This window comes from Vicia villosa, unplaced genomic scaffold (genome assembly GCF_029867415.1).
Source record: "Vicia villosa cultivar HV-30 ecotype Madison, WI unplaced genomic scaffold, Vvil1.0 ctg.000711F_1_1_1, whole genome shotgun sequence".
NCBI lineage: Eukaryota > Viridiplantae > Streptophyta > Magnoliopsida > Fabales > Fabaceae > Vicia > Vicia villosa.
Genome location: NW_026705317.1, coordinates 378,687 through 450,775, shown reverse-complemented (window position 1 = coordinate 450,775; position 72,089 = coordinate 378,687). Strand labels below are relative to the sequence as shown.

The window sequence follows — 72,089 nt, the reverse complement described above, 5'->3', positions numbered from 1 at the left end:
TCGGGTGTTAATCTATTTTACATTTTATATTCACAATATGCAATACCATACCATAGGCTTGAATAAATTCTCTTTCGATGATAATATGCACCACACACACACACACACACACACACACATTTTTTTGGTCTTTAAAGGTTGTAACGGGGCTAGGGTTAAAGTGGGATAATCTTTGGGGGGAGTATGATGATGGTTCAGAGTCAGTGCTTTCATTCTCATCACTATGTTTGTTCTAATGTATCACTGCTGGAATTCGGTCTTTTAGGAGTAACTGTCATGGATTATTCAACTTTTGGATTTTTCTTTGTTTCTCGGTATCCAACTGAGGTTCCTTCTGATGAGTGCTCTAATGATGACTTTCTATTTATTTCATATCAGTTGATTTTTTAACTTTTCTTTCTTTTCAAATTTTCTAAATTATTTCTCTCTTTTTCCAGGTGCACTCACATTTACCAATGCTGCACAACTACCCCAAACTTAAATGTTGTTATTCCAACATCAACCCCAAACATAGAATGAAACATAAATCCTATAATTCAATTCAATTTCTATGAACAAGGTAGGAAAGTGTTGGGCCATTGGATAAAAATACGTGGTAATAGTAACAAACAAATGGATGCAGGCTCAACCGCGTTTAACAACGAATAATAATAATAATAATAATAATAATAATAATAATAATAATAATAATAATAATAATAATGAAATTGGATGGCTATAAAGGTTTGAGGATAACACACAAAACGTGCCTTAATGTGTGTAATCATGCAACTGAAATCAAATAAGAACGTATACAAGTTCTAAATGATAAAGACATATATGAATGTTCTCTCATGATGAACATTGTGTTTGGCTTTTTCTGCTCTCTCCATGTTGGATAGAGCTGACAACCACCACAATACCTCTTGTGTGATGCAACTTCTCACTTAGTTATGATGACCATGTTCCACCTTTAGTAGATCTCAAGAAGACCACATCAAATCATTTCAGAGATATCAAAATTCAAGGGTATTGACATGCGCAGAGGACACACAAGCATTTAGTCTGGGTATTTTTTCTCACAACCAGTAAAGCTATAATTAATATATTAATAGATGAAAGCAAAAACCCATAAAATAACCCAGTTGGAAAAAATAGAAATTAATTTAAAATTAAATACTATAAAATAAAAATTATGAATACCTCCCTTGGGTTGCCTCCCAAACAATGCTCATTTACCGTCATTAGCTTGACACATCATTCCCCCAATTATGGGGGATACTTCAGCTTCCACGCCTGGTTGCTTTTCTTTTTCGAAACAAAGAAACCATTTTTTCAGAGATAGAGTCCACTTTTTGCAACAAGACACTTCCTACTTCCATAGTCTTGCCTCGATGTCGCTTTTTCTTCTTTCTTTTGGCTTTTGAATGGATCAAGGAGTTTTTTCACCTGGGGTTGCTAATGGAGGTGATACTATTTGAGATGTCCTCCTTGAGTCTTTTTTTCTAGCTGTGGTCTTTGACTTGGGTTTTCCCTCCCTGTTTTGATCATGCCTACTTGATAGCGATTTTCTTCCTCTTGCTTCCTGGTTTCAAGCACATTCAAGGTTATTTCATCATCATAAACTTTTAAAATTAGTGTACCTCATTCTATATCAAATTTACATTAACTTGTAAGCAAGAATAGTCGACCAAGGAAAACAATGCAATAATAATTAACTAATCAAAATGATAACTTCAGACGGATGAAAAGGAGAGAGAAATGTGACTCACTTCAAACAGAAGATCTTCAATCTATGAATAATACAAATTAGCAGCCATCATTCAATATACCTAAATTCATGTTATGAATGTGGCATTTCTAAACAACAAAAACTCACTTACACAATAATGGGATAAAAAATGCAGCAAATTGAAATGAAAGGATTTAAACACAAGAACATGAACAAATAGAGGAAAAACCATTAAATATGCAAAGTAATATGACTGTACTTAATGATATATTTTACATTTTATTCTTTCTAGGTAAAAGTATTTTCTAATATGAAGCATTCAACAAGTGTGAAATGAAAAATGTATAATAAGGATTCATTTACTTGTGTTCTTTAGTTGGAATCCCATAGGGAATGGTATAAAGACGATAGTCGACATATTAGTTCTAAAAATAGTATTTTGAAGACTACCAGAGGCATTTGTTGTGGGAAATCTCTAGATTTTTTGCCTCTATTGCAGCCACCAATGACAGTCAGTGATGTTACAATTGATATGATTGTGCCAAAATATGAGATTCCACTTGTTTTTTCCAACAATTGCGGCCATGGTGCATGTGGTGTTCACATTATTACATTTCAAAGTATGTTTCCTTAGATAAACTTCTTTCTTTCCCATTATATAATGCAATACTCTTCCACAAAAAAGTGGGGTTGTGGGAATAACACTAGAAAATACAGCCACTGAAACTAAAATAGAAGCAGCCTTGCCGCTGACTAAAGAGAAGAGTGAAGATGAACAAAAATAAAGCGAGATTTCCCAATGATTGGCGCGTACCCACCTCCATATCTTCAAGATGCACCCTCTGATGTTTTTTTCTAAGCTTCTCTCTCCTAAATGGTGTCTTGGGTCTCTCTTGGATAGGTTTTAGGGTCTAAGGCACAAAATGACAGTTGAAATCTATTTATAGAAAAATAGAAAATAGTAGACCATGCTAAGCACAATATTTAGCGCTAAGCGCGCTAATCCCTGTCATCAGCATCTCTAAGCGTGCTATGAGCGTGTTAGCCCAACCTGTAGCACAACATTTTCTCTAAAATTGCATGTTGAAGCTTTTCTTTGATTTTTTGTGCCAAAAAATCCTCTAATGCATACAAACCTACAAAAAGAGGTGTAAGTGAGTAAACTACAAAATATGTACACATAAGTTGAGGTTTTTACTTGTGAATCCAACAAATCAAGCTAATAAGTGTCACTGTATCATGCATAAATTCACCACAATTTGACACTTATCACTACCTACTTAATCAATCGAGTCTCTTCTCCTACCATTAACCATCACACACCTTATAAGATTTTATTCAAAGAATCTCCCAACCTCACTCTCCTTAGAACTTTTGGCTGCCTAACCTATGCCTCAACCCTCCTTAGAAACATAGACAAACTCGACCCTCTTGCAACTAGGTGCATCTTTCAAGGTTACCCCATGACAACTAAAGGATATCTCATTTATGACCTTCATACTAGAACTATTTTAGTTTCCAGAAATTACATCTTCTATGAACAAATTTTCCCTTATCTTTCCCACATCAACAATCCCAACCCATCTCATATACCTCTCCCCTTAGACAATGAGAATTCCTTTATTTTTTATTTTCCTACTGACACCACTCATGTCACCAATCCCCATAATATTGAACCTACTATGCCCATCAACACTCCCAATAAATCCACACGTGCCACTGAATTTCTACCTGCACCTACCCCTAAATTTACACCTGAACCTCTCTCTGGTACTGAACCCACCCTTCTTATTAGAAAAACCAATAAGACCATTACTAAACTTGCATACCTTAATGATTTTTTTTGTAATACTTCTACATATCATCACCCTTATGACATTTCTAAATATATTTGTTATAATAATACTTCTCTTGAGTTCCACCCCTTCATTGTTGACATCACTGCTAATTGTGAGCCCAAGTCATAAAAGCATTCCATTCTTTCTCCCCATTGGGTGCAGGCCATGAATGATGAAATCAAATCTCTTAATGCTAACAACACATGGATCATCACCGCCCTTCCCCAAGGTAAGAAAGCAATTGGATGTCGATGGGTTTACAAAACCAAATTTAAGTCTGATGGCAACATTGAGAGACATAAAGCAAGGTTAGTTGCTAAGGGTTTTACCCAAATCGAAGGTATGGACTTCTTTGAAACATTTTCTCCTGTGGCTAAATTGACAACTGTCAGGTTACTCCTTACTGTTGCATCATCTTTAAATTTGCATTTACACTAATTAGAGGTTCACAACGCCTTTCTTCATGGTGATTTAGATGAGGAGGTCTATATGAATTTATCACAAGGCATCACTCCTACTCATCCCAATCAAGTTTCAAACTATTAAAATTTCTATACAGTCTTAAACAATCTAGTAGACAATGGTTTACCAAACTATCCCGCGTTTTAATCTCTCGCAACTTTTCATAATCCCCTGCAGACCACTCCTTATTCATACATAAATCTGCTTCTACTTTTATTGCCTTACTGATTTATGTCGACAATCTGATAATTGCAGGTAACAACATTGGTTCTATCACAAACATCAAGCAAATACTGCACCAGTACGTTAAAATAAAATACCTTGGCGTTATCAAATACTTTTTAGGACTTGAAGTGGCCAGATCAAGAAACGGAATTTGTAACATCCCGATTTTATTAGTATTATTATTAATTATTTTATTTGGTGTTTTATTAATTATTTATTTAATTATTATGTGGTATAATAATTATTTAAATTATTTAATTATGTGTGTATTTGTGCTATTTGAGTTAATTATGTTATTAGAGAAATATAACTAATTGGGCCTGAATATTAGAAATAGAAGAATATGAGTGGGTTAAGCCCAATGAGCCAATTAGAGATAATAAGGGTTTTATGAGAATAGAGTTAGAAGTGTCATTTTGTGAAAACAAGAGAAGAGAAGAAGAGAGGAAGAGAAGAGGAGAAAGAGGCAAAATCTAAAAGAGGAAGATTGAACCTAAGGTAAGTGGAGAATCCTCATTATTGTGGGTATATATGTATGCAATGATATTTGTATGCTTAGGTTGTTCATCTCTTTAACTTCTCATAATTTCAAAATGTTAGGGTTTGTGTAGAATCTATGAAATGATTATTTTGAATCATGTTAGATGGTAGTAAATGGATGTTATTTGATAAATTTATGATATATTTGTTGTCAATTGATGCATAGATTGTATATGGGTTAATGGGTGTTGTATAAGGTGAATAGGGAAGAAAAATGGTGATTTTGGGTTTTTACGCAGCATGAGTCGACCGCTACAGAAGGCAGGGTCGGCCTGTGCTGACCCGTGAGGGCGAGAATCTGTGTTTTCACGCGAACGGTCGACCATTGTAGGTCATGAGTCGACTTATGACTTGTTGGAGGCTCAGGATGAATCGACACAAGGGTCGGCGCGGACGAACCCACAAGTTATCCAATTTTTGGCAGATTTTGTAAAGACCATAACTTTTGATCCGTAACTCTGTTTCATGTGTCGTTCGAAATGTTAGGAAGCTAATGTAATTATCTATATGATATGATTAGAATGGATGACACTTGATGAATTAATTATGATGTTAATATGTGGATAACATGTAATTATGTATGTGTGTGTTATGGATTGATGAATTGCAGATAACATTAGTGGATATGTTATGTGATATGATATTCATGATGAGTGTGAATGAATATATGCTAATTGTTGTGCATTGTTGTGATTTTTATATGATAAGTATGTTTTGTACAATTGGTGGATAATTCATTGGGTGAATTATTGTGGTATACGGTATGTTAAGATTGTATGAATGATCTTAATTGCATATGTTTTGTGATAATTGTACATGCATTCATGGTGGTTTTGATCCTTGTCTGGAAACAAAATCGTGTGGCTTTGATCCTTTATGGAAACATAGGCGGTGAACTATAGGTTCATATTTGGTTGGCTTTGATCCTTTGTGGAAACATAAGCGGTGAACTAAAGGTTCATATTTTGAGGGCTTTGATCTTGTCCGGATCGGAAGCGTGGCTCTGGTTTATAATCGGGAGAGGTGAGCTTGATACTCACATGGTACCACATACATTGAGTCACATTAATTGCATTCGAGTCGCATTAGGTGTTATGTGATTGCTTGAGTTGATGTGAATTGCCTTGGTAATAATTGGAAATTGTGTTTTGTGCGTTAAATGTGGAACTTATTCAATTTATGATGTGTGATGAATGATAATGCTATTGTATGCTATATTCATTTTACATATTGTATGTTTTTATTATGATGTGAATTCTCACCCTTCTGTTCGAATGATGTTCATTGTGACATCGTGCAGGTTCCGACGAGTAGTGAGCTTGTCCGAGGATTTAGCCGAGGAGCTTTTGATTTATCATTTTGATTAAGTAGTGAGTCAAATGCTCTAATCATGTAACACTTGGGGTTTATTTGAACTCATGTTTTAATATTTGGATATTGTTATCTTTATGGAATTTGATATGATGTTTGGAATTCTCGAATTTGAAGGCTATGTTGCCTAATTGTTAAACTCATATGACATGTACATATATGAGTTGATTATGTTATATGATTTGGTAGATGGATATAGTATGGGATATATTCATTGAAATTGCTTGAGATTTATTATTCCGCGTGCGATATGCATAATGTTTGAAAGCATGAAGTTTCAAATTGTGTTATAAGGTGTTCATCTTTAGAAGTTGAAATCAAAGAAATAACCCATTATATCTCGAAGTTCTATGGAAGTTGAATATCGTGCAATGGCCTCCGCCGTTTGTGAACTCCAAAGGCTCATCAACATCTTGACATATCTACCCATCCTCCTGTTCAACCTGCTATATTGTATTGTGATACTCCCTCTGGCTTTATTTATAAGCAAAAGTCTACTAACATTTTTGGCCTTAAATATAAGTAAATTTCTACAAATCTAGACACCCTTTTATTCTAAAACTACCCATACTTTAATTACTTACTATTGTTATGAGTTAACAATTTAATTAAGGGGACATGCGTAATTATGTTATTTCTCTTACATGAAATCAAGAAAAGTAAATACACTTAACTACCTTTCTTAATAAACGTGAAAGTTGTCTTTTTTTGCTTATAGATCAGGCAAGGGTAGTAGCGCTTAAGCCAAACATATTGCAAACAACTCATCTTTTCATGAACGCACCAAGCACATCGACTTAAACTGCCACTTGGTGTGTTATAAACTCCAACAAGGATTGTTCCACCTATTACTAATATCATCTTTTGAACAGGTGGCAGACTTTTTCACCAAACTCATGGACCTCCAATTCTTCAACTGAAACTTGCTTACGCTTGGAGTGCAGACTATCTACCCTCAAGCTTATGGGGGTATTAGACCATAAATAATTTGTATTTCATTATTTTCTATTTTCTGCTAATTTTATTGAGATATAATTTCCATATTTTTAGAATAGCATGTTGAAGAGTAAATTGTATTATATAATGGAAAAGAATGAAGGTTTTCTAAGGAAACATGTTTTAAATTCTAATATATATATATATATATATATATATATATATATATATATATATATATATATATATATATATATATATATATATATATATATATATATATATATATATATATATATATATATATATATATATATATATATATATTACTAAAGTTTTCATAATATAAAAGTCAAATTATACAAATATATGTCATACTTCTCAACAACAAATATGCATTATTTATCAAAACTTTAATAATGGATACTTTAATATATGATACTTTTCTTTATTATGTTTAGAAAATAAGAGCGCGTGCCATTAGAAAGTAACTATATTTGACTTAGTTTAAGGGTTCTATGTAAGACTATAACTTATATTATACTAAGTATTAAGTATTATTAATACATGTACTATTTATTTATGAAAAAGGAAGTTAAATTATTTTGTTGAAATGATTAAAGTTGGAAAATTTTCATTCAATTTGTCAAAAATTGCCATTAAATTATATAAACCTAGTGTAGACTCAACTATTATTCGGTCGGTATTGTCATATGCCAAACTTTGACCACAACGAGAAACCTTGATACACTTTCCCTTCCCTTTGGTTCTAGAAATATCAAGTATTAAAGTTCAAAAATTTATAATTATCTTGGATTTAATATTATTGTATTTCAAGTAAATTTAAAATTTATACAAGACTTTGATTTTGACATACTTTAATCTTGTCATACGATAGAATTCACAAACATGCAACTAGGTTGGTGGGTTGAAAACACGTCAAATATGTACTAATCAAGAGGTCTAAGATTCAAATAGTAGAAATTTATTAGCATTTGCATATTAAAAAACCATATAAATAAAAAGACGTAGCTACTAATAAACAAAAGAATGAAATTGATTGTAAAAATAGAGTATAAACGTAGAAAATTAAATTTTAGAGAGAAGATAATATTCATAAAAATGATAGACTCTAGGTCGTAATAATATTAAACACGTCAAATATGTACTAATCAAGAGGTCTAAGATTCAAATAGTAGAAATTTATTAGCATTTGCATATTAAAAAACCATATAAATAAAAAGACGTAGCTACTAATAAACAAAAGAATGAAATTGATTGTAAAAATAGAGTATAAACGTAGAAAATTAAATTTTAGAGAGAAGATAATATTCATAAAAATGATAGACTCTAGGTCGTAATAATATTAAACATACGACTCATTATAATTGAATGAATATTCTAGAACTAGTAATTGCCACTTCAGCAATGACAAAATCTATAATCTATAATATAACAAAACTAATGGTTGTGGAAAAGTCCAAAATACCCTTATTTGACTTTTTGCCACCATATTAAAATTGTGGTTTTTTGGTCTTTGTATCATAAAGTTCTTAATTTTATTATTAAAATAATACAACTCTTATATTTTATCAAACTTATCAAATCTCTACCTATTCTCTATTTTTTTCTCTTTCATCACTTTCTCACTTCTTTCTTCCAAAAAAATCTATCAATCTATAATATAAGAAAATTAATGGTTGTGAAAAAGTTCAAAATACCCTTATTTCATTTTTTGCCACCACATTAAAATTGTGGTTTTTTGGTCTTTGTACCATAAAGTTCTTAATTTTATTATTAAAATAATACAACTTTTATATTTTATCAAACTTATCAAATCTCTACATATTCTCTATTTTTTTTCTCTTTCATCACTTTCTCACTTCTTTCTTCCAAAAAAATCTATCAATTTATAATATAAGAAAATTAATGGTTGTGGAAAAGTTCGAAATACCCTTATTTGATTTTTTGCCACCACATTAAAATTGTGGTTTTTTGGTCTTTGTACCATAAAGTTCTTAATTTTATTATTACGAAAAATGTTATTTATGATCCAAATATTTTTTATTCAAAAATGGAATAGGCCAAAAAATCTACTATTGATGTAAATATTTTTATATACGAAAATTTGATATTGATCCAAATATTTTTGTAAATGACACCTTATCAAAAATAATATTTGTATATGGAAAAAATCTATTATTTACGAAACTGGTATTTATGATCCAAATATTTTTATTTCAAGATGGTATACGGGAAAATAATCTACTATTGATCTAAATATTTGTATATACGAAATTTACTATAGATCCAAATATTTTTGTAAATGATACTAAACAAAAATGAGGTCTGTATACTGGAAAAAATCTATTATTAATCTAAATATTTTTATATACGAGAAATGGTATTTGTGTTTAAATATTTTTGATCCAAAAATGATATACGGGAAAAAATTTATTATTGATCTAAATATTTTTTTTTACAAAAATTTAATAATATATTTGTAAATTATACCTAAATAGAAATAATATTTGTATTATTATTTACGAAAAATGTTATTTATGATGCAAACATTTTTTATTCAAAAATGGTATACGGGAAAAAATATACCATTGATGTAAATATTTTTATATACGAAATTTAATATTGATTCAAATATTTTTGTAAATGATACTTAAACAAAAATGAATTCTGTATACGGAAAAAAATATATTATTAAACTAAATATTTTTGTATAGGAGAAATGGTATTTATGATCAAATATTTTTTATCCAAAAATGGTATACGGGAAAAATATATTATTAATCTAAATATTTTAATATACGAAAATTTAATATTGATCCAAATATTTTTGTAAATGATACCTAAACAAAAATAATATTTGTATACGGAAAAAAAATCTATTATTTACGAAAAATGGTATTTATGACCCAAATATTTTTTATTTAAAAATGGTATACGGGAATAATTTTATTATTGATCTAAATATTTTTATATACGAAATTTACTATTGTTCCAAATATTTTTGTAAATGATACGTAAACAAAAATGAAGTGTGTATATGGGAAAAAATTTATTATTGATTTAAATATTTTTATATACGAGAAATGATATTTATGATTTACTAGTTAAAATAGAAATTCGTATTATTAAAATGCAATTTGTATAATATTGTAATAGCTTATTACTTAGTAAACTATGAGGTAATGGAGTGATTTAATAAATAGTTTATAAATTGATATACCAACAGAACAAGGTCAGGACTAATTTAATATTTTTTTAATTCAAATTCAAATTTCACATAAATACTCGTTCTCCATCTCAAATTCAAACGCCATGAATAATTGAATAAAAAACTTTCCTTAATCAAACTCATAATATATTCCAAACTCTAACAAATATTAAAAGTAATAAATTGAAACAATTTTGAAAATTTTCAAAAAATACATTTTAAAATATTTTATATGATAAGTAAAAATCAAGTATTAGTGTATTAATCAAATAAATATTTTAAAATGATTAAAATTAAATATTTTAAATTATTAACGAGATAGATTTGTGGTGGATATTAGTGTCCTCATTACCCGTCTCATACTCATATATCGAAATAAAATAAAAAAGTCAAACTCAAATTCAAACTCAGTTAAAGTGGGTTTTCTCCGTCAATTTTGGTGTGGGTTTGAATGAGTGTTTGTGATTACCTTATTGATGTCATGTGTATTTATAAATTGATTTTAAGGTGAAATGTGTCACTTTATATCAACTATTTTTAGATTTTTTTGGTAGCCAATGAGAAAGTTAAAATTCCTCACACTCAGTACTATTGAATGAATCTAAATATTAATATGGTAAGTGGTCCATGACTTATAAGTTGTAACAATGAATTAGATCAAACTCTAATTTATTATATATAATAAATATGTTGGTGTAAGTCCTTGACACTAATAGTTTATTAGAACTTCGTACTTATATCAAATTATTTATTAATGATAAAAGACATTTCTTTGTTATGTTTATTTTTCCAAAATAATAAATTAAACATAGGATTCAATTAAACATAAAGATACTATTCTGAAGAGCAAACTCTGAAGGACCAGATTATGAAGAGGTCAACTTCTGAAGGTATGAAGAAAGGCAATATTTGAAGATCTAGATTTTGAAGAGGTAAACTTCTTAAGATTAAGTCAACCTCTAAAGACTCAGAGTCTGAAGGATTAGAAGTTGAGACTCAGACTCTGAAGACTCAAATTCCGAAGCCAATCAAAGTTTAAGGACATGGGATTTTCTGATAAGTCATTATCAGACTCTGAAGATATTTTATCTTCTTCTAATTATCCTCTTCTGATCACATGAAGATTTATCAAAAATTTGTAGAAGACAGAAGAAATGCAATTGATAATTCCTCTTATAGCAAATGATGTTCAAATAGCTTCTTAACAACATTAACCATATAAGGAAGCTTTCCAATGTCTCTGATGAGGCTTCTCTCAAAGCCTCATTGTGCATGAAGTATTCTCCAACGACTCTTTTGTGTTTCTTTATAAAAGGAGCTAAAAAACTTAGAAAAACTAAACACTGCACCTTGACAAATAAATAAATGTCACTTTGTTAAATCTATTGCACAAGCTTAAATTTAGAACTTTTTATCAATTATATATTCTTAAAAGTTCTTACGTCTTAGAGTCTTTTTGTGTTATATTTTGTTTATATCTTTGATTGTATATCAAGTGTAAGTCTTAAATAATTCTTAATTTGTAAATTAGGTTGTTAGAAGTCTCTTGGTTGTTGCTTGAGAATCAGGAGTCTATTGCTTGTGTATTTGAGCGTTGAAGTCTCTTACTTTTGTGTTTGAGCATTTTGAAGTCTCTTATATGTGTGCTTGAGCATTTGGAAGTCTGTTGCTTGTGTGCTTGAGCATTTTGAATTCTCTTGCTTGTTGCTTGAGCATATGAAGTCTCTTGCTTGTATGTTTGAGCATGTGAAGTCTTTTACTTGAGAGTTTGAGCATTGAAAGTCTCTTGCATGTGTGCTTGAGCATTTGTAATCAGATTTAGTTATAGTAAAAATCTCTAGGATGTGCAATGGGACTGGACTACTCCTGATTTGTAAGAGGAACTTGGTTGATTTAAGACCTAAAAGCAAGGTGGTATTTTAGTAGTTGTAGTCTGGCTCTGGATGGTCCCCTCCACAATAGCGTTTTTTGTTGTTGTTGTTTGTGTTATTTGTTTGTGCTTTAACATTTCTTATTTATATCTAGTGGTTTCCGAACACTTCTGGTGCTTTGTAGATATTTTGTTGTATGATGGTGTTTTTTTTTGCCTTTTTAATATATTTTATTTGTCATTTAAAAAATAGAAACTTTCTCACATTAAACTTAGTACATGAATATAAATGATAGATGATCGATAACCTTAAATACATACGATACTAGAATTCGAGATTAATTAATTAACTCATTCATATAATCTATACCTTAAAAAAATCAGTTTTGTAACAATAAATGAAGTCAAAATTAAATTTTGTTAATATGTATAGAACTAGTAAAAATAACAACTTGTGGTTGATCAGTGAGATGTTAGAAAATAAATTTAAACCGAATGGAATCGAGGATAGAATCGTGTACGGAACACTTTCCTTATAGTATTTCAAGCACTCCCAATTTGTTTTGGAGTTTCTACGCAGGAATACCCAGGATAATTCAGCCTTCTCGAGTTTGCGCAAGACCGGCGAAAACTCAAATGTAGCGAAGAGTGCTCTGAAATTATTCTAGAGGATTTGCATTTTTGTATTGTGATTTTCTGAATCCATAATGAATTATTTATAGGCCATATTGGTATTGTTTCACAAGGTAGCGACCCTTGGTGAAACAATCTCTTTTACCAAAAGTCACAATGATTGGCCTACAACAACACATTTCAAGAGTTGCATGGTTTCATTCTACAACACTTCATGAAGTGTTGCCATTTTTCAAATCCACTTCTCTTGTCATTTTGGAACAACTATTATATTATTAATTATTATTAATAATTTACAACAATCCCCCACTTGTTCTAATAATGACAAGTCTAATTCCAGAATATAGAAAGTAAAATAGTGTTAATACAGTTAGGTATCTTTCGATTTGAACTTAACCTTAGTAAAGACAACGCAAAGTCTAATCGGAATGTTAGGTAGCTATGCTTTGAATCGTTATCCCATGTGATCAGACCGGCGTTACTATACACACACTTTTAAAGGTTCTTCGCCTACATATCTCGCCTAGCACTATTTATGGCCATGTGCTTTTCCTGTTTTCATGAATTTTTCATGAGAGAAACTCCAACTCTCACTTTAAGACGGCACCATCTCGAAATTCATATAGGTGAAGTTCAGTTTGTATCTATTACTTGAGATACATATCCTCCTCGATATATAACTTCATTAAGAGTTTCTAAAAAAAAACTCAACCCTCAATTATGTAATAGTCAACATTGTCACAAAATGTTGCACCAACTTCCAAATCAACGACTTGTTGTTACCCATTGAATCTTAGGTTAAGATGTATTAACTTCAGATTGGGTTGCTATCATTGTCGGAACACTTATTCAAGGAGTTTCAACCTCACACCTCTTGAGGTTATCTTTACTAAATCCCTGGCTAGTAGTTTAGTAAATGAATTATTCAAAATTATAGATCAATTGTATATATATATATGTGAATGAAATGATTACATCTTTAATCAATTTTCTCACGAAAGAATGTCTAAGGCCTCAGTGCCCAGACTTTTCATTTTACACATATCTGAATTCTCTTGATAAATTGGCTTGACTATCACATTGTGTTAACACCTTTGAAACATTGTCTTTAGCCAATGGAACTTCTAATAGAAGGTCCCTAAACCATTCAACTTCTTTGACCAATGAAAGCGAGATCCACACACTATGGGTCCATGGTCAAAAGAGTGATGCATGTTTATTTCTTGCTCTCCCAAGAAATCTCACCCAACTAGTGTAAATATCCACTTAGTTGTAAATTTATGATCTCCAACACTCGATATCCAACTCATATTGGTATATCCCTTTAATATGGCAGGAAACCTACCATAATGGAGGTCAAGATTTTGGTTTTTTAAAAGATAATCAAAATCCTTGAGATGGCCTTCCAATGCTCACCATTTGGATTTCTAGTAAATCTACTCATTTACTAAGTGCAAATGCTATGTCAGGTCTAGTAAAGTACATTAGAAAACCAATTTCACTCGCGTATTCTAATATAGCCACATCTCTTCCATCATCATTTTGACACTAAGATCAAATTGAATATTCACTTTCTTGAAACATGATAGTTTGAACTTATCAAGAACTTTCTCAACAAAGTGTATTTGACTAAGTTCATAACCCCCACTATTTTCGTATTACTTTGATCCCCAAAAGAGTGTCAACTAGTCCAAGATCTTTCATCTTGAATTTGGAAGTTTTCTCAATATGTTTTTAACCCCCACTGTTTCAATTTACTTTGATCGAAAAGAGTGTCCACTATTTCAAGATTTTCATCTTGGTTGTGGAAGTTAGAAACCTCTTTGTTTCTAAGATTCCATTCATCTTTTTGATAATGATCAGCATGTAATCAACATAGAGACAAAGGAATATCACAATATTCTTACACAACTTTGCGTACAAACACTTATCACAAGAATTTGATGAAGAAGGTTTTTAGATGATCAAGCATGACGATGCAAGAAGGTTTTTAGATGAAGTGAGAGATACAATTATGAGCAATTTAAAGTAGTATAGTATAAATTGCAATGAGTACCTTAGTTAAGTTTTCTTGTCTCAAATATTCACTTGAATTTCTATGTTCAACCTTCTTGATCGACTTCATCATTGATGTGCATGACACTTTTGATCCTTTTCTTCTTTGATAACCTTTGTCTTCATCAAAACTAGGTATAAGATATATTCTTCACAATCTTCCCCTTTTTGATGATGACAAACTCTTTGAATTCTTGTTTTGATAAGATTTAAAATTCTCCCTCTAACTTGTGTGTCTCCCCTTTGGTTTGTGTGTCTCCTCCTTAATTGGAGAATCTTACAATGACAAATTCAAACTTTTTATGTCATTATTTTGCTACCTATTTTAATCCATGCAAGAATTTGACAAGCTTACACGCTATTTGTTCATTATCAGGAAGTATATAACTTTCTGGTTTCTCCATATAAATCTCCTCATCGAGATCTTCATTTTAGAAATGTCATTTTGACATCCTTTTGATGAACTATAAATTCATGCAAAACTAATTAATGCGAACGAAACTCTAATTTTCGCTGTACTTGCTTCTAATACATGTGTTGAAATAATCAACACTTTTTTTTTTTTTAAAAACCTGCACCAGATTATTACCGGGTTATGTTTTCGACACACCCCAAGTACTTCTTTTTATTAACGTAAATACACAGATAAATTTAAAATTGGGATGAAGCCATATAATGTAATTGTCAGTACTGCAGTAACGTATCACATGTGGAGTTTTATAATCCAATTTTTTTTTTTTTTTTAATTGCAAATCATATCATGCCTACACATATTTTAATGGAGAAAATACCATTTATTATCATGTCATGCCAGCACATTACAGTTAGTCAACATGGATATTTTTAGTGTCACATTACAGAACATAGGCATGCTTTAGAGTTTACCAATTAGTCATAAGCATTATATATTTTGGAGAAAGAAAATTTCAATTTCAATTCCAATTCATATCAAACAATAATTAACGTGCTATTATCCATACATATCAACAACAAAATTAAGATTATCTTAATGATATGATATTATATCAAAGCACTGTTAACAATTAATTTCGGAAAAATATAAATCGGTAACTTAACTCTATATCAACAGCCAGGGGTGGCCCTGAGCACGGGCTCGCGGGGCAGGAGCCCAGGGCCCCATAATTTTAGGGGCACCAAAAAAATTTCTTACCCATATATATATATATATATATATATATATATATATATATATATATATATATATATATATATATATATATATATATATATATATATATATATAAAAAGAGATTTTTTTATTATAAAAATACTTGCTAGAGTTTTTTTATAAAAAAATACTGGTTAACAAAATTATAGGGGGAACTATAAGTCAAAATTAATAAAAGAGTGTAATTTCTCATAAATAAAATATAGAGAAGAATAAAATCAATTAATTCCCCTAAAATAAAATCAATTGATATATCCATAAATTTAGCAATTACAAAGTTTAATTGAGGCACTAAAATTAAAACAATGATATAGAAAGTACTTTATATTATGATCCCAAAATTAAGAGGGAAACACTACTTCAACTAGCTGAACAAGATAATGATCCCAAAATTAAGAGTAAATCCGAATCTTTAGCAACTCATGGAATTGGAAACTTTGAACTTTTAGTAGCTATGATTATTTGGCTTGAATTGTTAACTGTTGTTAATCAAATTAGCAAAAGTTTGCAACAAATAAAAAAGACATATGTATTGATGTGGCTCTAGAACTAGTAAAATATTTGATCAAGTATTTGAAACAGTATAGAGAATTTGGATTTGTAAATGCTAAGGCTAGTGCTAAAAAGATTGGGAATGAAACGGAGATCGAATGCGTGTTTATTCAAAAACGTCAAATTAGTAAAAAAAAACAACACTATGATGAAAATCCATTTCAACTCACACAGCTGAATCTTGAGTCTGCTGAATAGTCTTTTCGAAATTATTATTTCTTATATATTATAGATCAAACAATTGACCCGCTTGATAGAAGATTTGAGCAGTATGACACATATGAAAATATTTTTAGATTCTTGTTTAGTATTGAAAGGCTTAGATCATTATTTGACAGGGACTTGAAAGTATGTTGTAAACATCTTGAAACTTGTTTAAAATATGACGATTCTCTTAATCTTGATGGTGAAATTTTATTTGAAGAATTGAAAGTTATTAGAAAAGCTTCAACAGTTGAATCAAAATCAAGCTATATGATATTGATTTCTTTAAAGACTTTTAATTGTTTTCCTAATGCATGCATAAATTAAAGAGTAATATTTACTATTCGTATCAGTGTTGCATATGCTGAAAGAAGTTTTTCTAAATTAAAATTATTAAAATCTTATTTGAGATCTACTATGTCACAAGATAGATAAATAGCCTTGCGTTGATTTCCATTGAAAATAATTTTTTGAGGAACCTTGATTATGAACAAATTATTAACGATTTTGCAACAAAAAATGCTAAGAGGATGATATTTAAATAATTTTAAAAGTTTGGTTAATTATTTTAATAGGAAAAAAGACCAGGTCATGAAGAAGAAGAAGAATAAGTCTCTTTATACTGGTTTATGTTTTGATGTAGTATAAACATTGATTTAAAGATCCATATTTCTATGCTTTTTGCAAAATGTCAAATGAAAATGTGTCTTTTATCCAATTATTTCTTTTATCCTTATGTATTTATTGTTAAAAAAATTATATGGGCACCATTCTTTTAATTCGCCCAAGGCACCCAAATTCAAAGGACCGGCCCTGTCAACAGCTAGAAAAAATAATCATTTGAATTTTAATAATTATGATTTTCACAGTTAGAAACAGTAAACGTACCCGAATTCATCATATTGATTCTCTTTGTGTTTAGAATGTGTCCACGATACAAGAGTTCATTCTTTCAAATATTTGAAAACGGAAGCCTCGGTTGCCATGGTTTGTAATACTATAAGATTGTTAGAAAATAAATTTAAACCGAATGGAATCGAGGCTAGAATCGTGTACGGAACACTTTCCTTATAGTATTTCAAGCACTCCCAATTTGTTTTGGAGTTTCTACGCAGGAATAACCAGGATAATTCAGCCTTCTCGAGTTTGCGCAAGACCGGCGAAAACTCGAATGTAGCGAAGAGTGCTCTGAAATTATTCTAGAGGATTTGCATTTTTGTATTGTGATTTTCTGAATCCATAATGAATTATTTATAGGCCATATTGGTATTGTTTCACAAGGTAGCGACCCTTGGTGAAACAATCTCTTTTACCAAAAGTCACAATGATTGGCCTACAACAACACATTTCAAGAGTTGCATGGTTTCATTCTACAACACTTCATGAAGTGTTGCCATTTTTCAAATCCACTTCTCTTGTCATTTTGGAACAACTATTATATTATTAATTATTATTAATAATTTACAACATGAGATACGTAGCTATGAAGTTTGTTGCTATGCATGTCGTCTTCATCATACAATGACTAACGTTTTCTTATTCTATTTGAGCTGTTGAGCATAACTCAATAACGTTGTCTAGCTGTTAAGTTGTTCCTACGCGCAAATATCACAGCCGCCTAAATTTACATTCAAAACTCTATCCACAAATGTAAGATATCAATGAATAGGAAATTGCATTTCCATTTCTAAATTCCAACTACCTTAAGAATAGTCAAACACCTTCCAAATGTCAAAACCACTTTCCTTTTTTCACAAGCAAAAAACCCGTGCGCATATCAACTTTATGTATTTATATGCCCTCCATTGCGCAACTTCATGTCATTACAAAAAATCATATTTTACTTCAAGGCTTCAATAATCATCATAGTCAAAGGTTGTGTTCGTGAAAGAAAAGAAAAGAAGAAGCAATGGAAGGTTTGATTCCATATCTTATTCATGCCATCAAGAAGCAGAAGCCTCATCACCATAGTCTCAACAGGAGCGTCTCTCATTCTGGGAGCATAAATCGTAGCTACCACTTGCTATTGGAATCTGAATCCGTGTCAGGATCTTCTCATAGAAGAACCAGATCTGAATTTCAGCAACCCACAAGTGAGTTCGTAGAACATAGATTTGGTGTTGATGGAGTTTTGGTTAGCCCCAAAGGCCTCACGGTCACAGCTCTGCCTCCTACCACTACTAATGTTACTGCTTCTCATGTTACACAACAACCATCAAAGAATTTCAACAACATTCGGAAGCACAAATGATAGACATCATAGGGATAAATGGATGCTCGACTTTCCAATTCCATATTTTCTAAGAATATAGTTGTGATTTTTAGATTTTGTTCGTCTCTTTTAATGGTTTGATTCATTTGTTTAAGATGGTAATGGGTAAATCTCCTTTGTCTTCTTGTGTATAGTTTATATCTCTGATATTGTAATTTGTAAGCTTGCCTCTAGGGGATTAACTGTAATCAATAGATACTTTTGTGGGATCCAATAGAAACAATTCTCTTCAATTATGTGTCTAAAACTATGATTACTAGTTTACTACTCAGATATATTTCACGCTTTAGTTCTTTCCAAAAGATATTCTAAAGAAATATCTATTTAAGGATTCAATTTTGAAAAGAAAAATGCTTATTAGAAAGAAAATATGAAAGCAAGAAAGACAAGAATTAAAAAAGAAATTAAATTTAAAATCAATTTAAAATTATCCTCTAAAACAATGACAAGTGTTGATTCTTGCATTTCTTATTCAATTGTGTCGCATCGTGTTGGTAGTTGCTTCATTCTTTTAGTTACATGCTATGTATTTGTTTATTTTTGGAACCAGTTACCTGGTATTTTCATTACAAAATTGAAAATTAGTTTTAAAAAAAAAAAATCAATTTTGAAAAAGTTTACACTTTCAATAAGATTGGAATGTTTTTTAGGAAATTTTTTCATGCTCACGTTTTTTGTGTGCGCGTCTACGCTTATTTATAAGATTTGGTAAAAGAAGCTTACTTATAAGAGAAAACATGTGGTAGAGGGAAACCATATATCCACTTTTCTATTTATATTATATCACTAAAAATAGAAATCAAAAGATGGGTTAGGAAAAAGCAAAGTAAAACAGTAATGTAGCCGGGTTAGAAAAAAGCATAGTAAAACAATAATGCAGACGGATTAGGAAAATGCATAGTAAAACAAGCTATGTGGTTGCGAGTTGCATAGTGAATGATCCCCATCGAAATCAAGAATCATTCCAGCTTCAAAATATGATCCTCCTCGGCCATTGGGGATAATTATGCTAACCTATTTGCGAAAATTGATGACTTGCAAGTATCAGACCAAATTATTACGTTGAAATTACTACGTTGAATTTAGCAATGACTTGATATCATAATAAGCAATTTGGCTGCAATACATGTCATAAAACTAAAAGATGTAAACCAGAAAGATAAAGAAATCGTGAAAATTGGTAGTCTTTGGAAATTATCCCATATGCCCTGTGTTGAAATAATGATTTGATTTCTGAAAACAACCTTAACAAGCTTACCAATTACTGCCTACAATGTGATATTAAGAAGCTAGGAGTGCTTCCAGCTTTGCAATCTGATCATCCTCATTCTTAGCAATTTGGTCCTTGTTAACCTCTTGATACAAATCATGTTTCCACTTCTCAGTTTCAGTCTTGATAGGATGATAATCTTGTCTTCCATTAAATTTATCTCTTCCTCTATAATTGCTATTGCCTCCATTTCCACCATACCTTCCTCTTGATGAAAAGCCGTCCCTCCTAACTTCTCTGTTGTAGGGTGCTCTGTCATCTACAATTAGCTTCTCAGATCTATCCAAATGGTTCGGGTTGCTGCCTCTATCCTCCTTCCTTTCATTCCTTTCTGAAGGGTGATCGGTATGGCTTGACTTTACTGTCACTGTCCCAGCTGGATTAACCTCTCCCGAATCCACTGGAATTTTCTTCTCCCTAAATGCTGGCCTTTTCCTCAAAGAAGGTGTTGGATCATCTTTTCTTTCTGGATAAGTGTCTCTTCTATGAAATTTATCATCCACTTTAGCCAGTGATTTCTCATCTCTTTGCTCTCTACTTTGACTTGTCTCCACCCTTTGATTATTCTCTTTACTTTGAGCATAGACTTTTCCTGCATGGAATCGAAGAACTTTAGGTTTCAGTGTGTCAAGCCAATCTACAAACCATGCATACACAAAAGAGCCAAAGGAAAAGATATATATCCATATAAAAATAAGGAAACTCACCATCTGCTTCCCTTTGACCAGCGCTTCGACCAACCTGCAAGTACTGCCCCGTTCATCATGCTGTTTAAAACATGAATTGGAAAGCATATATCGATGCACTTGAAGGCATGGGGCTGAACAAGAATCCCACACCCTAGAAAAATAGTTTGCATACACTGAATAACATCTAGCATATAAAAATGAATTTCCGAGTCATCTTCAAAATAATCATTAGGACATTTTCTTTCCAATACTGCATATAAAAAGGTATTTGATGATAAATGCCGCAACCCCTTATAAATCAAGAGCCAAAGGAATAATAAGCAATCTCAACATTTATGGCAAAGGGTCTGAGGATTATTATCTGCGTAAGTATATATTATTCATACAACATTTGACCATCAAAACAAATTCCAGTCGTCTTTTATTAACATTTCTGGCTGTATTTCACTAATATAACAATAATAGATGGCAATCTCTAATCTAACAAGTAACTTGCCATCCAGGCTACAACACACAGTGTAGTCCATGGCGGATGGCGGTCCATGGCGGAGAGCCAAAACCTCACCATACCTGACACTTTGTGGCGCCGTTATAGCGGAAAAATCCGCAATATCGGCCACTATTTACCATTGCGGCAAGCCCAAAAACCGCCAGGTATATCCGCCATAGTGCCGCAATTGCGGATATTTGATAACACTGACAGCACATGCTCTTCTCCTAATTTCCTCCCAACATCACTATTGTTTACTAGGCTACTAGCTAGCTATGTGCTGACCAATTGTATGCAATCACTATTGTTTACTAGCTAGCTATGTGCTGACCAATTGTGTGCAATTCAAAGATATAAAACAACTGTGAAGGCTAAAGGTATGATATTAATTTCGTGGCAGTTTTTGTGCAATGCCAATGTAGATGAACTCTTTTCTTTGTGAATATAGAAATCATTGATTTTAAAACAAAACAACCAAATAAAGTTATAGCAAGATAGCGGAATGACTTCTATTATGATAGTTTTCTACAGTTTATATAATTTATACTATGTTAGCATAAAAACTCAACAACTAGAGGTTTCAAATTACATGGTTCTAGTGTTTTCAAATTACAAGGTTCTTGAAATACCTCAACCAAACAGAATACTTTTAAAATTCTAATATTCAATCTCATTCTGAGATACAGCACTACAGCATCTCTAACAACTTCTACTTTGGCTGCTACACTAAATTGCTCTCCTATTGCATGTTCTGTAGTGGCCAGGAGCCACTCCACTGTAGCTCATTGTTGACGACACCCATTTCCAACATTTTCAGTTTGGCTTCTTGCACTTGCCTAACAAACAGCTTAAAAGGGAAACCCTAAACAGCTTAAATGGGAAACACCAGACAACTTAAAATATTAGAGTTTTTTTCAGCTACTTGGCCTCCATATTGATTCTAAGTCTAACCAAAGCAGATCACATTCTCTCTTCTTTTCTTCACTCTTTCAGTTTCTAACAAACCTAACACAATACCATATGCAAGTTTGAATGTAATCAGGATCAAAACTAGGTCTAAAAGTAAACCAGCATTTTATTTGCAGAACCAATCAACTACATATGAAATCACTATAACCTGATAATAAGACCGAGATCTCGACGGTTGCGACGAATATTTAGACGGCTCAGAGTGATCAATTGGATCCAATCTCTTATGAGAACCATCAGTAGTTTCATGCTTAGAAGAACGATTTGACAGCGGTAGGTTTCTCTGTTCCCGATCCACTCCTCCGTCATTTGACGTTACTCTTTCCCTATCCCTTCTATGTCTCTTGGGACTAAAATCAACATCATCATAATCAACATTCAACAAAACGAAATCATAATCATCAAATTCAATGGAAATATAAAAATGTGCTTGAAGATTTGAGAAAATGCATTCGAGAAGAGGAAGTACCTTGGTTCTCGATCGAACTTCGAATGGCGACGCTTCGAATCGGAGTCTCGATGAGACATTGTTGATTAGGGTTTTCAGGAGAAAATCTTCAGCTACGGTTTTGGATTAGGTTTACGTTCTTTCAATTTCTATGTATCGCTATCACTACTATCCATTTTGCTCCACTTTTCTACTGTTGTTTGGATGCGACGAAGTACAGCGGAAAATAAAGGGTGGAAGAAAAGGAAAACGTTTCTTCTAAGGGTTTTTTGTAATATTTTCTTTTCTTTCATTTCCTTCCCTGAACCAAACACAGTATTAATAAGTAGAAAGAAACAAATATCAATTGGATTGTTCATTTATTTACTTAAATTCGATTAGTAAGAGTCGATTAACATTAATATCATTTTAATTAAATTTATATTTTAGATATGTGATGTATCAAATTTAATATTTTCAACATTCATATTTAAAAATAAAAATAACTTTTATTTTTTTAAAGAATTAATTATTATGCATGGTTACGTAAAAAGTTTCACATTATCAATCATTTATAATTACTATTTTATATATAATTAAAAAATAAAATATAATTTAAGATATGACGGTTATGATTCATTGTAAAAATAGTTTATAATGTATTTCATTTTTTTTTAAAATCACAAAAAATCTATTTTTATTTTCTTTAAAAAATTAATAATATAATTTTGTTTAATTATATATAAAAAAAATTAAAATGTCTCTCTCTTTTTAATTATATAAAATATATATTTTTTAAAAATTTCTCTTTATTTCTTTCTCACCCTCCTTTATCCCTCTTTTATGCCGATCAATTATTTATTTATTTATAGATTTATCCGTGACCATAGAATTGTCCTACATAGTTTTTTTAATAATTATAATTGTAAAAAATAAAATAAAAAATATCAAGTAATCTACTATTAATTCATATCATATTGTTTTCAAACTTTAATTCTAATTTTAAAATTAAATACTTCTTTAATCTATAAAATGTTTGACAATTGTATTTTGTATTAAAAATTAAATTATTTTTAAATAGGAGCACACAATCAATAAAAAAAATGAATTCACTTTAAATTTGTTGTATATCTAAGAAACATTGCATAAACAATTTTTTTTAAAATTAAATAAAATACAACATGATTCTTTTTTTTTTTTGGCGTTAACCGACCGGTATCCGCGGGGGAAAGGGGCCCCACGTGACTAATCCGGACTCGGGCTCGGAGGCGACGACACCGTGGCCCCAGAGCGTTTTTGACTCCAGCCGGGATCGAACCCGGGTACTAGCCGGTTCCGTCCCTTTTTGGAGAAAGCTCATTTGCCAACTGAGCCAAAACAAAAGTTAAAAAAGAGAGATTTAGATATTACCGTAAACATAGTCTCGAATTTTACTTTTGTATTTTATGTGATTTAAATAACATTTAACTCTTTTGTGAAAACTATGAAAAAGAAGAAAAAAAATGAATGAATAATAAATACAATTGTGAGAGAAAAAAATAGATAAGCAACAGCCTAATTCATCAGCGCAATTGCTATGATCAGTTTGATACTCAATAATATTACCATGTAGACACTTTTTTTTTATCACACAAAATATTCCTTATATTAAGATGATTACAAAGTGTCTATTAATTTGAAATACAAAGGAAAAAAACGCAGACACTTAGTGTCTCAGTGAGTAACTCACAACAACACAATTTTATTCTAGAATTGAAATTCACAGTATGTTGATAAATGTTCAGTGAGACAAAATTTAGAACAGTGTCACACGATGCAATCCAAGCTCAGACTCATCAAGCCACAGAAGCAATGTGGACAATGAGATCAATAACACGGGTACTGTATCCCCATTCGTTGTCATACCAAGAAACAAGTTTCACAAAGTTTTCATTCAAAGCAATTCCTGCCTTGGCATCAAATATGCTAGACCTACTATCACCAACAAAGTCAGTAGATATAACATCATCTTCAGTGTAACCCAAAATACCCTTGAGTTTGCCCTCTGACTCCTCCTTGATTGCAGCTTTGATCTGCTCATAGGTTGCGTTCTTTGCAAGCCTTACAGTAAGGTCAACAAATGAAACATCAACAGTAGGGACACAGAATGACATTCCGGTCAATTTACCGTTAAGTTCTGGAAGAACCTTTCCTACAGCCTTGGCAGCTCCAGTGCTGCTAGGAATGATGTTGAAGGAAGCAGCCCTTCCACCTCTCCAGTCCTTGCTTGATGGACCATCAACAGTCTTCTGAGTAGCTGTGATGGAATGGACATTGGTCATAAGACCCTCAACGATTCCAAATCGGTCATTGATAACCTTAGCGAGGGGAGCGAGGCAATTGGTAGTGCAGCTAGCATTGGAAACAATGTTAAGGTCTGATTTGTATTCCTTCTCGTTAACACCAACAACAAACATAGGTGCATCTTTACTTGGGGCAGAAATGACAACCTTCTTAGCACCACCCTTCAAATGAGCAGCAGCTTTATCCTTGTCGGTGAAAACACCAGTAGACTCAACAACAATGTCAGCTCCAACTTCACCCCATGGGATCTCCTCAGGGTTCCTAGTTCCGAAAATAGCAACTTCTTTCTCACCGAAAATAAGGGTTTTAGAGTCCTTGACCTTAAGTTCAAAATGCTTCCACTGGCCATGAACTGAGTCATACTTGAACATATATGTCATGTAATCAATAGTGATGAAAGGATCGTTGATGGCAACGAGTTCAACATCGTTTCTTTGAAGAGCAACTCTTGCAACCAAACGACCGATTCTTCCGAATCCGTTGATACCGATCCTGATCTTCTTGTCAGATGCCATGATATTGAGTTGAAAAGTTGTGGAGAAAATAGAATGAGATTAGAGAGTGGTTTGGTGGAGAAAACAAGAGATGGAAGAGGCTATTTAAAAGGGTTGTGTAAGAAGAAAAAACGAGGGGTCATGCGTGTCACTCGGTGTTTTTGTGCCAGCTTGGGGAAGGGGTAAAGTAGTAGTTAGTTGTTAGTATCGAGCCGCTGGTTTGTTTTTACATGGAAAATTGTTGAAAACCCGGGGTTACCCATGATTTGAGTTGTTAAGTTTGGCATAGGTATGTAACGAATCACATTAGGAGAATTTTTTATTTTCTTTTTAAGTAAGATTAGATATATAAAAAGAAAAGATGGATAAAAAAAAAAGAGGGGGACCATACCAAAACCCTCTCAGAAATAAGGGAACCTAAAGAAAGGAAAATCTAGCCTATTGTTTACAAAATCAGCTCTAATACATGAAGGTACCGAAAAAAAGTGAGTAGTATTGGTCAGAGCTAAACCTAAGTTAACAAGGGCATCTGCACAACTATCCTCTTCTATATATATATATATATATATATATATATATATATATATATATATATATATATATATATATATATATGAGAAAACACAAAATTCATCTTCGACACAATATTAATGCAATGAAGTCAACGGTTTCTAATCAACCACGACACACTATACGGAGGACTGAAAGCTCGAACAACTGCTTTCGAATCAGATTCCAGCCAAACATAATTTCAATTCCTCTCATGAGCGAACTCAACGACAAAAATTGCACCCGAGAGTTCGACAATGAGAGAGTTGGAATCACCGAAAGGAGAAGTAATAATGTAGCGGTAAAATTGGTGAGACTAAAGTCGTGGGAAGACTTTAGCTCATTTTAAACAGAGTCACTACCGCGCTTTATTATTTCCAAAAAGGAATGGGTGAAAGAGCGAATAAAACCCGCAAAAGTTTTTAAAATCAAAACTAATAAACTTATCAGAGTTCTGGCTACGGAGGGTTTGTTATACAAGGGGAAGGTTTTAAGCACTCCTCATATCCATGGTACTCCATGGAAACCTCTTTGTTTTTGTGTTATTATCTTTTGTTTATAAATACCATTTTTTTGTGAAAATCCTATGTGAAAAAAAAACTTGTTTGAAATAGAGGGTGGGGATGAGAAGAGAAGTTTTTGAAAGTGAGCTCGATAAGATATCGCATCCTAGGCCTACATACCCCTTAGGTGCAATAGAGAAGTCAGAGCTTCTGTAGTTCCTCTTTTTTAAAAAAAAGGAAAAGGGGTCAAAGTGGCCAAAATCTTTTTGGATGTGAACTTTAAAATACTCACAAGCTTTTAAAAGGGAGTTAAGCTTTAAAATACTTAACAAGTTAAAAGGGGATTAGGCTTTAAAATACCTAATAAGTTTAAAAGGTTAAGCTTTAAAATATTTAACAAGGGAATTAGGCTTTAAAATACGATTGTCTGTCAGTATAAAAATATTTTACATTGTCAATGTATTTCAAATTTTTTAAAATCACAACAAATCTATTTTTATTTGCTTAAAAAAATTAAATAATTCTTTACGATAATTTTGTTTAATGTCTCTCTCTTTTTAATTATATAAAATATATTTTTTTAAAAACCTCTCTTTATTTCTTTCTCTCCTTCCTTTATCCCTCTTTTATGCGGATCAATTATTTGTTTGTCTAGACATTTATCCGTGACCATGGAATTGCCCTACATAATTTTTTTAATAATTATAATTGGAAAAAGTAAAATAAAAAATATCAAATAATCTACTATTAATTCATATCGTATTGTTTTCAAACTTTAATTCTAATTTTAAAATTAAATACTTCTTCAATCTATAAAATGTTTGACGATTGTATTTTATATTAAAAATTAAATTATTTTTAAATAGGAGCACACAATCATTAAAAAAAAAAGTTCACTTTAAAGTTGTTGTATATCTAAGAAACATTGCATAAACAATTTCTTTTATAAAATTTAAATAAAATACAACATGATTCTTTTTATAGCATGAAAACAAAAGTTAAAAAAGAGAGATCTAGATATTTGACAATATCGCAACAATAACAGAATATGAAAGTAAAAGTTTTTATTATTGATTATTGAGAGGATTACATACAGGAACATATATATATATATATATATATATATATATATATATATATATATATATATATATATATATATATATATATATATATATATATATATATATATATATATGGGGACGACTCAAGTGAGAACACTTGGTTATTATGAGAAATGAGTCGTGATTTATTATTCTCATTTCTCATAATAACCAAGTGTTCTCACTTGAGTCGTCCCCATATATATATATATATATATATATATATATATATATATATATATATATATATATATATATATATATATATATATATATAATATACAATAGTCACTAAATATGACTAACTTAGGTTAAGATATGTATGATATCTTGATATCTCCCCATAAGTTGGACTATGTATATTGCATAGACCCAATTTTGACAAAAGTGATGAAAATAACGGAGCGTGAAGCGGTTTGGTTAATACATCAACGAGTTGTGAGCTGGAAGGGACGAGAAGAAGATGAATGAGCTTAGATTGTAGTTTTTCTCGAATGACATGACAGTCTAATTCAATGTGTTTACTGCATTCGTGAAAGATGGGATTGTGGGCAAGATAAATTGCAGATTTGCTGTCGCAATATAAAGAAGCAGGAGCAGAGAATTTAATGCGAAAATCATCAAATAAGTAGCGCAACCATTGAATTTCGCAAGTCAGAGATGCGAGTGCTCGATACTCGGTTTCAATGGAGCACCTAGAGACAGTGTTCTGCTTCTTTGAACGCCAAGAAATGAGAGAATTTCCGAGTAAAACACAATAACCTATGACAGATTTGCGTGTGTCTGGACATCGAGCCCAATCCGAGTTGGCAAACCCATGAATCCGAAGTTGGCTGGAACTGTCAAATAAGATACCTTGGGCAGGAAAGGCTTTCAAGTATCTTAATATCCTAGTAGCAGTGATAAGTGCCAAAATGTACTTATTTTGTGTATGTAAATAGTGGCACTTATCGATACTTTTGTTAATACCGTTTGAATAATTTCCCGTTTTGTGTATAAATACGTATACTTTGTGAATAGTTATATTTTCATATACTTTTATACCATTTGATAGTTTTTTCTTTGTTTTTATAGGTATTCATGCTTATTGGAGCCTTGAGGAATAAAGTGTCAAAGGCACGGCTTCGATTTCGCAATTTTGGTGAAAGCCCGCTTAGCCACCATCAAGCGGACTTCCAAAGACTCAAAATAAGGATGATCAAAATCATCAATTTGGTTTCCATTCATTCATTACTGGATAGAGCATTGAATAAGCTTTCCAACGCTTCAAACCGGGCGCAATTCGGAGTTACGGTTCTCGAGTTATGGCGAAAACAAAATCTGGTTTTTAGCAGACTCCGCTAAGCGGACTCTGTTCCGCTAAGCGGACTCTGTTCCGCTAAGCGGACTCTGTTCCGCTAAGCGGACTATGTTCCGCTAAGCGGACCTGCGGATTTTCAGACTTGTTAAAAGGGGCAAAAATCACATTTTTAGGTCATGGGTTGGGTATTTTTGAGTCCCAACACCATCAACTTCATTCTTAGAGTAGAATTGGCTTAGAAAACAACTTCGGAGGTTGCATACGGATGATCGGGGGTGGATTGAGCGTCGAACGGAGCTGACAAACCGGGAGATTTTCGGTTCATTTCTCTTCTTCTTTGTGTATTTCTCTTTGGTTGGGTTTGTTTGTATATTTACTTGAATCTTATGTATATTTATCGATTATAATGTTATATTTAACTTGCTTTACGAATCTGTGTTGATATTATTCTGGATTTTTGCTCTATGCTGGGGATTTGGGGTGCTTTAGAGATAAACTTCTTAAATCCTTATCTAGGATGATAATCTGTTGGTTCTGAACTCTAGAGATAGATTTAGAGCTAGCATTCACTGTGGGTATCTGTTCTTAATGCTTTCGTGTTTGAGCGGCGCGCGAGAGATCGCTGACGCGAGAACACGGATGTTCTCGTGACTTCGCGTTAGAGATAACCTTAGTTGTGAGATGATCTCGTTTGTGCTCCAGAGATGGACGCTTATGTGAGAGATACGTGATAACATAGATGAGTATCGTAGGTTGAGTATAACGGGTTGGTAAATGTATGTTTGTGAAGAGTGAATATATTTACATTCCTGATAAGTTATTTCTCTTCTAAGAATGTGTTTATTCTTTTACTGTCTATATCTTTGATTACTTTTTGCTCATTCAAACCCAAGCTCGAAACCGTAGAAACTGTTGAATGGCATCTCTCCATCTCTGAGGACGATAATTCCCGGATCAATATTTCCAAATCTTTTTTCGTTGCTTGCCCTATACTGCATTCAACAAAATGGCGCCGTTGCCGGGGATGGTTGTTTGAATTGCATCGCAATAGTTTCCGTGGTCTTGATCTTTGTATATATCGTATATATTGTATAGTTTCACTTGTATATTTTCACTTGTATATATTTACTTGTTTACATTCACCACTTTTCTCTTTTTGTATGATAATAGTTGTTTGTGTTCCATACTTGTGCATATGTGTTGGTTTGTGCACAAAATTGTATACTTGCGTTTTCTTTTATATTTGTATAATTGTTGTATATATTTGTACCCGTAACGTTTGTTGAGTGCTTTGGTTAGGACACTTTCTTTAGGCTTTTGCGGTGAGACGTCACCATGGCATGACGGGAGGAAGCTACTTTCCAAACACCAAAACAATAAAGGCGTCGAGCTAATGACGTAAAACAAGCGTTTGTTGGGAGGCACCCCAACGGTTGTAAATATTGTTTATATTTCTATTTATGAGGTATTTAGGTGAAGTGGTGAGTGATTGGAACAACAGATCCTGCTCTGATTTTTCTGGTTTCTGCTATGTCCGCTAAGCGGAGCAGAGCTCGCTAAGCGAGCATAGCAGAATTTTGTTTTCCTGCTTTGCACCAGTGGGGCTTCCATTCCACTTGGTTCACTCTTTTTCCCACTTTCACCAAGGCTAATTAGTAGTATATAATAATTTTATTTTTCTAATTCTTTTATTGGTTGTTTGTACTCGAATTTTGTCGGTGATTCGAAGATTTTTTAGGTGATTTTCCAAAGCTTGAGTGTTTCAACTTGCGGATGTATGGTAGGATATTGTTTTAAAGTCGTATCATTCAAGGTACTCATTTATCGCTTTCTATAGCATGACATGTTTAGGAAACTTTTCATTTGTACAATTACCATACCATTCATTCTTTTGCATTACTTGCTTGTTGATTGAATCACTTTAGTTCCCAAACCATAAATGTGAGGAAGCTTTCCATTGTTCATATATGCTGGAGGCCACAATCTTTGTTTTAACTGGATTTTATTATGCTTAATCTTTTGTTTATGTTGATTTTATGAAAGCATGGAAAAGATCAAGGCATTTTGTTTCATTTTGAGCACAACCACCATAACCAAATAGTCAATTCACCTTGTGAGTGTGTGATCATTTGTTAACCCTTTTGAGCCTTTTTGTCAATATCCATGTTGTTTTTGCTAAATGCTTATCTTTGAGTGTTTAGTTCTCATTTTTGCATGGATGATTGATTCTTTGTTTTCTTGAACCCTCAACCATGATTTTTGGTATGAATTTTTACCTTGCCTTATAAAGTAGGGAGTATTCATATGATTGTCTGGTTGAATTTAAGTTGGGGAGAGAAATGGTTGCTACTTGTGTGGTTGTTGCTATGTGGTTGAAAAGAAAGAATAAGAAAAGAAATGAAAAGAAAAGAAAAAGAAAGAAAAAAAAGTGAAAAAGTTTTGAAAAACAAAAAAGAAAAGAGAAGCGACTAATTGTGCTAATAAGTATTGTGATTGGTTTGAGAAACTTGGAATAAGAAAGAAGTTTAATCGAGGTTGTGTTGTTTGAATCTTTGGTAGATTGATCACTCCCTTAGGTTTAGGCAAGTTTTTGTTTCGATTAGCCTTATGAATTATCCCTTGTTTGTTAACCAAGCCACATTACAACCTTGAAAAGTCCTTGTGATTCTTGCTTTTGTATCTTCAATGTGATTTTTGGATGAATGCATAATTTAATCTTTTGTTTGCAAGATTGTTGGATGAGTGTTAAAAGTCCTTCACCTTTGTGTGTTCTTCATCCATTGATGAATTTTCGCTAGGTGTGATTCATGATGTGAGCATGTATTGTGTTAGAATGTGTTGTATGCTTTTTGTGCTTAGGATTCGTTTCGTTTACATGTTGTCGTTGTAGTATAGTGGTAAGTATTTACTTTGTTTATACGTTTTTGTATTGAGCCATACATTTGTTTTTGGTTTTCAAAACTTGTTGATTCACAATTCTTTGGTTTATTACTTTCAATTCTTTGGTTTATTACTTTCAATTCTTTGATTTATTTGACATTGTTTGAGGACAAACAAAGTTTCAAGTTGGGGAGAGTTTGATAAGTGCCAAAATGTACTTATTTTGTGTATGTAAATAGTGGCACTTATCGATACTTTTGTTAATACCGTTTGAATAATTTCCCGTTTTGTGTATAAATACGTATACTTTGTGAATAGTTGTATTTTCATATACTTTTATACCATTTGATAGTTTTTTCTTTGTTTTTATAGGTATTCATGCTTATTGGAGCCTTGAGGAATAAAGTGTCAAATGCACGGCTTCGATTTCGCAATTTTGGTGAAAGCCCGCTTAGCCACCATCAAGCGGACTTCCAAAGACTCAAAATAAGGATGATCAAAATCATCAATTTGGTTTCCATTCATTCATTATTGGATAGAGCATTGAATAAGCTTTCCAACGCTTCGAACCGGGCGCAATTCGGAGTTACGGTTCTCGAGTTATGGCGAAAACAAAATCTGGTTTTTAGCAGACTCCGCTAAGCGGACTATGTTCCGCTAAGCGGACCTGCGGATTTTCAGACTTGTTAAAAGGGGCAAAAATCACATTTTTAGGTCATGGGTTGGGTATTTTTGAGTCCCAACACCATCAACTTCATTCTTAGAGTAGAATTGGCTTAGAAAACAACTTCGGAGGTTGCATACGGATGATTGGGGGTGGATTGAGCGTCGAACGGAGCTGACAAACCGGGAGATTTTCAGTTCATTTCTCTTCTTCTTTGTGTATTTCTCTTTGGTTGGGTTTGTTTGTATATTTACTTGAATCTTATGTATATTTATCGATTATAATGTTATATTTAACTTGCTTTACGAATCTGTGTTGATATTATTCTGGATTTTTGCTCTATGCTGGGGATTTGGGGTGCTTTAGAGATAAACTTCTTGAATCCTTATCTAGGATGATAATCTGTTGGTTCTGAACACTAGAGATAGATTTAGAGCTAGCATTCACTGTGGGTATCTGTTCTTAATGCTTTCGTGTTTGAGCGGCGCGCGAGAGATCGCCGACGCGAGAACACGCATGTTCTCGTGACTTCGCATTAGAGATAACCTTAGTTGTGAGATGATCTCGTTTGTGCTCCAGAGATGGACGCTTATGTGAGAGATACGTGATAACATAGATGAGTATCGTAGGTTGAGTATAACGGGTTGGCAAATGTATGTTTGTGAAGAGTGAATATATTTACATTCCTGATAAGTTATTTCTCTTCTAAGAATGTGTTTATTCTTTTACTGTCTATATCTTTGACTACTTTTTGCTCATTCAAACCCAAGCTCGAAACCGTAGAAACTGTTGAATGGCATCTCTCCATCTCTGAGGACGATAATTCCCGGATCAATATTTCCAAATCTTTTTTCGTTGCTTGCCCTATACTGCATTCAACAAGCAGCCTGGTAGTGAGTGATAAATGAGTTAACTGCATATTGGCTGAGATGTTGGATTGAGTATGAAATGTCAGGTCCCGTGTTAGTGAGGTACAAAAGTCTCCCAATCAGCTTTCTATAGGATGAAGGGTCATATAATGAAACCCCATCAGTAGAAGAGAGTTTCACATTGGGATCACAAGGAGTTAAGGCAAGTTTAGCTCCAAGAAAACTTGTGTCCTCAAGCAATTCCAAAACATACTTCCTTTGGTTGAGGAAAATACCCTTGCTAGATCTAGCAATTTCCAATCCTAGAAAGAATCTGAGGTGACCAAGGTCCTTAATACAAATTTTTTGTGTGTAGGAAGGCCTTGACATGATGAATTTCAGCAAGGGAATCACCTGTTAAAACAATATCATCAACGTATACTAACAATGCAGTAAATCCAGTACCAGAAGCCTTAGTATATAGTGAGTGATCAGCCTCAGATTGAACATATCCCAAAGAAAGTAATAAGGAAGAGAGCTTAGCATGCCACTACCTGCTAGCCTGCTTTAAACCATAGAGGAATTTTGTTAGTTTACACACTTTGTTAGAATCAGAGGAGCCATAGCCAGGAGGGAGAAACTTATAAACCTCTTCATGGAGATCTCCATGAAGAAAGACATTGTTGACATCAAGCTGTTCAAGGTGCCAATGCTTGACAGCTGCAAGAGAGAGAAGAACTCTTACTATGGTGATTTTGGCAACAGGGGAGAATGTGTCAAAATAATCAACACCCTCTAACTGTGCGTATCCTTTAGCAACCAACCTGGCCTTATATCTTTCTATGGTTCCATTGGCATGATACTTAACTTTGTAAACCCATTTGCAACCAACTGGGACCTTACCTGCAGGGAGATCTACAATTTTCCAAGTTTGGTTTTCTTCAAAAGCAGTCATCTCAGTATCCATAGCCTTTTTCCAACAATGATGTTTTGATGCTTGGGTATATGTTTTTTATTCAGGAATAGATGATATAGTGCAACAAAATTGCTTGTAATTTAGAGAACAATTATGATAAGATAAGGAAGTGGAGATAGGATAAGGTACTGAAGTAGAAAGATTGATGAAGGAGTGAGGAAGAAGACTACAATGGTAGTCTTTAGGATATGAAGGGAGAGTTTTGGATCTGATAGATTTTCTAGCAGGAGGGAGAGATGTAGCTGCTGGAGCAGAAGAAGAATCTGCATCCAAGCTGGCAGAAGGAAAAGTATTAGAAGTATTAGGGTCAAAGTCTACTATAGTAGGACTGGAAGGTGAAAATTAAGGGCTATTAGAGGTAGGCAAGTCATCATTGCCTAATCAAGGCTCTGATACCATAACATAATATGAAAGTAAAAATTTTCATTATTGATTATTGAGAGAATTATATATATATATATATATATATATATATATATATATATATATATATATATATATATATATATATATATATATATATATATATATTTTATATATATATATATATAGATATCATATGAGTATGACATATTTATATGAGAATGTGAGAATGAATCTGAACCATTGAATTTTAAAATAAATGGTGGAGATTATGGGTGAATCTTTTTTTTCTCTCTCCTACATTTTGAAATAAACAGATTCATTCTCACATTCTCATATAAATATGTCATTCTCATATGATATGCCATATATATATATATATATATGTATATATATATATATATATATATATATATATATATATAGGGGACGACTCAGGTGAGAACACTTGGTTATTATGAGAAATGAGAACAATGAATCACGACCATTAAATTTTGATTTTGTTAATTTTAATGGACTGGATTGGTTTCTCTTTCTAGAATCCTTAATATTTATTTTAAATCAACATAGAAAGAGAAACCAATCCAGTCCATTAAAATCAACAAAATCAAAATTTAATGGCCGTGATTCATTGTTCTCATTTCTCATAATAATCAAGTGTTCTCACTTGAGTCGTCCCCTATATATATATATATATAGGGGACGACTCAAGTGAGAACACTTGATTATTATGAGAAATGAGAACAATGAATCACGGCCATTAAATTTTGATTTTGTTGATTTTAATGGACTGAATTGGTTTCTCTTTCTATGTTGATTTAAAATAAATACTAAAGATCATAGAAAGAGAAACCAATCCAGTCCATTAAAATCAACAAAATCAAAATTTAATGGTCGTGATTCATTGTTCTCATTTCTCATAATAACCAAGTGTTCTCACTTGAGTCGTCCCCATATATATATATATATATATATATATATATATATATATATATATATATATATATATATATATATATATATATATATATATATATATATATATATACGGGACGACTCAAGTGAGAACACTTGATTATTATGAGAAATGAGAACAATGAATCACGGCCATTAAATTTTGATTTTGTTGATTTTAATGGACTGGATTGGTTTCTCTTTCTATGTTGATTTAAAATAAATATTAAGGATTCTAGAAAGAGAAACCAATCCAGTCCATTAAAATCAACAAAATCAAAATTTAATGGTCGTGATTCATTGTTCTCATTTCTCATAATAACCAAGTGTTCTCACCTGAGTCGTCCCCTATATATATATATATATATATATATATATATATATATATATATATAGGAGAGTTATATTGACTCCAAGAGTAAGTTATAATAACTTACTCCACATCTTGACCATTAATTCTTTTTAATCTAATGGTTAAAAATAATAGGTCATTAAATGTGGAAAGAGAAAACTATTCCTTATTATTTTTAACCATTAGATTGAAAAGAATTAATGGTCAAGATGTAGAGTAAGTTATTACAACTGACTCTTGGAGTCAATATAACCCTCCTTATATATATATATATATATATATATATATATATATATATATATATATATATATATATATATATATATATATATATATAATTCTCTCAATAATCAATAATAAATTTTTTTACTTTCATATTATATATATATATATATATATATATATATATATATATATATATATATATATATATATATATATATATATATATATATATATATATTTATTTATTAAGCTATACAAGTAACTAACTAGCACTAAATAATATACAATAGTCACTAAATTAGTTAAGCTATGTATGATATCTTGATAATATTACCGTAAACATAGTCTCGATTTTTACTTTTGTATTTTGTGATTTAAATAACATTTAATGCTTTTGTGAAAACTATGAAAAAGAAGAAAAAAATGAATGAATAATAAATACAATTGTGAGAGAAAAAAATAGATAAGAAACAGCCTAAGTCATCAGCGCAATTGCTATGATGAATTTGATACTCAAGATAATATTACCATGTAGACACTTAATAAAAATTGAGAGTCATTGCATGATCCATGACCAAAATCACACTTATTTCAATTTCAAAAACTATATAAGCGGAAGAGTTTATTGGACACATTCATATTTTTTAGGATTAAATATGTTTTTTATTCTTCTAAATGTAGCGGTTTTCAACTTTAGTCCTTCTAAATATTTTCTTTAAAGAATGGTCTTCCTAAAAAATTTAATTTTAATTTTTGGTCCCTCATGGCAAAATCGTAGCTAAAATCGTCGCCAATTCCGTCGCTAAATAAAAAACCGTCGCTAAAACCGTCACTAAAATCATCACTAAATTGTAGAAACCGCCACTAAATTGTAGGAGGGACCAAAAGTTAAAATTAAAATTTTTAGAAGGACCATTTTTTGAAGAAAATATTTCGAGGGACTAATGTTGAAAACCGCTATATTTAGAGGGACAAAAGACTTATTTAACCCTAATTTTTTTTGAGTTTAATGATAATATACTCTGAGCGTAAAAAAATTACACATACATTCAATTAAAATATTTTAAAATGATAAATGATAAAAATATTTTAAAATTTACAATGTGATTTGATGCTTTACATAATCGATTCATTCTATAAAAAATTTACACTGTCTATCATTCTTTTTTCTTTGTCATTTATAAAACTCTTGGATATCATGACAACACAATAAAAAAACTATAAATAATAAATATATTAAAATTTTATTCTAAATTACATATCATGTTCACAATTGAATTGATTCCAAAAAACTCAGAAAATGTTCGAAGCGTTTTATGTAAATGTTACTTCCTAGTCTTCTAAATATTTTCTAGAATAGAGGGTTGTAAACAAATTTAATAATTGTGATATCTCAAATTTGTCTAAATATTTTGTTATCTTATGTTTTTTAGTTTGTACATTTGGTAATAGAGATTGAATAGAAAAATATGAGGGTGAGGTTTTAAGTTCAAATCCCACCTCCTTAATATTTTGGCTCTTTTCTCCTTTTTTTCCTTTTTTCCTATTTGTCACATTATTTTATCATTAGTATTTTTTTAGATTTTATTTTTTATTATTGACACTGTTTTTTTTATTATTATAGTTTTAGAATCAGAGTATTAGATTTTATATTTTAATTTTAGTTATTAGGATAAGTTTTAATTTTAAATTTATTATTATTAATACTGTCACAATTAATATTAAATTTTATTTAGTTATTAGGATTAGATTTTTAGACATTTATTATTATTATTATTATTATTATTATTATTATTATAATTATTAATAGTAGCAATATTTTGGTTATTATTATATTTTTATTACTATTATTAACTTTTTATTATTAGTATTTTATTTAAGCATCATTATTATTTTATTTTTAGGTTTATATCATATTTTTATTTTTACCATTATTATTTGTTTTACACTATTTTATTTAGTTTTTTCATTTACTGGATTTAATTTTTATATTAGAGCAGAATTATGTTATTATTAGGTTTCAGATTTATACTATTATTTTTATTTAGATTTAGATTTATATTATTATTTTTTATTATTAATTAATTTATCTAAAAAAAATGAAAAAAGGATCAAAAAGTTAAATATTAACTTATTTTTTAGCATTTAAATTTTATGTTCGTTTTTTATTTTATGTATATTTTTTTAAAATTAAAATATTTGGTTTAAGCACAAATAGCCTATAAATTCAAAAAAAGAAAAAAAATCATTTCAAATCTCTCCAAATTAGACCAAATCACAAGATGTAATCTTTTTCTTCATCATCAAATCAATCACAATAAACAAGTCAAACAATCTTTCCTTTATTTCACAAGCTTGGACATGAAGACATGAATCAAATCTCAATCTACAAATCATGCCAAAAATAAACGAGTCGCATTTAATTTCTAACCCTAAAATTCATATATAAATAGACCTATGTTTCTACACAACATATCATCCAACCCTAAAATCTCCATCAATTTGAGCAAAAAACCGTGCACCGAAGAGAAAAAGGAAGAGCACAAAGAAGATAAAGAAAAAAAAGGGAGAAAGCAGCTTATTGAGGTCACGTCACTCCAGGTTGGTAACTTCATCTTCTTTGATGTAAATTCGAGTATTGTAATTCAAATTTTGATTTGTTTGCATATTCAGATTTTTATTTGAACTTTGATTATGATATTTGTTGTTATGGTTCATGACCACCTTGCTTGTTATTTTTTACTACTAAAAACTACATAGCTTTGAGTTCTCTATCGCACATGGGGATACATAGGAGCGAGATTCAACGTCTCGTCAAAACTAATAAAATAGTTCCCGTTAAGTACAACGGAACAGATGTGTGAGTGCTAATATCTTCCACGTGCATAATTGACTCCCAAACCTAAATTTGGTTGCGATGACTATATTGTTATTCTTTTAGAGTTATATCAGTGTTTCCTCTTTCAAAAATAAACTTCGGTGGTGACTCTATTGTATTTCGAGTGCTCAAGTATTTTTCGCGTCGCGACGTGTGAAATTATTCAAAAGTAAGTTGTATTGTATGAACTTTAATGAGTATCTCAGATTATTTTCGAGCCACGACCGTGTGAATTTATTCAAAAGTAAGTTGTATGGTATGAACTTTAGTGAGTATTATGTGAAGGGAACATTATATTTTTTGTCCTACGGAATTGCATCAATTCTGTTTTTCTTTTTAGGAATTCCTGTTGGGCTAATCCAAGAAGGAGGGTTATGGGGAATTCTATACTGGAAAATTTAAGGAATAGATTTTTTTTTGAAAAGGTAGGAAAAAGTCTCTACAGGCCAGTTTGTTAAATTTCATTTTGAACAATATTCCAATTCATCTGTTCTCATTTTATAAGTGCCAAAGTAAATTATTCTACTACGAGCGTTTTTATGGGGAGGGGACAAATTCAAGAGGAGGATAAATTAGATTACTTGGAAAAAATATGTTTTCCTAAGGAAGAGACGATTTGGGTTAAGGATTTTCTGAAATTTAACTTGGCTCTCCTTAGTAAATGTGGCAGGATGATAATTATGAAGGAAAACACAAGTTGGTATGTTTATTTGGTGCACATGTATGGAAATTTATCAGGTAAAATGATGAATCTTGTTGACCTTTCGAATGGAAAGTAAGACTTCGTATGATGGAAGGATGTTAAGTCTATTGGAGTGTCCATCGATTGGGAGCAAAATTGGTTTAGTAGTAGCACATTTTGTAAGACTGGTAATTGCAATTCCACTTAGTTTTGGAACCATAAGTGGATAAGACCAGAGACTTTGAAGAGCCTGTATCTAAGCTTGTTTAGTGCTCATCCTTGGCCACATAGAAAAGTGTTTGAGATGGGTTGTAATCGTGATGGGGTGTGGAGGTGAGACTTAAGCTTATATACTCCAATAATCTCGAAGAGATAGAGAATTGTGAAGAGCTCATATCGATTCTATAAGAGGTTACTCTTATGGAGGATGTTGAAGGTCAATTCATATGGTGGAAGAACAAAAAGGGATTTTCGACTTGCTCTAGCTACTCTATCATGTCCGATTGGTGTAACTTGGAACCTCAGTTGGGATATGCAATTTAATTAGAGCTTGTTCTTATTTGGAAGCCCAAGATTCCAAGTAAAATACAAATGTTTGGTTGACGATTTCTTCTAGACCATTCAAATCCATATCCTCCCCCAACAACACTTATAGAAAAAAGATGGTGGAATATTGATTTAAGTCGTTAAGGCATATAGAGAGAAGATATGTAGATTTTGTGGTAAGGAAAGTAGATCAGAAGGAGAGAAGTCAATTAACTAGAGGTAAAAGAAAACCTAAAAAACTATAAGAGAAGAAATTAAGAAAGATCTCGAGATTAACAAGTCTGAAAGAAATATAGTCTCAAATAGAACATTATGGTGAAAGTTGATCCATGTAGTCTACCCTATTTAGTGGGATAAGAGTGGGTTGTTGTTTTTGTGGTAATTAGATCTCCAATTTAATTCATATTACAAACAATATATATGCATATGCAGAAAACACAGGGTTAATATTAAAAATCAAATTAAAATTTCCTTGTCACGTGTATGCCATCTATTTGTCCATCTCATATGGATATTCGTGCTTGTTTTAAATCAAAACCATAATTATATTTGGATTGTAATGTTAAACTTCTGACAAATCTCCGATGCAATGGATCAAAAGGAACAATTCTTAATTGGTGTCCGATAATTCAACACTTATAAAATGTTGTCTTATGTTATTCCCTTGATATAGGCAACACTATTAATAGTGTGCCCAAAGAAAAAAAGAGTATTTCCTTAAACAATAAGCAACGTTCGCGTAAAAGGTACTTAAAAATTGTTTCCTATTTTCTTAAGCAATGTTTTTTACATATAAGACAACAATTGTTAATTCTTGCAAGAGGGGCAATAAATATTGTAGCGTACATGTTGTAAGTCTATGATGAAGTGGATGACGTAGGAAAAATTTGTAAGCCAAACATTTCACCGTTAAGTCAGTTGGTAAATCTAAAAAAGAGTAGAATAAAACATGAAAAATATATGTGTATCTTGGGTCTTCCGCATGTAGAATTATTATATCCAATGATCAAGCTTGTTGGTCATTCTTTGAAGTAATAAAATGGAGTAAAGATCCTCTCTATTTTTTCTCTCCATTTCTCCTCTCCATTACTATAGTTTTAAAGATATTTATAGTATATTATAAATAAGTGGACCCATCAAATGTCACATTATTGCATTTATATTTATAAAACTTTAATAATTGACGAAATGGAGAAGGGAAAAATGGAAAAGATCTTGATTCAATAAAATGGTCTTCCTTAGTTGGACATCGCTTTGCCAATACTCTTTCAAAACGAAGGGATACTAAAAGATTTGCGTATATTTAAAATAACAAACATAATGTTATCTTGATCTGAGTGTGTGGTTATCCATGTTATAGTATAATAGTAGTGGCTTCATCACTACTGAATGCATCCCACGATTCTTACATTTTATTTAATCCAACCAAACTGTACTGATAATAGGTTCAATATGGAACTAGCATGCGTTAATTTGGCTAAACATAACCTATATTACACCATTATATATATATATATGGTGTAAACTCCATTAACATACATCATTCATATATTGACAAAACTCTCTAAACAAAGGTTATTGATAAACAGTTGTCATATGCAATACTGTCTAACATGGATGATATTGGTATAATGGCGCCATTAATTTGCTTTTTATCTACAAATTCAATTTACGTGACACAACTGTGTCGTTTATTTACGACAATGCATTCTGCTTCAGATGCCACTTCGTCATATATACATTTTTCTGCACAATTATTTGTTGCTACATTGATCGATTTATGATAGTATTTCATTAAAATTAATTTTGATATTAATAATACAAACTCTCAAAACTATACTAGTACGGAGTAAGAGTATGAAATTATTCACGGGACAACATTGGAAACCAATTCATAACTGACAATCAAATTAAATATTTCCTGTGACATGTATCATCCTTCATTGAATTTGAAGCCAAAATCAGCTTCTCCCATTCTATTTTTCTCCACGAGTAGTTTAAAAGAAAATATATATAATGTCCTCACAAGTCCCAAGGGATTAGTCATGCTAACTTTTTTTTTTCATTTTAATTACTAATATTTCCAAGAAAAATATTTACATGAAAACGAATATAAATTTATATTTTTAAGAAAACAATAAGGTGAGAGAAAATTTAAAATTTATTTAAAATTTAATTTATATTTTAATTTGAGTTATGGAATGATTTTAGTTTAATTTATATTTTAATTTATATTTTTATTTTGATAATCAATTTGAAGAAGAAATGCAAGAATGAGTATGTGTCACTATTTTAGTGGTAAATTTTAAATTAATTTTAAATTTAACTTCCTTTTTAATAGGGATCATGGGGGGTTATGGTGATAATAGATGGTTGAGATCTATTCTTGCCTTTCTTATTTTTCTATTTTCTTACTAAGCATTTTCCTTTTTCCATTAGTAAAACTAAAAAAAATCCAAAAGCAAACCTCTGAAATACACAGAGCAAATAGGGGACCTCAAGAAATAGTAATATTTTTTCCATTCTAACTACAAACATACAATTCCGCCATTCTGTGCACCAATTACCCTCTGATCCAATTTGCACTCCAAAATTCATGTTAAATTTTTAAATTCATTTTTATTTACACATTAATTAATAATTACAGTATCTCACATAAGAGTAAAAAGTGTCATTTTAGATTTTCAAATTCATTTTCATTTACATATTTTAATTTCTCTCATCAAAATACATTTCAACTTTATAAAAAAAAACAAAAGTCTGTCTATATTTATATTTTTAATTATCATTCAATTTTACCCACAAACTTTTCTTAAAAATACATTTTTCCTTTCTATAGATTCGTGAGCATTGCTCGGGGCATATAAATAAATAGCTCATTATAATCCCTTTAGGTGCATTGTGTAAGACAAAATGAAAGTTGCAGCAAGATTATGCAATTTGTTGTTCACCACCATCTCTTTCCTTTTACTCTTCTCAGGTTTCTATATCTATCTCTCTTTAATTCAATACTACAATGAATGTTTTTCATCATTTCTAATATATCTTCACAACAATGCAGGTCTTGCCGTTGATGTTGATTCTAAGGATTATGATTATTTTGCTACTACTAAGGCAATCACACATATTTAACTATGATTATTAGTTTCATAAACTTCAAATAATTCAAACAATTTCAAAACCAACTAATTAATAAATGAACTCTTACTAGTTTAAATCAGCAATTATTTTACATAAAAAACTTAACCAAGTTGCTAATGCTATGAAATAAAACAGTGTATAACAGAACCTCATAAAGCACAATATGGAGGGGGCATTATAGTAAATCCAGAATTTGATCACAACATACAGAGTTGGACAGTGTTTGGAAATGCAACAATAGAGAAAGGTTTATCAAATAAAGGAAATAGTTTCATTGTTGCTAGCAACAGAACACAAACATTGGATAGTTTTTCACAAAAGGTTCAACTCAAAAAAGAATTGATATACATGTTTTCAGGTAACTAATTTATGTTTCACTAACATTCATCAAATCAATCAATGTTATTACCATATTTTGAATGTTTTGATTTTCGTGAATCTCGAAATTCAGGTTGGTTTCAGCTGAGTGAAGGAAGAGACCTAGTTTCTGTTGTGTTTAAAATAAATGGAAGTGAATTGGTATATGGTGGCCATGTGACAGCAAACAATGGATGCTGGTCTCTTCTAAAAGGCGGTATAGTCGCAAACTTCTCAAGCTCCGCCGAGATTCTTTTCGAGGTAAATACATCAAAAGAAAATACTAATATACTAATATTTGTCTAAATAAATGAAAATATGATAAATGAAATCAACTAACAATGCATTGTAGAGCAATAATCCGAATGTGGAAATATGGGCCGATAGCATCTCATTGCAACCATTTACTAAAGAAGAATGGAGATCACACCAAGACAACAACATCGAAAGGGTACGTAAGAGTAGGGTTAGATTTCATGTAAGTAATGAAAATGAAACAGCATTGGAAGGAGCAAAAGTTGTTGTAAAACAAACAAAAGCAAATTTTCCATTTGGATGTGGGATGAACTATCACATTCTCACAAACCGCGACTACCAGGAATGGTTTGCGTCAAGGTTCAAATACACAACTTTTACCAATCAAATGAAATGGTATAGTACGGAGATAATTCGAGGCCAAGAAAACTATACCATACCAGATGCAATGATGGAATTCACTAAAGAAAATGGAATTTCTGTGAGAGGTCATAATATATTTTGGGAAGATGAAAAATATCAACCTGGATGGGTGAAGTCGTTAACGCCAGACGAGTTAAGAGAAGCCGCGGCAAAAAGAATAAAATCTGTTGTTACAAGATATAAAGGAGAGTTGATTGCATGGGATGTGATGAATGAGAATGTTCATTTTCATTTTTACGAGGATAAACTCGGTGAGAATGCATCTGAAGTATACTACTTAAGAGCTTTCGAGCTTGATCCAACAACAACATTGTTTATGAATGAGTATAACACAATCGAGTATAGCGGTGACAAGGTTGCTAGTCCAGCAAATTATTTCAAAAAACTTGAAGAGATTCTGCAATCTCCAGAGGCTTCGAAAATGCCATTTGCAATTGGATTGCAATGCCATTTTGCAAGTGGCAGACCGAATCTCGCTTACATGAGATCAGGTCTAGATTTTCTTGGTCAAACTGGATTTCCTATATGGCTCACAGAAACCAGTGTGGATCCTCAACCAGAACAGGTATGAATATGAACTGAAAACAAAATAAACCAAAAAATGAATATCGATTTCATTTGTGACGATTCTTGTTTGTTGTTTAGGCAGAATATTTTGAAGAGATATTAAGAGAAGGTTACTCTCATCCAGCAGTTGAAGGGATAATAATGTTTGCTGGTCCAGCACAAGCTGGTTTCAACTCTACACTTCTTGCTGATGCAAATTTTCAAACAACTCCAACTGGAAAAGTTGTGGACAAGTTGATCAGTGAGTGGGGAATTGGACCTTATACAACAATAACAGATGGTAGAGGAATTGTAGATATTTCCTTGCATCATGGAGATTATGATGTAACTGTCACTCATCCATTAACACAACAGTCTGAAAAATTAAATATAAGTGTTAGGAAAGAATTTTCACATAAAAACATCCATGTGAAAATGCATGCCTAAATGCAATAATATTAGTATTGGTCTGCCTTCTAGCTTCTCATGTGAGACAAAGATCATTTATGTAATAAGTGGTTTGCAGTTGCAACATCCTTGTCCTTTTTTCGGTCGGTAGACGAACTTATAATAACCACTGTAAATTCATACACACAATTCAGAATATCGGTGCTTGAACCTTGGTGATGACGTCCAACCTAATAATATTGGCTTATAGAAGCTATGATTTGTGGACCAATGTCCTTGTCCTGTATTTGATCATAGGTTTTTTTTTTCATTTCACTCAACTAAGCATTCGTTTGGACGTACGATGGAAGTGATATTTTTTCATCCCAATCCTCTCACATTGTGATATTTAAAAAATGTCCTACATTTCTTTGGTGTAATTTTAACTTTAAAATCAATTCAAAACTTTAAATGGAGAATTTAATTCTATTTTTCCATTATTTAAACATATCACCAATAAACGATAAAAATGTGTTTAGGGGAGTCCTCTTATTAAAAGATGCGTTGGAAGATATCTTCCTCCTGAGATTAGGGAAATGTTTGGGTTGATGGACGGAGCGGAATGAAATGAAATAATATTATGTCACATTGTTTGAATTGGTAAAAAGAGGATGGAATGGAGCCTGAGCATAATGGAATGCTTTCTATCATATTCCTATATTTTTTGTTCCATCCAATTTGAGGTGTATGGGATGGAATGAGACATTTTAAATAAAATAGTCAAACAATGGAGTGATATTTATATCTTCTTCCGCTCCGTTCCATTCCGTTCCGTTATGTTCCATTCCACTCCGCTCCTTTGTGTTCAATCAATCCAAATATAGCCTAGTATTCTTTAAATGGGAGTTAGACTTTGATTCAACTTGTTGGATATGTGAATCCATACACAAGAGGAGGTTGAATTGTGGAAGTTTAAAAATATTTTATTTAAAATAAATTCATTTGTTAAATCAGAATTTGAAAACATTTTTAAACAAATGATTGAATAAGCAGCGAAAAACAATAAAATAAAGAGATAACGAATAGAGAAATATACTAGAGATTTATACAAGTTCAAACCAAATTGACTTACTCTTGTCCCCGAGAATTATTCTTGAAAGTATCTAATAAACTTGAGAGCTTGTAGAAGGATAGGCCCACAAACCTCCTTATACAAGGAAATGATCTTTTAAGGCTAACATCCAACCAAACAATGGACAAAGTTTATAGTGGTTATCCTCCAAACTAAACATACGTTTTCTACTAGCTGATCTTGAACCAATATGGAGTTTTTAGTTGACAATCCTCCAAACCAAATCAGAGTTTTGAACTGAACTGAGAGGAGATTTTATATTGGCTAATTTAAAATTGACTAAGCTTTTACTAGGATGAACTCAGAAACCAAGTGAAATTTTAACCGAGCTTATCTCAAACAGATGTGAGTTTATAGAGGCTAATCACAAATTGATAGAGCTTTTGACTAGGCCGAGATCAAGAACTGTTGTGGAGATTTTAATTGTTGATCTTTACAAACCAAAAGAGAGATATTTCTTCAAGGCGAAACTCGCAAATCAAATAGAGACTTCCTAAGACAATCCAAAAATCAAACATGAGATTTTAACTGGCTTAAGTTGCAACCAAATTAATAACTTCCTAGAGAAGAAATATTTACTCAAGAGATAACACACTCTTGGTAAATTCGAAAATAAGCCCTCGTCCAGAACAAAGATCCTCAATTAAACTCACCATGTACTAAGGCTAAATATACGAGAGAAAAACACGAGATTTGATCAAAATGATGAGATAAATGAAAGTGAGATAAAACAAATATTTTTTGGATGTGAAAAAATGATAGAGAGTTCCTAATTTATAGGCCAGGGTGTGATAAAAATATGAAAATAATCCATGGAACAAATCAAAGGCATAATCGATTAGATTAGTCAATTATTGATCTGCAATATTTGATTGCACAAGTCACAAATGGAAGGTTTTGATATATAGTTGTTACCAATATTCCAATTGATTTTAGACACAACCAAGCAACACTTGATCAATTAGGTTAATGGTCTACTCATTTATTTAGTTGAAAAAGATATTCCAATTAATCAGACATCCCCCTAATCAATTGATAAAGCTTTAAAAACATGTTATGTTTTGTGTTGCTACTGTTTGTAGTTTTAAAATTATGTGTTGTGTTGTTGATGTTATTTGTGGTTTTAAAACTATGTGTATTTCTGTTGTTTTTATGACGCATAAATTGATTGATGTTTATGAGTTTAATCTCTCAACAAATACAAAAGGTAGTTGTTTTTCCGTCCATGACAAGAATGAGGAGTCTCCTCAACTAGATGCATTAAAAAGATTGACATGCTTAGTCATGGTTCTTAAAGATCTCGTCTGTTTATAATTAAAGCATGATCAAAATCAAGATGACAATAGGGGCGCCATAACAATCTCAAGCCTAGTTTCACTAAGTGGACTTTGAGAGCAACTGTTCTGGACCGATCACAAGCCCAAAGCGGCAGACCCAATTACGAAGGCCTGGTCAAGAGCTCAACAAAGTATAACAAATGATCAGGTGGAACCTTATCAGAAAGTCGAGCACTTGAACCTAGTCGCCCAAGAATCGCTTGTTGTTAGATCTGAATAGGCGACTCCCCGCATCACATGTCAGGTTAGACTCATCACATAGCAGATTAAAACCTGCTTGCCATATATAAACTCTACCACGCATTGTTTGTAGCTATTATCTCACTGTCACTCTCAAAGTACATCTCTCTGACTTCTCTGACTTAGGCATTATAGTACTAACCTTGACGAATTTCCAACACCTTCTTTTTCTGGTTCACCATGAAACAAGGAGCAAAGTTCATTGTGCAATAATATATCAATCATGTAGACACTCACACGGTATTTGAATTGACACAAAACTAATTACAGTTTAACACATACTACAAATTTATCTTTCATGAAGATTGCGTGATTGCAATTATAGTTCACTATTATTGAGCTTTATACAAATGCAAGTAAAACTAATTGGTTAAACTCTAGGAATATAATGCACTTGTAAATATTCTTCCAGAAAAATGAACTTTCAGATTCCTGGAAAGTAATTTTACACAGCTCTATTTAGCTGTGTAATTTGTCATGCCTTTGAGAGAAATAAGCAATAAAAAAAGTAATATAATCAATGTTGGAAACCCAGTTAATATCATGTGATTACTCACATGATCCATATTAGCATGTGATGAAAACACTAGAAGTATCAGAAGTATGGGATTTGGTGAAGGATCACATGACAAGCTCCTTCCATTCCATGTTCTACTACACAACACAACAAAGATGTGGCAGGTCCAATAATCCATTATCCATGTACCTTCCTTCCCTTTCCTCTTCCTTAAATCTGAATCATTCACACAACTAACCATTGCTTTGTTCTCCATTGTCCATTGAAGTCTTCAAACATCAACAAACTATTGACAAGAATTTCTACATTTTCAGATACACACACAAGATAGATCCCCTTGCATTTAAACTCCAATTTCCAAGCACAATAATTCTCTTGTTTTTTTCTAGTCTCAGTTAACCCTGTCATGATTACCACACAGCGTGTTTTTTCGGTTCTCTTTGTCTTAATGCTCTTAAGTTTCACGACATTAAGAGCATTAATTTTGATCAAAAGTGAGACTAGAAATAATCTTATCGATAGGTTTCCGCCGCGGAAGCTGCTAGTTCATGTCTCCTCCTTCACTGCAAGTTTAGATAAGTTGGAAATATCTTATGAAACCGCACAGAGATCTCTGAATACAAGTTTAAGGCAGTCTCCTGATAGCAAATCAAATCCAATCAAGAACAAGTGAATCAAATCCAAACCAGAACAAGTGACTTTGACATCATTTATGTCCAGAGATGTCAGTTTCAAGGAGGAAATTGTTCTACAACTTTGTAGTTTAGTCCGGCTAACGATTGATTAGATAGGAAAGCTAGATTTGCAATCAAGATTGCATTAGCTGCTAGGACTTTTATTGAATTTCATTTTTGTATTGGATTACAAAATGAGTTCTCAGATGATGTAATGAGTTCTCAGATGATGTAATGAATTTTATTTTTGTATTGGATTACAAAATGAGTTCTCAGATGATGTAATGGCCCAATGGGAGCATATTATACTAGAAAATTAATTATGCAGCACTGTAATGTACTTGTATTTTAGTATTAGATTCGATCTCTTGCCGGAGGCAGATTTCAGACAAAAAGAGTTCAATTCTAGTTAGGATGAAAAGTGTAATATAACCAAAAAATAATCAAGCCTGATGCTCAAACCATATTATTATAATCTTTCTAAATTGAGCAGGTAACAATGGTTGGTTGCTTTTTAGGCATGCATTTTCACATGGACAGTTTCCAGGGAAAATCCTTTTCTTACACTTATATTCATTGTTTTGGAGTATTTGGTTAGAGGATGTGTAACAGTAACATCATAATCTCCATGATGTAGTGAAATATCTATAATTCCTTTATTATCTGCTATGGCTGTTTGAGGACCAGTTCCCCACTCACGAATCAGCTTGTCCACAACGTCTCCAGCAGCAGTATTTTTAAAATTTGCATCTGCAAGTAATGTACTGTTGAAACCAGCTTGTTTTGGTCCTACAAACATTACAATCCCTTGAACAGCAGGATGAGAGAAACCCTCTCTTAGTATCTGTTCAAAGTACACTGCCTGCCCAATAAACAAAAAAAATGAGAGAGAAACATTCAGTTTATGTTTTTCCTGTGATAAACTATGCATTGTTTGTTGACTTGTGTAGTAAGTAGAAGTTATAACTAACAAATATACCTGATTTGGCTGAGGGTCGACACTGGTTTCTGTGAGCCATATGGGAAGTCCAGTTGCAGCAAGAAGATCTAGGCCTGACCTCATATAAGCAAGGTTTGGCACACCAGTTGAAAAATGGCATTGCAACCCAATGGCCAGTGGTATTCCAGCAGTTCCTGGAAATAGCTGAATCTCCTTAAGTTTTCTGATATAGTTTGCTGGGCTGGCATCCTTATCCCCGCTGAACTCAATGGTGTTATACTCATTCATGAACATCTTGGTGTTTGGATCAAGATGGTAAGCTGCTGAATAATATTCTGCAGAGATATTTTCGCCGAGTTTGTCCTCAAAAAAGTGGAAGTGGACATTCTCATTCATGACATCCCATGCAATAAGTTTTCCTTTATACCTTGAGACAACAGAATTCAATCTTTTCTCAGCTGCTACTCGTAATTCGTCGGGAGACAGGGTCAAATCCCAGTGAGGTTGACGATTTGGACTGTCCCACAAAATGTTATGACCTCTCACAGATATTCCATTTTCTTTGGCAAATTGTAACATGGCATCTGGGATACTATAGTCTTCCTCACCTTGAATTTTCTCTGTACTATACCATTTCATCTCATTGGTGAAAGTTGTGTATTTGAATCTTGAAACAAACCATTTCTGGTAGTCACTGTTTGAGAGGATATAATGGTTCATCGCACATCCATATGGAAAATCCGCCCTTGTTTGTTTGATAACAACGGTTGCTCCTTCCAACACTGTTTCGTTCGGATGAGTTACCCGGAATCTCACTTTGCTCTTACGTACCTGCAGGTTATAAATCGCAAAACATGTTAATGTTTTATTTCTTTCTGCTATACTTCTGCTACTGATTTTCACTGCTATCAAGTTCATTCCTCTTGATGATAAAGTAAGAGCCAGCTTTCTTGTAAACTCCATGTCTAGAAAGCCACAGAGGCGTTGAAAACTATGATTAGCTTACCCTCTCAACGCTGACGTCTTGGTGTGATCTCCATTGCTTTTTGGTGAATGGTTGTAAGGACACACTATCAGCCCATAATTCCACAGTTGGATTCTCAGTCTGCATTGCGAGTAAATTTCAGATAACAAAATTTCACAAATATGGAAACACATTTGGATTCTCAATCTATACTGTTAGTGAATGGTTGTTTGTAAGGATACACTATCAGCCCATAACTCCACAGTTTAATCCACTTTCATCATTTTATTCATTCTCTGATTATGGAATGTACTCAAACTCCAAGCATGTATAATTCTAATATTTAACTTCTTTGTTCTCACTTCTCAATTTGCATGTAAGGAAAAAATGGTAAACTTTGACAATTATCATTTTGTATTACAAAGGTTTTATGTATTAGGTTTAATTCAACCCTACAAAATCTTGTAAGGTGAGGATGCCTCCTACTTGTAAATTCATGTTTAGAAAGCATCTCATCTAGCGTGGGACTATTAACACACACCCATGGAATGGACATCTAGAGCGTGAACCGAGTTACCGAGTTACCTGGTAGTGGGTGATCCAATGGATAATGGATAACCTCAGATATCATCATAGTTTGACTTGAGTCTAACTCAACTTTTTCAAAAATGGATTGTAAGGTGTGTCTCTCTTTATAAACTCCTTTTAGGTATAATCTATTTTCAATGTGAGACTTGTGTATTTTTAGATACATCCTATCACGCCCAACACTATTGGGCTCGTTGCTTTGATAGTTTAATTTGGTGAGTGACCCGAATGAAAAGGCTCTGATGTCATATTAGGTTTTCAAATTGGGTTTAATTCAACATTACAAACTTCTAAAGTGAAGATGTCTCCCATTAATCAACTCATCTCATCTAATGTAGTACTCTTCTTAACAAACACATACTTGGGGAAGCTTGAAGAAACATAAGCAAAATAAGATAAGACGAAAACAAATTCACCTCAAAAAGAATCTCAGCAGGGCTTGAAAAGTTTGCAACAATGCCCCCTTTTAGCAGAGACCAGCATCCATGCTTGGCTATCACATGACCACCATGTACCAATTCACTTCCATTTGTTTTAAAAACAACCGAAACAATCTCACTTCCTTCACTCAGCTGAAACCAAGCTGAAATGCCCAAAATGTTTTACAACACTAAATGAATGAATCACCAACACAATAACATTCATCAAACAACCATTAACAAAAACCAAACAGAAGTTACCAGAAAAAATGTATATTAGTCCTTTCTTCAGTTGAACCTTCTGTGAGAAACCATCCAATGCCTGTGTTCTGTTGCGAGCAACAATGAATCTATTACCATCATTCGATGTCCGACCCTCGATTGTTCCATTTCCTACCACAGTCCAACCCTTTATATTATAATCAAACCCTGGATTTACTATAATGCCTCCTCCATATTGTGCCCTATGAGGTTCTTTCACACACTGCATTATTTCAAGACATTGGCAACACAAGTAAGTTAATATTAATACTTCTGCTGATTGAAAACTATTATAAGGTCTAGAATGACATTACCTTAGTAGTAGCAGAATAATCATAAGGTTTAGAATGGAGTTGAAACCCTGCATGTGTTGAAAACATACATACATTATAAGAGAAAAAGGAACACTAAAGAGTAGTGAAAATTAGGAGAGAAAGGAACCTGAAGAAAGGAGTAGAAGGCAGGATGCGGAGAGCAAGAAAATGCATAACTCTGCTGCAACAACAACCTTCATCTTGTGACTAATCAAACAACAATGCACCGTCCAATTTATAGCAAATTTTTTTTTCAACATGTGAAATGTTGAGATGCTAAACTTCATTAACTGTCTTCTTTTCTTTTGCCTAAAAAAATATCTACTTTTTTTATTTGATTGTAAATGTAGTTAATAATAGTGTATGTTTCAACTTTCAAGATAGAGTTATTAATTGCTGATTACCGCAAAAGGGTTAGTTGCTCTCTTTTTCCTTACTAGGAGTAATTACTAGTACTTATTACTTTTTCCTTACTAGGAGTACTTGTTATTTTTTCCTGTCAATAATTTTTGGCTTGATACTTTTCTCATTATTATTTCTCGTATATATAAAGGTTACAGTGCTATATCGGTAATTACACTAAATAATTACATTTAAACTAATTCCTATTCACATTCCCCCTCAAATTGATGCTGCTTGTCAATGAGCATCAATTTGCTAACAAGAAACTGATGACGTGGACGCGGAACAGCCTTGGTAAGAATATTTGCAATCTGCAACTGAGTACTGACATGAGGAAGTGATATTATTTTGTCATCATAAGCGTCACGGATTGAGTGACAATCAACTTCAATATGTTTGGTGCGTTCATGAAAAACAGGATTCGCAACAATTTGGACGGCACTTGTATTGTCAGCATAAAGTGAAGTTGGCTCTATTTGAGGAAATCCAAGTTCAGCCAAAAGACCATGAAGCCAAATTATTTCAGAACAAGCAGCAGACATGGCACGATACTCAGATTCAGTAGAAGATTTAGAGACTCTCGCTTGTTTCTTACTTTTCCATGAGATCAATGAAGAGCCAAGAAACATGCACCAACCAGTGACAGATCGTCGAGTATCAGGGCACCCTGCCCAATCGGCATCACTATAAGCACTCAACTTAGGAGGAACTCCAGTAGGAAAGAATAAACCACGATGAGAGCTTCCCTTCAAGTAACGAATTATACGACGAACTGCTGCCAAGTGAAGGTGGCGAGGAGAGTGCATGAATTGACTTACTTGTTGAACAGCAAATGATATGTCAGGGCGAGTGATAGTCAAGTAATTAAGGCTACCCACGAGTTGACGATACAATAAGGGATCATGCAACAGATCACCATCATCACGATGATATTTAACATTAACCTCAAGAGGAGTATCCACTGGATTAGCCGATTGCAGACCAGCCATAGAAATTAAATCTGTGGCATACTTGTGTTGATGGAGGAATATGCCCTTGGATGTAGAATGAACCTCAAGACCAAGAAAATAATGCAAATTACCAAGATCTTTCATATGAAATGCTGCTTGTAACTGCTGTTTAAGGCTTTGAATGGAAGCATGATCAGAACCAATAATAATCATATCATCAACATACAGAAGAAGTAGGACAATTCCAGTAGATGTTCTATGAATAAATAGAGAAGAATCGTACTGACTCTGAGTAAAGGAAAACCCAAGTAGAGTGGAGCGAAATTTTTCATACCATGCTCTAGGCGCTTGTTTCAAACCATATAAGGAGCGTTTGAGCTTGCACACACCCTTAGATGACGGAAATAAACCTTGAGGAGGAGTCATATAAATATCTTCCGTCAGGTCACCATGAAGAAAAGCATTTTTCACATCTAATTGATGAAGAGCCCACCCGTTAGAAGCAGCTATAGAGAGTACCGTACGAACAGATGTCATTTTGGCAACCGGTGCAAATGTCTCATCATAATCAATTCCATATTCCTGCTTGTTTCCTAAGGCAACCAAGCGAGCCTTGAAACGGTTGAGGGACCCATCAGAATTCAATTTCACAGAATACACCCATTTGCAGCCAATGGGTTTAACATCAGGAGGACAAGAGACAATATCCCATGTGAAATTTTCTTGAAGAGCTTGAAGTTCCTCATTCATTGCTTTTATCCAACGTACATCTTTAACAGCCTGTGAATAGCAAGTAGGAATAGATATGCTAGAGAGTGTGGCAGTCAGAGAAGTATGTGAGGAATCATACCTGTCTGGTGAATATCTATCTGGTGCTCGAGATATTCGACCAGAACGTCGTGGTTCAACCGTTACAGGAGCAAGTGGCGGTTCAGCATCGGGAAGGGGTGTGGGAACCTGCTGTTTGTGTTTTCTGACATATACATGACCTGGTTTATAGCGTTCTATAGACTGAGGCATAATAGAAAACTTAGGAAGAGTAACAATATCATTCATGACAGGAGAAACACATGGAAACATAAACTGGTTATCAAAAAATGTCACATTCCTAGAAATGCGAAAACGATGGTTAGTGACATCATAACACACAAATCCCTTATGAGAGTGACTATACCCCATAAACGCACATTGAACAGACTGCGCTCCAAGCTTATGCCTTTCAAATGGAGGTAAGTGAACAAAACAAACACATCCAAAAGTATGTAAATCATTATAATTAGGCTGAATTTTAAAAAGACGAAAAAAAGGAGAATCGAGATCAATAACCGTAGAAGGAAGACGATTGATCAAGAAGACAGCTGTGGAAAGAGCCTCCACCCAAAATCGGGGTGGTACAGAAGCTTGAAGAAGTAAAGTGCGGGTCACATCAAGTAAATGACGATTCTTGCGTTCTGCCATCCCATTTTGTTGGGGGGTATTGGGACAAGATCGTTGAGACAAAATGCCTTTTTGTTGAAGAAATTCTTGAAACTCACGAGACATGTACTCACCACCAGAATCAGAGCGAAAAATTTTAACATTTTCATGAAATTGAGTTTCAACATATGTCAGAAATTTCTTAAACCTAGAAAACACTTCAGATTTAAACCGAAGAAAATATATCCAAGTAAAACGACTATAACCATCAATAAATGTGACAAAATATTTATAGCGAGCATGAGAAACTACAGGAGACATACCCCATACATCACTATGAATCATTTCAAAACAAGAGGAAGCCCGATAAGCACCAGACGGAAAAGGAAGTGTTTTACTTTTAGCTAATTTGCAAACAGAACATGAAAGAGAGGCATTAGAAACAACATTTTTATTTCTCAATAAACCAGTTTTAAATAAATGAGATAAAACAGCAGAGTTAGGATGACCCAATTTTCTATGCCAATCCTCATAAGAATTCAAGACATTATTACAAACAAGAGATAAATGACTAGAAATAAACTGAAGTGGAAACAGTCTTCCCACTTTAGGCCCCTTTGCAACCACCTTCCCCGACACCTGTTCCTGCACAAGGCAACCATCACGAGAAAAATTTACATTACAATTATTATCAACCAATTGACCAACAGATAATAAATTGGAAGCAAGTACAGGTGCTACAAACACATCTCGAAAATCAGAGTTGAGGTCACCAACATTCGTGATAGAGAGAGCATTACCATCCGCAATTTGAATTTTCTGATTACCATGGTAAGAATGTAAATTGTGCAAGTATTCAGAAGATGTTGTCATGTGATTGGATGCACCAGAATCAAGAAACCACGGGCAGGAAACATTCGAAGACTTACCCTGAATTCCCAAGGTTGAAAGAGCGGAAAGTACCATCTGTTGGATTATTTCAGGTTGGAGAGCACCACCATTAGATGGATTGGTGATGGAAGGACCAACTGCAGAGCTTGTACTAGCAGGAAATGCTTGCACCGAAACGTTGTGCTGATCGTGGAGGACGGGTGGGACAATCAGAGATAATATGGCCCCGCTGCTTGCAATAATTACAAAACTTCTTACTGCAACTCTGAGCAAAATGTCCAAATTGTTTGCAAGAGAAACATTGGACATGTCGAATATCACGACCTTTACCTCTACTCTGAGGAGCATATGCAAACATAGCAGACTCAGAAATGACAACATCGTGAGACATGGATCCTTGAGTAGCAAGACGTTGTTCCTCTCTGAGAAGTTCACCAACACATGTATCTAAAGAAGGAACAGGATTCCTATTCAGCAAAGCACCTCTGACAACCTCAAATTCTGCACGAAGCTTCATGAGAAATTGATCTCGCCTACTAGTATTGTAGACCTCTTGGACATCCGCGAGAGAACTCTTGGGAACATCAACATGTATAATCGCAGAGTGTTCTGTCCACAAATTCAAAAAACCAGAATAATATTCTTGAACAGACAGATTGCCTTGTTTGTAATTGGCAATGTCTAGCTCCAACTGAAAACGTTTGGCCGCGTTGTCTAGGTTATAGATACGCTTCAAGTAGTTCCACATTTCTTGGGCAGTGGAAAAAGATCGCAAATTATTAATCATGTGAGGATCAATAGTACCGAGAATCCAAGTGATAATCTGAGCATCTTCTATTTCCCATGCATCTAAGTCAGTTGTCTCTAACGGTGCCAAAGAGACATCGTCCAAGTGACTCCATAATCCTTTCCCTTTGACATACATCCGAAACTGAAATTCCCAAACAAGATAATTCTTTCCGGTAAAACGAACACAAATATGATCTATCTCTTCTTCGGAAGCCATAATATCAGAGATGACTTAAGAACAATTTTGTTAACGTAACAATTTTGTTAACGTGAAACAAGAAACACCAACGGAACACTGAAGAAAATACTTGCCGACACCAAATCAACACCCCAATTCAGGATACTCGCCGACACCAAGTCAAAACCCTAATTCAGAATACTTGCCGACACCGAGTCAAAACCCTAATTCAGAATACTTGCCGACACCGATACGATAACACGATCAAAGCAAACACGATTTGTAAGCACCCGAGATTAGAATCGCAATCTTGGAAGAGATTACCGAGAACCGAGATGATTTCAATTACCGAGAAACGAGATCTACCGAGACGATTTCAAGAGCGACCCGGTGGGGTGACGCTGGATAAAGCCAAGATTAACCTAAAACTCACAGGTTTGATCGAAAACCTACTGATACCATGTCAATAATTCTTGGCTTGATACTTTTCTCATTATTATTCTTACTCATATATACAAAGGTTACAGGGCTATATCGGTAATTACACTAAATAATTACATTTAAACTAATTCCTATTCACATTTCCCACCAATGAATAAATTATTTAATTCACAAAGAAAAATAAAATAACTAATAATTTTGTTTTGGCTAAATTATATTTGTTATCTTTTTATTTTTATTCATTTACAGAATTGATTGTCATTTTAAAATTACTCTATTTGATTTTTTTAAACATGTTTTAAATGATGTGGGTTATCTCCTTAGTAACCCCAATGTAATTGCAAAAACTTCATTTTAAATTTTTGTTCTGTTTTAGGATTAGAATTAGATGCAATTATTGAATTAAAGGTCTTGAACCAATGTTTTTTATTTTCAGTGAGACAACGTGGAATGGACCAACAAGGTTATCACTCCAACGCCTAAGTCAATACAAGATTTAAGATGAATGTAGTGAAAAGTGGACATCAGAGAATGTACATTGCTTTTCGTGTGAACTAGCTTTTATACATTGAGTCAATTAGATTTGAGATGAATTGGACCTTAGCTAGCTGAGCCTTTGGTAAACCAAGAACAGTTGCCCCTAAGGCTTTGTCGGGCATTGAGAGATTCGGGGAAGCCTTTAGTGATTTTGGTTGGCCTCAAAGGATGTTGTCTAATGTGAATGAGAGGCGAAACACTTGGAGTCAATTGAAAAATTAGTGGAGAATAAGCGCATTTAATGCATTTCCATCATTGAAATGTTTCACTACTTTCTTCTAACATGTGGGCTGACCCGACAAGTTAAGGCATGGCGCGATTTATAGTGCACTTGAGTTTGCGCATATTTCCAAGGAGAAATCTAGTCGTTCATTCCACCCTTCTTCCATTGCAAATCTGGATCACTCAATCATCTTCGCCTATAAATAGGGGGAGTTGAGTGTTGAAAAAAGTTTCACAATCCTCAACATTCAAATCAATTTATATTGAGTTTATTAGCAAACCCCTTCGTCTCTTCCTTATCGAGAGCATTAAACAGAACGATTGTAGTTCCTTGATAAGAGTCTCCCCATTTCTTCATATACTATGCTTCTTCAATCTCACATAACCAGATATCCTCCTCAACTCAAGCTTTTATCTTTATCATTTCCTATTTTTCTAGGCAAGATGCGTGATATGATCATTGACTTAGTGGATGATTCTGAAAGCGATGCTTATTCTGCTGGAGGAATGGGGCATCTCCTAATTCTCATCTGATGAGAGAACGCTCAGATGATTTTATCTAGCTTTACCTAAGAACCAATACCCGTGAACCCAACGATGCTGAAATGAGGATCCACTTGGAGTTTCGAGGCAGGACAGATTACACGACGATCATTTTAAAGTCGACCATCAGGCCTAAAGAGGCGTGACACTGGTGGAGCCGACTAATGCGGTTAAGTAAGGTTGGGTGGATGCAGCGGTGGTGGGTACCCTGTCCGTTATGAATAATATAGCAGAAATAAAGGTTGTTGGCATCGTGGTCGGAGACCTTCAAGATTGGTCGCTTCATATAGTGGGCTCGGAGAAGAGGATATGTAGCTCTTTTGACTAGTGTGGAGTTTCGCTTTATGAGTGTTTGTTTACTCGGATAGGATTACAGTTGTCTTTCTCTGATTTTGAAGTGGTTGTCCTAAAGCATTCAAAGGTTGCCACCTCTCGGCTTCATATGAGGTCCTGGGCTTACATAAAGGTATTCCAGTTGTGTTCCGAGCATAAGTCTTGGAAGCATTCACTCAGACTGTTTTTTAACTTATTATACATGGTTTGCACTTCTCGAGACGACTATCGTGGCCACTGGCTCATTAGTTTCCACCCGGACGATCCTTGGTTCGACCACTTCACCCAAGACTGAGGCGATTTTATGATGCGCTTCTTGCTAGTGAAGCCCCTTATGCGAGAGGATCATTTCACCTCCTTCTACTCCTTTGATGAATCTTCTCGTCTGTAATGGCATGTTTTTCAAGTAATTGTTTTCACCTTATTTCTGCAGGGATGTCCATTACTACTGCACCAAGTTAGGTTCTCTTTTTGTTGAAGAGTTTATAATGAAGGAGGACCTACACTCTTGGTTCTAAGGACTTGGGTATGAAGAATGCTTTGGCCTTAGTGAGGTTCCTTCCTCCAAGATGACGAAGAAGCAAATTGATATTTACGTCATCTTGAGTATGGTCGGTTGGGAGGAGAGGAAAAATTCTTGGTGAGGACAGAGTCCTATAGTTTTTTGCATGTGTAATTTCATTTTACAGATAACATGGACAAGTTTTAGTTGTTATACAACATTTCCAGTGTCCAAGGTGTTACGACTGGTCATACTAGCCAAGTTGTGACGCCCCTTCCGATGACCACTACTTCTGCTCCAACCATTGCTCTCCTCTCAACTATCGATACTGCTAACACTTCCCTTAGGGTCGACCAGCTTATCGATGATGCGACCATTTTGGGTGTGGAAGATACACCTCTGTCCCCAATTTCATAAAAGAGGTGATATTTGAGACTTTTTAAATTTATTTTTTATTAGTATTTAGACCCGTGCGATGTACGGAAAGTTAATGTTAGTGATATTAATATAAAATATGATTTTATATATAATAATTAATAAAATGTTTAATTAAGTTTTGATATAATATATTTATTAAATCAAAAAATTATATTTGTTTTAGTTATATAAAAAAACTGTCTTTTATACATCCTCCGACAAAACAATTATGAAGAGGATTGTTGAAGATGGTTTTAGTTATATAATAATAATAATAATAATAATAATAATAATAATAATAATAATATTAATAATTATTATTATTATTATTATTATTATTATTATTATTATTATTTTATATTCAACACAGACTTTAAACGAGTTATTAATGCAATCTTGCAAAAAATAATAATGGAGATCCAGATTTGTATATAATATGTTAAATTGGTCTTTTAATGGTCAAACATGATGTTGTAAAGCTTGAGCATACTTTTCGAGAGGCGAATTGTGTTACGGATGAGCTAGTAAAAGTTGGTCACACCTTAAAAAATGGTTGCAAATTTTATGAAGAGGCTCCTGATTTTCTCAAGGATATTCTTCACAAAGATTCCATTGATTTAGCTTTCTTAGCTTTCTTTAGATTTGTAGTAGTGTAGTTCTCTTTTTTCTCTTTGGGCTTTGGCCCTCTTGTTCAAAAAAAAAATATATTTAGATAAGTAAATATGAAAGGAAAAAAAATTAATAATATTCCAAAAAAAAAAAATTTGTGTGAAAATATATAGTGGGAATGGATAGTGGACATCGATCGGGTGGGGTCGGATTCGGATCATAAATGGCTCATCCGAAGAAAACCACGGTTGTAAAAACAGAGGCCATTTCCGTCCGTTCTAGCTCTCGGTTAAGTCGGATTTCGGTTTAATCGGGTTTCGGTTTGACTGGGTGGTTTCAAACGGTTTAGAATTAATCTAAATTTTAAACTCTTGAGAGGAAAAAATTTCAGAAGAAACTAAAACAATCAATAGAGGACCACTCAAAATAAGAACAACCATTAATATGAAGAAAAAAACGTACAACAAGAACTCTAATACAATAGAATAACTATTTTTTATTAGACGAAGAAGAAAAGAAAAAGATGATGGCTAAGAGAAGACGAAGAAGAAGAAAAGAAAAAGAGAGTCTGAGACAGAAAATGAAAAGAAAACTTGAAGCAACTAGAGATGAGAGAGTCACAATCAAGAAAATATTTGTTGGAAATAACAATAATAGTAGCCTAAAAATTGTAGAATACTTACAATACAATCTACATCATTACCTATTTTAAAAAATAAAATTTTCCAAATGCTGGACGGGTTCGGATACCGCTAGATGAAAATTTTCAAACTGAAACCGTCCGCATATACTCACTTCAAACCGGCTTATTGCAATCCTGTCATCCGATGCCCGAACCGACCCACCCAAAGTAGCAATAAATTTTTCGGTTTTTTCGGTTTTTCGGTCGGCTCGATATTTTTTGTCCACCCCTAGATAGTAGTGGAAGTTAGTGGGAGAAGTGATCGTTAGGAATATTAAAAAAATTAAATATTAAATTTATAAAATATGTTCAGGAAAAAAGAACTAACAAAATGAATATTGAAAAATAATAAATTAATATTATTTTTTGCACTAAATTTTATTTCATTAATTTAAATAGGAATCGTGTGAACAAATAAATTAAAAAGGTTAAAGGTAGTGTACTGACAGTGTAAAAATGTTTTACACTGTCATCCAATAGAAACAAATCGTTTTGCCATGTCATATAAATTTTTTAAAATTTGCCGTCTAATTTGTCCTGATTCATGGTCGTGATTAATTGATAGTATACAACTTTTTTAACCTGTTAGTGCATCACCTATTTTCTCTAAATTAACTATCAATTAATAAGTAACTATCAAATATCAATAACATGCATTTATTAGTTTTAGTTTTAAGTTTTGAAACTCTCCTCCTCTTCTACCCTAGCCGTCACTTTTCTTCTTTTTCCTCCCTCTCTCTCAAAGAGGGGTGATTTAGGATCAATTTTGATCCAAAATCACTCCTCCAAATCGTTTTTGTTTATCTATTTCTTAAATAAGTGATTTTCACACCTTTTCTTTTTGTCTTTTTTTGTGATTTCGTGGGTCATCGTTTGTTTTGATTTCCCATATTTCTGTGGTGTATTTTGATTTCTCGTCTTTGTGCGGATATTTTGTTTTTCCGTTTTTGTGCGGTGTTCATTTGTTTCAGGTTGAAAGATTAGTTTCGAACTAGTGCAGATTCAATCAATGACTTTGGTGCCGTCAACGCTACAGATCTGGAAGCATGAATATTTCGGACATCTCAATACAGGCAATACATTAATATTTGTAGGCATATGAAATTTGCCGTTTTATGCTATTAACATGGATGCTGTGGATTTGTTCGCAGATTCATCCTTTTTATTTTTGGCGATTTTGAATTTGTATTGCAACGATGTACTCTATCGATTTGAATGAATGAATATTATTTATTTTCTGTCAAAAAAAATATCAATAACATGCCTAAAGATAAATGAAAAGAAAATATTAAATAAGAAATTAGAAACAAATAACATAATTGATAATTATTTTAACTATAACAGAATTGATAAATATTTTAATTTCATATACAATTCATTCATCCATCGTATGGTGGTTCCTGTAAAATAAGAACTTTTTTATGAATAATATAGTGGGAACAAAAAAATAATTGATATCTGGAAAAGCAAAATAAGAATTTTTTGTGAATAATAATTAATTAATTAATAGAATTGGAGAAAAATTTGTAGATAGCATGCCAAAGTCATCCAAAGTTTTTAAGGATGGATACAGAAGAATTCTTCAGCGAAATTATATTATATATATTAATGATTAAAACTTTCCAATAATAAATCGCAAATGACTTTACCATTCTTAGTGGCTTTCTCTAGCGTTGGATGAAATACAATCAAAACCTGAAAGTTGTACATGCCATTCAAAGTTATAATAATAATAATAATAATAATAATAATAATAATAATAATAATAATAATAATAATAATAATAATAATAATAATAATAATAATAATAATAATAATAATAATAATAATAATAATAATAATAATAATAATAATAATAATAATAATAATAATAATAATAATAATAATAATAATAATAATAATAATAATAATAATAATAATAATAATAATAATAATAATAATAATAATAATAATAATAATAATAATAATAATAATAATAATAATAATAATAATAATAATAATAATAATAATAATAATAATAATAATAATAATAATAATAATAATAATAATAATAATAATAATAATAATAATAATAATAATAATAATAATAATAATAATAATAATAATAATAATAATAATAATAATAATAATAATAATAATAATAATAATAATAATAATAATAATAATAATAATAATAATAATAATAATAATAATAATAATAATAATAATAATAATAATAATAATAATAATAATAATAATAATAATAATAATAATAATAATAATAATAATAATAATAATAATAATAATAATAATAATAATAATAATAATAATAATAATAATAATAATAATAATAATAATAATAATAATAATAATAATAATAATAATAATAATAATAATAATAATAATAATAATAATAATAATAATAATAATAATAATAATAATAAATAATAATAATAATAATAATAATAATAATAATAATAATAATAATAATAATAATAATAATAATAATAATAATAATAATAATAATAATAATAATAATAATAATAATAATAATAATAATAATAATAATAATAATAATAATAATAATAATAATAATAATAATAATAATAATAATAATAATAATAATAATAATAATAATAATAATAATAAATAATAATAATAATAATAATAATAATAATAATAATAATAATAATAATAATAATAATAATAATAATAATAATAATAATAATAATAATAATAATAATAATAATAATAATAATAATAATAATAATAATAATAATAATAATAATAATAATAATAATAATAATAATAATAATAATAATAATAATAATAATAATAATAATAATAATAATAATAATAATAAGAGTTAAAAGGTAGTGCACTGACAGTGTAAAATATTTTACACTTGACAGTGTAAAAATATTTTACACTGTCAGTGCATGACCCCTTTTCTCTAATAATAATAATAATAATAATAATAATAATAATAATAATAATAATAATAATAATAATAATTAATAATTAATAACAATAACAAATGATCAGGTGTGGATCAAATACAATTAAAATCTGAGAAGAAATTGTACATGGCATCCAAAATCTTCAAGAATAGATCTAGAAAAATTCACTACTAATGGTAAATATTTGGGGAAGTTTCTTTATGGACCCCTAACTTTCTTCGACACCGGCGGCGAAAATACTAAAATGTTTATATATTTCAGAAATGCATCTCCGAAATTACTTTTTGCTGAAAAAAATTAATTTAGGAAGTGCACTTCCGAAAACACAAAAAAAAAAGTGTTTTCGGAAATGCATTTCCGAAATCACCTTTTTATTTTGGAGACGGGGTGTCTTCGAAAATACAAAATATTCCAATTTTTAGTCTTGGATATGTATATTCGAAAAAATCTAATAATTATTAAAAATTAAAATCAAGGTGAATCAATATAATTAATAGTATAATTAATTGTATTAATTAAATTATATTATTAAATATATATCATTATAATCAAGATATAATAATATTAGCCTAATAAATATTTAAATTAACACCTTATTTATTATTTTTTTAAGATACAATAAAAATTATTTGAAAAATTAATGTAATTCGAAATTTATATTAAAATAAGAATAAAGTAGTAAATAATTTTATTCTTACTTGAGCTCTTTTATTTTAAATTTTTGTTGTATAATTATTAATATATTTATTTTTTATATAATTATAATTATATTGTATTAGTTATAATTTTAGTAATTATTAATATGAAATTTATCAAAAATTATTAAATTTTTATGAGATTTTTTTAATTTATAATTGGAATTAGAAAAGAAATATCAACTGTATAATTATCATTATTACTATTCATAACTTATAAATTATATCAATTTTATGATATCTGAATTAATCAATATCCCAAAATTTTTAATTTTTTGGGATTTTGATTATTTCGGATATGCATATCTGAAAAAATCTCTGACCATTTTTTTGGGAGATTTTTTCGAATATGCATATCCGAATTAATCAAAATTCTAATTTTTTTTTTTGTGTTTTCGGAGATACATCTCTGAATTAACCAAAATCTCAATTTTTTCGGAAATGTATCTCCGAAGTGTATTTTTGGATTTCCAACAGGAGTTTTGACCGCTGGGGTCTGAAAAGAAATTTCCATATTTGGAGCTACAATTAATGGTATGAAAAAAGAGGTAACATGATAAAATGGGAGAATATCTCATTGCACCCCTTGATCACTTACGCATCTGGTAAAATTTCAATTATGCTCATTGCTTCCGTAGATGCACATCCGGAAGCACTTTAAATAATTGATTTTTTTTCGTAGGTGTATCTACATAAGTATTTTAAACTAGTGTAAGTTGACAAAACTACAAATAAATCCAGTTCAACGATTGTTTGGTAGGTACATCTATGGAATGACTTAGCGCCTGAATATTCCGTAGATGTACCTAGTGAAGCATCTGATATAGTTTGAACCAGCATGATCACTCCCCCATTGTCACATTTCTTCTTCAACACTCACTCTCACCACCTTAGAAAACCTTACTTCATCAATATCATTTTCCACTTCAAAGCTCCAATTTTTTGGTGCAACTAATAAAAGGGAGCAAGAGATGACTCAATTTCAGTTAAATAGTCATCTTTATCCATTGCATTGCCCATATTATGCATGAATTTTCTACAAAAAGAGTTACGTTGCTTCCGTAGGTACATCTACGGAACGTGTTGAAGATGAACACGTTCCGGAGGTGCATCTATGAAAGGTGTATGTGTTGTTTTTTTACATCAGTCTTGTAATTTTGTGATATTTCTATTATTGGTTACGAATAGGTATGATGCACCCTGATAATATCTTAAGAGAATTAGTTCTTTCAATCGATGTTTCACCTAAGGTTGAAGGGGTAGTCGTAAAGGCGGTTGATGTCGGCGGTGACTTTAATAACAAGCAAGAGTTTGATGATCGGTAAGTGTTGAAATAATATTGTGGTGTACTTTTCGTTTATATCGTATCCACAGGGATTATTGCGATATCACCGCCGTTCTATAGCCTATTTTGTCGTGAGTTAATGTTACTTTAAGTTTGGGTTTGCAAAAGATCATTCAACACTTTTAGTAGCAAAGAGTAAAGTAATGAAAGTTCTAAGTTAAAGAAAATGTATCAAGATTCGATTTCATCGACCTAAATTTGTATGTCTCCTTATAAATATACGTATATGAACATGGTAACGATCAACATAATTACGTATCGACGCCTATATCATCCGTGTCCGCAATGATATAGTTAGATTTACCGTATTGTTTAACCGACGATTTCTCCATCCTTTAAACAATACAAATAACGTTTTAAAACCGATACTAAGTAAACATCAAACGCTAAATCCATGTCTGCAATTTATAGTTTGATAGATGATAAAGTTAGATCTAGATACAAATATTGATGTCTCAAACACTTATACCAAAGAAAATCTTTACTTAACAAACTAAACCATCTATATTGATCATCACATGTTCATACATAATATATTCACAAGAACACATACAAAAAGCTAGGAAGATTACATCTTATCTTGATACAAAAGAGATTTAGCTATCCATGAGAATGGTAGCTTGCTCAAGAAGTGAAGAATGAAGATCAACAAGCATCAAAGGCGATTAATCGACGATCAAGGCTTCTAATCTTCAACTCTTAGTTTGCTACAGTGTTTAGGGTTTTTGAGCTCTTAAGAATGTCAAGTCTCCTTCCTAAAATCAGAATTACTCTTTATATAGTAAAACAATTTTCTGTCCAGGGCGCGTCGCGCCCTCCAGCGCGCTTCGCGCCATTACACTTAAGAAATATAAACCGCCCATGCGCGTGACGCGCGCAACTCTCTGCTTTGAAGCTTCAAAATATCTTTCCCAGGGCGCGACGCGCCCACATCTTCGCGCGACGCGCGCATACTTCTGCCCAGCACTCTCTTATCATGGTCAAAACAAGCTCCAAACTTCTCAAAAATGGCTAAAACCTACAAAATCACAACTAAAACACATATTATCATTAAAAGAAAGCTTAAAATTATAAACTATAAATAATTATCTAAAACTTCAGGGAATTGTACGAATATACGATAAAAACGGTCGAAAGGTGCCATTAATTAAACTAAATATTAACACAATTTGGCACCTAACAACTCTCCCCAACTTAAACTCTTGTTTGTCCTCAAACAAAACAATGATAAATTACCGGGAACACAAAATTTCACAAATGAAACAACCAGGCAGAAACAAGAACAATTGAGTGGTTCAAATTCCCACAGCACACAAAGATCAATCCTTACCAGTTTTCATCAAAGCACCATGATAACAATGCTAATCCTATATACAAATTTTATGTCAAAAATTCCACAAGCAAAAGAAGTTCAAAAATGAATCACACCTACGCACTTCCCTCTTGAGAGAACAAAAAATGGAGGATCCTAACACTCACCAGACAATGACGCAAACATACCGAATTAACTATGAACTCATCTAAGCACAAAATAAATAAAAAAGTATATAAGCATAAATCACTAAGGACTTTCTGGTTGTAGCTTGGCTTGGTTAACAACGAAGTGTCATATCTCACGGCCATTGAATCGAAAGGGTCAATACCTAAGAGAGCATTTAAATACACTTACATCCACACCTCTTTATCAACAGATCATACAACATTATTGCTCAAGAGTTCACCTTTTTATTTTAAAGGACTAGCTATATACAAAGCTTTTTTCTTTTTCTATTTCTTTTTCTCTTTCTCTTTTTTTTTTCTTCTTGAGCAATCACTTATTTACTTCTCATTACCAATACAACCAAAATTTTTTATTCTCCCCAACTTGAATATTACCACCACATAATCACGAATGGTCTCTATTCTAAGGCGAAAAGGAATCATTCCTAACCACAATTAATGGTGCTCTTCAAGGTTGAAAGAAAATCATCAAGATTCAGATCAAAAATCGGCAAATATAGACAAGGAATTGATACCGATTGAATCTTGGCAAAAACGGCTCAAAATGGTTATCAAATGCACACACACTCACCGGGTAGGTTATATATGGTAGAGAAGTTATACTCGTAATGCAGAATAAAACGCCTTGATCACTTTCATGCTTAACACAATTTAATAATAAATGCAAGATTAATCATAATAAAAACGAGTTAAAACGCACATTGCTGGTATCCAGCATAATTTATTATATATCTACACAGTGGAAAGTCTCCTCACAACTACAGCTATGCTAAAATGATTCACAATTGAACTAATTTTATCAACAGAAATTAATGACAACTAGTTTGTACAATTTAAAAGCATCAGAATCAACGGTACTTGATAAACAAAACGATAAAGGATGTACCTTGCACGTACAGTTTTCAACTTATATCATCACCACTCAAATTGCGTTGCATCGCCTAAATTCATCGTGACACAAAAATTCATGTTCCAACTAATTAATCATCAGGACAACTTATCAAAATTAATTATATCTTAAATATAAATACTAAAAAAAATAAATAAGATAAATAAAGTAAACTGAACTTATATATATAAGAAGAAACCACACCAAACCGGTGTTAACTATCCAAAGGCTTAAACCTAGCCTTTCAAAGTACCTCATCCAACAGGATAGAACAAAATTAAAAACAAAGTAAAAATTGTTCTAACATAAAACTAAAAACAATAAAAATAACAATAAAGCAGTAAAGCAAAACTACTCCTCATCAGAAGTATCCTCTTCATCATCAGCCATCCCCTCCTCAGGATCTGGCCTGCCCTCAGGCCATGAAGCATAAGCAGATAAATCATCCCTGGAACCAACAGGCTGCTGCAGAGAAAGCTGCCGGATAGAATCCTGCAAAAACATAAACGCTCTCTGATGCGCCATATGCATCTGATAGTTCCAATCACTTGCATCACCATACTGAGGACCAGCAGGCGGTGCAGCAGCAACCGGAACAGCTTGAGAAGCATCGGGAAGGTCAGATGTATTAGCAGCAACACCAAAAGGACGACCTCCAAGCAAACAGTACCTGTTAGCAAAAATATTATCTATAACACCATCCATGGGAATCATACCACCAGATGGAAACCGGACACCAGCCTTCCTGCATAAACCCATAATTAATCCAGGAAAAATCAACCTACATTTGACCCCATCACCATGAAGAGTCCCATTCAGGGCGACTCTTTTCAGCTCGTTCGCCACAATCCTGGACACATCAATGTTATCACCATTCAAAATACCCTGAACCAAACCTGCAGTATCAATGGTGAGGGAGGAAGTGTGACTCCGTGGCCTAATGTTGTAAAGGACCACCGAAGTCACCAACTGAGCCTCCTCCGTCAACTGACTACGAGTAAAAGCCCAGCTTTAGTCAGAGTATAGGTGAAACCAGCCCTGCAAATCCTCTCCCTAATACTCTCCACGTCCCAGTTTCCTCTATTCAACCTGGGATGGTACTGGCACTCTTCTACCAAAGCAAGAGGGTTATCCAGAAAATCAAAAATTGCTTCTTTGCTAAAGTCAATGGTCTTACCTCTCACCCACGTTCTAAACGGGTAAGCTTCAGTACCTAACCAACTGCTCGGAGGCAAGGCATTTGCGTAGAATTCTCTGACAATCTCCACCTGATAGAATTTTGGTGGAGTGAACAACTTGTCCCAGCATGTTTCAGACAAAGCAGTCCACGCCCTTTGGAAGAGGCCATGGTCAATAGGAACCACAGTGCGTTCACTCCACACAACTCGGCTTTCGAGCTCATGGTACCTCGCCTCTTGCTCCGGACCTTGAAACTTCGTCCGATCAAACCTGCCAGCTTGTGAGGAAGATCCCTCACCAGAACCAGTCTTCTTTCTCTTTAAAAAGGGTGCCATTCCTGCACAATTTCAAATCAAACAAAACACACACAAATTGAAACAAAGTTAGCATAACCTCTATTTTAATAGCCTACATCAATCACATTCATCATCAATAAAAAAAAACAGACCCTATACAACTTCACAGAATGCATAAAAAAATTCAAAGTTTAACCCAGGGCGCGACGCGCGCTGAACAGGGCGCGACGCGCGCTCTGCGAAACCCAGAAAAGAACTTCATTTTTCTGCAAAACAGAAGAGAAGAACTTGCTTCTCCTCCCCTCTAAGGGTTCCAGCAGGCTAAAGATACAACAAAAGGTTGTTTTCTACCCTAGTTTTTCAAAATCTATCAAAAATTCCTAAATCTAAAAACCTAAAGTTCTAAAACTTAAGTTAATGGAAATAGAGGAGAAGATAGAACATACCTTGATGATTGATGATGGTAGAGAGACAAAAATAGTGAGGAAATGCAACAATCTAAATGAACAAGTGTGTGTTGTGTTTTTTCTTTTCTTGGAACAAAGAGGAGAAAGGGTGGAATGGAGGCAAAGACCTCCAAAACCCTAACTAAACCTTCTGCCAACGAAACCGGGTCGGGCCCAGCATGGGTGGGCCCAAATCAAAATTATTTTTTTTTCAAAAATATACACAGCGCGCGACGCGCGAAGACTCGGCGCGACGCGCCCTCATCTCTGCCTGGAAGGGGTCCTTGAGTTCACATAGCGCGCGACGCGCGCATATGGGTGCGACGCGCGCTACACCAGAAACAGCAGAAAAACTGCATTGCTTCAGCACGCCCAAAAATACCGGTAGATCGTTTCTGGCTCGACGACAACTCAAAAATCCCACCTGCACAAAGAACACAAATACAAGTGAATATATACAACTTGGGGTGCCTCCCAAGAGCGCTTTGTTTAACGTCGGTCAGCTCGACGGTCAAAGGCAATCAAGGATCGCCAAACGATAAAACACAAGTTTCACGATTAAAATCACTTCCTCGATAAACCTTCAACCTCTGACCATTAACTACCCACTCTTGGTTTGATTTTTGTCCTCTATCACAATAGCCCCTTGGCTTCTCACTTCTTTGACCAAAAATGGTCCGGACCACTTCGACTTCAACTTTCCCGGAAAAAGTCTTAACCGGGAATTGAAGAGTAAAACTAATTGCCCTACCTTAAAGTCCTTCATTCTAACCTTACTATCATGATAGAATTTGGTCT

At 32.5% G+C, this 72,089-nt stretch overlaps 4 protein-coding genes across 4 annotated transcripts; 1 reads left to right on the top strand and 3 right to left on the bottom strand.

Annotated features, from left to right (window-relative positions):
* Window positions 1-19,740: 19,740 nt before the first annotated feature.
* LOC131630597 (uncharacterized) lies at window positions 19,741-23,136 on the bottom strand. The gene is made up of 4 exons (XM_058901370.1): window positions 22,978-23,136; window positions 22,657-22,858; window positions 21,068-21,101; window positions 19,741-20,952 (listed from the first exon to the last, which is right to left on the bottom strand). Exons 1-4 carry the CDS (start codon window positions 23,034-23,036, stop codon window positions 20,372-20,374), a joined length of 876 nt encoding a protein of 291 aa, XP_058757353.1. The 5' UTR covers window positions 23,037-23,136; the 3' UTR covers window positions 19,741-20,371.
* A 1,434-nt stretch (window positions 23,137-24,570) lies between these two features.
* On the bottom strand, window positions 24,571-25,870 carry LOC131630607 (glyceraldehyde-3-phosphate dehydrogenase, cytosolic-like). Its single transcript, XM_058901383.1, has one exon. The coding sequence runs from the start codon at window positions 25,791-25,793 to the stop codon at window positions 24,771-24,773; it is 1,023 nt and encodes a 340-aa protein (XP_058757366.1). The 5' UTR covers window positions 25,794-25,870; the 3' UTR covers window positions 24,571-24,770.
* Window positions 25,871-43,476: 17,606 nt separating this feature from the next.
* LOC131630606 (endo-1,4-beta-xylanase 5-like) lies at window positions 43,477-46,167 on the top strand. Its single transcript, XM_058901382.1, has 6 exons — window positions 43,477-43,575; window positions 43,657-43,709; window positions 43,872-44,094; window positions 44,188-44,354; window positions 44,446-45,336; window positions 45,417-46,167. Exons 1-6 carry the CDS (start codon window positions 43,509-43,511, stop codon window positions 45,762-45,764), a joined length of 1,749 nt encoding a protein of 582 aa, XP_058757365.1. The 5' UTR covers window positions 43,477-43,508; the 3' UTR covers window positions 45,765-46,167.
* Window positions 46,168-50,044: 3,877 nt separating this feature from the next.
* Window positions 50,045-53,355, bottom strand: LOC131630605 (endo-1,4-beta-xylanase 5-like). The gene is made up of 7 exons (XM_058901381.1): window positions 53,218-53,355; window positions 53,091-53,137; window positions 52,777-52,999; window positions 52,513-52,679; window positions 51,551-51,649; window positions 50,584-51,375; window positions 50,045-50,466 (listed from the first exon to the last, which is right to left on the bottom strand). Exons 1-7 carry the CDS (start codon window positions 53,348-53,350, stop codon window positions 50,119-50,121), a joined length of 1,809 nt encoding a protein of 602 aa, XP_058757364.1. The 5' UTR covers window positions 53,351-53,355; the 3' UTR covers window positions 50,045-50,118.
* Between the last annotated feature and the right edge of the window lie 18,734 nt (window positions 53,356-72,089).

What these genes read in the sequence shown, in the direction of transcription:
- LOC131630597 (XM_058901370.1), bottom strand. Translation starts at nt 23,036, where the DNA reads ATGTCTCATCGAGACTCCGATTCGAAGCGTCGCCATTCGAAGTTCGAT. An exon ending in AAGTTCGATCGAGAACCAAG is followed by an intron (nt 22,859 to 22,977) that starts GTACTTCCTCTT and finishes TGTTGATTTTAG; the next exon opens with TCCCAAGAGACATAGAAGGG. An exon ending in TGGTCAAAGGGAAGCAGATG is followed by an intron (nt 20,953 to 21,067) that starts GTGAGTTTCCTT and finishes GATTCCATGCAG; the next exon opens with GAAAAGTCTATGCTCAAAGT.
- LOC131630607 (XM_058901383.1), bottom strand. Translation starts at nt 25,793, where the DNA reads ATGGCATCTGACAAGAAGATCAGGATCGGTATCAACGGATTCGGAAGA.
- LOC131630606 (XM_058901382.1), top strand. Translation starts at nt 43,509, where the DNA reads ATGAAAGTTGCAGCAAGATTATGCAATTTGTTGTTCACCACCATCTCT. An exon ending in ATTATTTTGCTACTACTAAG is followed by an intron (nt 43,710 to 43,871) that starts GCAATCACACAT and finishes GAAATAAAACAG; the next exon opens with TGTATAACAGAACCTCATAA. An exon ending in TGGATCCTCAACCAGAACAG is followed by an intron (nt 45,337 to 45,416) that starts GTATGAATATGA and finishes TTTGTTGTTTAG; the next exon opens with GCAGAATATTTTGAAGAGAT.
- LOC131630605 (XM_058901381.1), bottom strand. Translation starts at nt 53,350, where the DNA reads ATGTTGAAAAAAAAATTTGCTATAAATTGGACGGTGCATTGTTGTTTG. An exon ending in CCTTCTACTCCTTTCTTCAG is followed by an intron (nt 53,138 to 53,217) that starts GTTCCTTTCTCT and finishes CAACACATGCAG; the next exon opens with GGTTTCAACTCCATTCTAAA. An exon ending in CTGCTGAGATTCTTTTTGAG is followed by an intron (nt 51,650 to 52,512) that starts GTGAATTTGTTT and finishes CTCGCAATGCAG; the next exon opens with ACTGAGAATCCAACTGTGGA.